At 47.2% G+C, this 71,243-nt stretch overlaps 2 protein-coding genes across 2 annotated transcripts; both read right to left on the bottom strand.

Moving 5' to 3' along the window:
* Positions 1 to 12,760: 12,760 nt before the first annotated feature.
* On the bottom strand, positions 12,761 to 41,538 carry LEMD2 (LEM domain containing 2). The gene is made up of 9 exons (XM_006882079.1): positions 40,796 to 41,538; positions 37,582 to 37,622; positions 32,475 to 32,550; positions 20,372 to 20,448; positions 19,424 to 19,503; positions 17,619 to 17,764; positions 16,528 to 16,629; positions 16,348 to 16,450; positions 12,761 to 13,122 (listed from the first exon to the last, which is right to left on the bottom strand). Exons 1-9 carry the CDS (start codon positions 41,523 to 41,525, stop codon positions 12,972 to 12,974), a joined length of 1,506 nt encoding a protein of 501 aa, XP_006882141.1. The 5' UTR covers positions 41,526 to 41,538; the 3' UTR covers positions 12,761 to 12,971.
* Positions 41,539 to 53,039: 11,501 nt separating this feature from the next.
* Positions 53,040 to 66,538, bottom strand: MLN (motilin). Its single transcript, XM_006882188.1, has 3 exons — positions 66,422 to 66,538; positions 57,604 to 57,720; positions 53,040 to 53,192 (listed from the first exon to the last, which is right to left on the bottom strand). The coding sequence occupies exons 1-3, from the start codon at positions 66,536 to 66,538 to the stop codon at positions 53,040 to 53,042; spliced, it is 387 nt and encodes a 128-aa protein (XP_006882250.1).
* Between the last annotated feature and the right edge of the window lie 4,705 nt (positions 66,539 to 71,243).

Below are 71,243 nucleotides of genomic sequence, written 5' to 3'. Positions count from 1 at the left end.
CTCCTATCGTTGACCTTTTGGGGCATACACTTGGAGCTTTCTCTGGACTCCCCATTTGCTCAGAGACACCTTCAAACTGACCTCAGTAGCCTAGCTAAGCGGCAGGACTCTAGCCTGACCCGTGGGACAGCAGTTAGAATCTTCCAAACCGGACCCGGAGCCTGTGGCTGGGGATTTCACCAGGCCAGCAGCAACTTGACCTCTTGTCGCTTCTGTACCAGTGCCGGAGGGAGGGTGCTGTGCTGCTGACCCCTGCTGGTCACCCTTGGGGCCTCCCTTCCCCACACAGGAAACCCTTCACAGTGGCCCAGGGCTTTATGTTCCCAGGGCCAGGGCCTTACCTCCGATGTGGTGGAAACTATTCTGCTTCTTAGAAAGTCCTCTGCACTTAGCTGAAGTCTGAAGACTGGTTACTTCCTGTCAATTTGTTCCTGATTATACCCTCTGGAGTCACACATTTTCATCAAAATAGCAACAACAATGGATCCTATGTGCCAGGCACACTTCATCCATCTTTTAATCTTTTCGACAATTGTTAGCATTCATCTCCATTACATGGCTGGAAAACGTGAGGCCCAGGAAAGTATGTGACCAAGGTCACAGTGCCAGGAAGTCACAGAGCCTGGGATTCCAGTCCAGAGCACTGTGCCCTCCTGGCAGCTCACCCTCTCACTCCTCCCCTCCCATCTCTGGCCTGTTTTGCTTACACTTTCCCAGGAGACCCTGAGACCTCACACAGCCTTCTCCCTCAGACCCAACAGCCACAACAACTCCTACCTGCCTCTTCTCCTCTGAGAAGTCCTCAGGGATAGTCAGGAGAGGGGAGGGAGCCTTCTTCCCTAGGTTGCTTCTAACATATGATGTTTCTAGTGGGACTTGTCCACTTGAGAAGAAAATGAACAAAATATCACAACTAACAGGAAGAGGGAAGGAGGGGATACAGGTGGGTCTGTGGGAACGCAGTAGGGAAGTCCTGAAGCACTGCTCCCCTCTCCTCCAGGCTGAGTGTTTCTGTTCAGGACCTGCTGTCCTCCTCAGTGTCAGTCAGGCATGTTGTTATGTGCCATCGAATTGCCTGTGACTCATAGCGACCCTGTGCACAACAGCTCTGAACGCTGTCCTCTCCTGAGCCAATCTCATTGTCTCCAATACCCCTGCCCTCATTACCCCAGTTCCTCTGTCAATCCATCTCTTCCAAACTTGATGTCCTTCTCCAAGGACTTGTCCCTCCTGGTAACATGCTCAAAGTATGTCAAACAGAGCTTCAAAATCCTTGCCTACAAGGAACAACTTGGTTTCATTCTCTCTAGGACAGATATGTTTGTTCTCTTAGCATTCCATGGATGTTCAGAGCTCTTCTCCAGCACCACAACTCAAAGGCATCATTTCTTCTGTCATGCTTAGTCATTGTCCAGCTCTCTGATTGATAGCAGCAAATAATTGTGAAGACCATGGCCTGGATCAGGTGCACCTTAGTCTCTAGATTGACATCGTTGCTTGTTAGCACTCTGGAGAGGCCCCTGGCAGCAGATTTTCCCAAAGTAATTTCTCTTTTGATTGTGGATTTGAGCAAGCTGAAATTGTTAACAATCTCAATCTCAATCTTCTCTCCATTTATCATGGTGCTGCCATTTGGCCCAGTGGTGAGAATCTTTTTCTTCTTTATGTTTAATTTCAATCCATATTGAAAACTGCTTGAGGTCCTCTTCAGTTTCAGCAAGCAAGGTTGTATCATTTGCATAACATAGGTTATTGATGAGTCTTCCTCCAATCCTAATGCCACATTCCTCCTCATAGAGCACAGCCTCCCGGCTGATCTGTTCTGGATATAGATTTAAAAGGTCTGGCAAGCATGAAGGATCAGCATTTGGGAGAATGAATGCTTTGGGTCAGTACCTTTGCTGGTATGGGTGACCTCTTCCTATGGGGCAGTGGCCCCATCCTGTCGAGCTGGAAGTGCAGACTCCCCCATCTCTGAAAGAACAAGGAGTGGGTAGGTGGTGCGGGGAGAGTTCATTGCTCTTCTCAGCTTCCCCTTGGAGAACAAAGCCACAATCAGGACGGGTGAGAGGCAGACACAGGGCAGGTCTGGTCATGGGGGCAAATTTCCCCACTTCCTTAATAACCCTTAGCCACACTCCACAACCACATGCGCACAATCACATGCCAGTGCCCTCACCCTGGCCTGTCACCTCAAGCTCCTTTTACTTCTTGATCTGACTGCTGAGGCTCGGCACACTGCCCTGCACTTAGGGCTTCATAGTCAGGAGAATTTCATGGGCAAGAAACTCAGCCAACCTTCTTCTAAAAGCTTGTTCAGAATTTCACCAGCTCATTGTAGGGAGAGACCTTGAAACTCATTTAGCTCTGCATCCATGCAGAGCTACCCTCCTCGCTGAATAGCCACCCAGCCTTTGCTTACATACCTCCAGTGACGAGGGCCTCATTACCTTATGAGGAAGCTCAAGGCCAGGAAGGGTGATCCATGAGATTTCCATTCACAGTGCTCAAGGGTCCCCAGAAACAGCTGAAACCTTACAATGTTTGAAGAAAAGAGCCATTTTCCTGCTCAATCTCCCAGGCCAAAGTCAAGAGAGAGGGGACCAGGAAGGCATCCCTCAGAGAAACTGAGGGTGCTCCCGGAAAGGCAGACAAGCATCTCACTTCCACCCTTTTCTAAGGCCAGCATGTCATCTAAGGGCTGAGAGTAAAGAGATTGCTTGGCATAACCTGACCTTCAGTCCCTGCACGTTTTAGGGAACTGGTTGAGTCTCAGAGGCCCAGACCAGGCTGTAACTGGGACGTGTTAAAAGAGTAGCAAAGAAGGCTAGATGGCATGGGAGTCTGTTTTCCACTGCAGTATGGACGGAGCCAGGCATGGTCCCACCTGGAATAGTCCCAGCTCAGCAGAACAGCTGATTGTACTGGGCTCCAAACCAGCCAGTCTAACTGTAGAGTCCCCACCACCTCTTCAGCCTGGATGCAGCCACATTGCTCTCCACAGACCGGTCCCTGTCTTGACCCTCATGCCTAGGCTGGGACCTGGCCGTCCCCTCCCTACCCTGAGGTCTGTGCAGCTAGATCTGGCCCGGGTGAAATAAATCACTGCGTTGCCTGTGAGCCTCCACCCGGCCCCCATCCCCTGTGCAGGGCGCAAATAAATAAATAAAACGAAATAAACACGTTTGTCCCTGTTAAGTTTCATCTCGTTAGATCCACCCCATTGCTTCAGCCTGTCAACTTCTCTTTAGATCCCAGCTTTGTCATCTGGCGTATTTGCCATCTTCCCCCCTTCTCCCCCAGCTGTGTGGCATCTGCAAATTTGATAAAGTACATGGAGCGTGTTGTCTCAGAGGGAGCCCTTCCCCCTGCCAAGTGGCTCGTGTGTGTGTGTGTGTGTGTGTGCGCACGTGCACACACACACAGATCCACACTTTCCCCTCTCTTTCCTGAGATTAGCTTCTCCAGCCACCTTCTTGATCTGAGTGGGCATCTTGGTCACCTGCCCCCACAAAGGGACTGGGGGCTGGAATCTTCTGAGGACGTCTCCACCTGCCTCAGCTCCATGGGCCTCCATCTAAACAGCCTCTGACCTGGACGTGCCTGCGTGCCGCTTGCATCCATCTTAAGGAAGGCGGATTCGCCAACACAGGGCCCCCGTGGTCCTATGCCTACTGCGTGCCCTTCGATTCACTGCAAGCAAGGGGGGGTGCAGTGCTCCGTGCACACCCTCACCTTTCTCCTTGCTGTAGCAGTTGTCGTCACGTGCTCTAATGCAAGAATAAATCATCTGTATTATAACAGAAAACACATAAGAACATGCATGAGGCCCCCACATGCCAAAATCCATGCTTAGAGTCTTAGGAAAGGTCTAGAAGGCTCAGGAAGATCCATCCAGGCTCTTGGTCTTATTCTGCTCAATACTGATGTGGAGATAGTGAAGGATGTGGCCTGTGGCACAGCTGGATCTGTCTGAGCTGACTGCCCCACGGAACAATTACTAAACAGTAAGGGCCAGTTTGTTGGACCCTGAACAGGGAAGTCAGGGAAACAGCACTTGTTATACATGAGAAGTCCTACTCCACACTGCCGAGCTGGCTCCTTGCTCGACCTGTGTCAGTCAGCGTGGGCTAGTTGATGCTGCAGTAACAAACAGCCCCTGGATTCTTAGTGGTTTATAACAACACTGGCTGATCTCTTTCCACACTAATACATGCCGATCAGGGGTTGGTTGGGAGTTTGGCTTCACGTCTTCTTCACTCTGGAACCCAAGTGGAAGGGGCAGCCACAGCTGAAGCATCACTGGTTGCTGTGGCAAAGATAATGGAGAGGGGGATTCTTAAACGTTCTGCCTCAATGTGTCATTTGTCACTTCTATTCTCTTGTTTTGTTTTTTTGATAATAAAAAAAATATGTTTTTCTCTGAGTGGAAGTTAACATTGATTGGTCTTCATTCATTTATTCGTTCACATTTTCCTTCCTCTTCCTCCCCAAATTCCCTTCTCCTCAAATTACCTTTGTAATACTTGTCCTCTTCCAGGCGGTTAAATACCACACATACGTAACTTCTAATATTGTCACATACATAATTTCTAACCATCCATTCCTTTCAGATTGTCCTTCCTTTCACCCATCCCAGTGTGGTTTCATAATCCACCCATGCTTTTCCTGCTCTTCCCTCCTCCTGTATCGATGCTATTATAACAGTGCTCTTATGCAGTATTTGTCCTTTTGTGACTGAAATATTTTACTCAGCGCAATGTGTTCCAGACTCATCCACGTTGTGTAGTGTTTTACAAGTTCATTGTTTTCAGTGCTGCATGATATTCCGTTGTGTGATTGGCTACTGAAAGTCATCATCGAGTTGAATCATCATCTAACGCCTGGTCACCACATGCACAATGGAACAGAATGCTTCATAAGGGAACAGTGTCATCACAGCATGTTATGTGCCTATGACTGATTGCAGATCAAACTGAGATGATCCAGAGTATTTTAGTCAGCTTAGTCCATCTTGTCTGGAAGCGTTGCTGGAACTGGTTCAGGATTATGGCAACATGCAGCCTTCCGCTGCCAGATGGGTGGTAGATGCACATGACGTGCGTGGATCAGAAATGAAGCCCAGGTCTGTGGCACAGAAGACGAGAATTCTACTCCTGCGCTACACTACCCGCTCAGGCAACGCTTAATTCCAGAGGGATTAGAGAAATCAAGTCTTTCTTTTTACCTGGAAGGAGGAGGTGAGGAATTCTGGCAAATAGTCTCAGTAACTGGCACGTACAAGTTCCTCTCCACGTACTAGTTGTTCCTATTCTGCAGAGCCATCAAGTTTTCATGATTCTACTTGGTCGCTCATTCTCTGAGTGTGGGAGGGAATTTCTCCCACATCTCCCTCTCAGCATCGGCCTCTTCTCTCCACAGTGCAGAGCTTTCCTCTTCTGCCCACAGCACAGTGTACCTGCCTTCCAGAACTGTTCCTCACCCCTCCAACCATGACACTCCAATCAGGCTGCTGCCCATCATAGCATGTGATAAGTCTGACTCGGGGGAGGCCTGGCCTCAGTTCTTAGGACCATAATGTTGTTCCCAACCCAGCAAGAAGCCTTGAGGACTTAAGCTGAGCCAGCCAACTACTTCCCTTCCCACCTTCCTCTTGAATGTGCCCTCAGCGTGGTTGCAGCCACGTGGAGGAGCCCTCGGAGAGAATGTGGCCTCAGCTTCCCCCGCCCTGGGTCCAGCTACCCTGAGGCCCACCGATGCCTGCCTGCCCCTGGACTGGTTTATGTGAGCTAATCAATTCACCTCATGCTTAATTTTGTTTGAGTTGTGTTTCTGTCACTTTCAATAAAAGGATGCAGACTGATACACACTCCTGGGGCATCTCGTCCACGTCTGTATCAGTTATTTACTGTGTGTAAAAAACCACCCAAAACTTTGTGGCTTCATGTGATAGAATTTCATGGAATTACACACATACACGTTACAATAATGCATAGATGTCAGTTTCCTGGTCCTGACAACATGTTAGGGTCATCAGGGTAATTTGGGGGAAGGGTACTGGAAACGGTACTATTTTTTTGTCTTAAATTATTTAAAAATTAGGGGTGATAATAATAATAATAATAACAATAACACAAATTTAATTGTTCAAAGCAATAGTCATGTGTTTACTCCTGATTCTCCCACTTGGTCAGGGCTCGGTGGGGCAGCTCACCTCTGTTCACTGGGAGCTCTGCTGTGGCTGGAATATCCAGGGCGGCTTTCCTCACATGTCTAGTGTGACAGCTGGATGCTAGTCAGGCAATTCTCTCTCAGAGAAAGAGCGCAAGACCCTCCACAGGATGGGTTGGCACAGTGACTGTAGTAATGGTCTCAAGCATATCAGAAATTGTAAGGACGGTGCAGGATAGGGCAAGGTTCAGATGTGCTGTTTGTATGGTTGCTAGGAGTTGTAATCAACTCACCAGTTCCTAACAACAATAATAACAATCCTCTATTCACATGGTGTCTCCAGCAGAGCAGGTGGACCTCTTTCCACAATGACACAGGCCCAAGAGGATGGAGGCAGAAGCCAGTTCAGATGCCTGAGAGAAGAAATCAACCCCACCTCAAGATGAAAGGGGTGGTATCCTGAGCCCAGCGCTACCCCTGAGTGTACTGGAGACTTCCAGATTTAGCTCTATCTCCTCACTTGGGATGAGGACAGGGAGGCTGGAGAGGGAAAGAGGAGCAGCCAGGCAGAGAGAGGCATGGATTTAGGACCAGAGCTGGATTCTGGATTCTCAGCCCAGGATCATCCGGAGTCACCTGCTGAGGGCCCCGCCTCTGAGTTGCCTTGTCAGTGAGGCACAGCGCCCTCCCCTTTCCCACTCAGCTCTGCACGCGGCTGGTGTTTGCAATCAAAAAGTTCAGCGGTCCTTCCAGTGTGCTTAAATTAGTCCCCATGAAAACCAAATCATTTCATTTGCAGAGAAGGGCTTAATTGCAAGGGGAACGAGGCAAAGGGAATTCTGTTGCCTGTTTTCATTGAAGAAAATTACTGTACTTTCCCCTGTCTCCTTACTAAACAGAAGCAGCTTAGAAATTGGTCTGTAATCACCAATGATACCTCCTGGCTCCTGCTTTCTCCTCAGTGTGCTTGCCTAGCTTTTTCATACTCCTAAGACCCTTTTCTGGACTGTTCTCTGTCCCCTGATGGCCCTGGAAGCCCCATCATGGCCCTCTTATCTTGCGGGAAGCCCTTTCATGGATTGGGTCTCCCCAACATTGAGATGGTCACCTTCAGTGACCAATGGCCTGGCCCTACTTTGAGAGAGGAGGAAACATCCTACCATTTTCTTTAGAAATCATGTCAATTGGCCCCAAGTCCTTACTCACCAGAACTAATGAGAAATCAAATTTGAGTCATTGAAGGGCAGAGGGCCTCCCTGACCAGAGTCATCAGACAAATCCCAGGCTTGTCTGGCTTGTGCTATTGACGAGAGAGAAGTCCTGGCCCCTGAACCATCCTCACCATGGCTCTTTCTGGTACCCAGTGCTGTGGACTGGGCAAGTCCTCAATGCTGTGGGATGTCCCATGTGAGGAAACACACAGGGCCCATCCAGAAAAGCTGGCTCCTGGCTCCCTTTTCTGCCAGAACTGAGATCCCTGCCCACCTCAGAGTGACTAGAGGATTTCCCCTCTGGTCAGTGTGGAAGCTGCTGGCTTAGCCTGGGGGATAGGACCCCTTGAGGGGAGATGATAGGCTGGGACCCCTGGGGGATGCTGCACAGTGCCAGGCAGTGTGGAGGGATGGAGTGGTGGCCAGACAGAGTGAGTGCTGTGCCTTGGCACACTTAGATCAGACTAAAAAGGAACATTAAATAGTACTTGTCCAAAAAGGTGTTCAGCAACTCAAATGTTTTCTTTCGATGTAGTGTGTTTCCATTTATCTACTTGCCAACATTTTACTGCACCCCTTAAATGTGCCAGACACTGTTCTAAGTGCTAGGGAGATAATAGTGAACAAAACCAAAGATCTGTGCCCTCATAGAGCTGACATAGGGTGGAGGCAGCAAGACAACACAGACAGAAAACATAAAAAAAAATAATAATAAGGCTGGGCCATGGAGGACGTACAGGTTCTGAGCATTTACAGCTGTAAAAAGGATGTGGCGAGAGCATCCAACTGCCTCAAACTTCGTAAGAGGGAAGCAGAGGAACCAAGATCAACATTAGTCAAAAGGTATGTGGTGGAGGTCCGACATACCTCCACCCTGCGACCTTTAATTTAATTCATTGTGATTCCAACTGTCTCTCCCCATAACATTTCTCTGCTGAGCTCGATCATTTGTTGCAATGGCCACCCAGAACTCAAAGATAATGCTCATGATTACAGAGTTTGCTAGGGAAACAGTATCAGGGGTGATTCAGGATGTGGCTTTTCACATCAGGATAGCTTCTTGACCCCTTGGGCTGGCTTGAGCTCTGCCTTGCTTGGACAGGTGTTACAATGCTTTTTAACTTCCCTGATAAGTACTCAGAGGCTCCGCATTCTGCCAGTTGACAAAGGCCCAAAGGTGCTTAGCTCTCCAGCACTGACTTGTCAAGTCCAGCTCTGCTGAGTGCCTGGAGGCGCTCCACTCTGTCTGCCCAAAGGTGCTCAACTCCCTCACTCTATTTGGCTCTGAAGCCCACCCCACCACCTCCTGCCAGTCTCCTGGGTCTGCTGCTGCTGTTTCTCTGCCACTGGATTCTGCTCACGCCTGAGGCTGGCTGTCACTGTGTCTTCTGTTACAGCACCTTCTCTGTGTTTTGAGTCTATGAGGCTCTTAGTGCAAGGACCCTTCATCCTAAGAACTTGCTCTACTCTCAATAATTCTTTCTTAGTGGTAGTGAAGCCTCCCCTTTGTTCTGAGATTGGCTCTCTTCTAAGGATGGCAAAACTGACCGAGCTTCTCATTAGGGTTCTATACACCTATTTTCATGGTTCCACCCTCACAGGTTTCTGTGTACTTTATTTGCATTATTTGCGTCTTGTCCAATCCCTTTGGACACAAGGACCTTATTTGCATATCACATCCAATCATTTTATAGGAGTTACAAGATCATTATGAGAAAGGCCATGATTTCTTGCACCTCATTGGAGGTGCCCCTATAATCTTCAACAGGGGAGATGGTAACGGTACAAGGGCTGACGGAGGGAGGGGGTGAGTCCCAGGGAGATCTGAGGGACAGCAGAGTGGTCCCAGGGAGATCTGAGGGACAGCAGAGTGGACACGTAGAACAGCAAGAGCAAAGGCTCTGAGGGAGGCATGGGCCCGGTGTGAGTGTGGGGCAGTGAGGTGGGAGCTGGGGGACGAGCAGAGGGAGGTTAGGTCCAAGGACCCCCAGGGTAGGTGGAGGTCACAGCAGGATTCCCAGAATCCTCTTCCTTTGGGAGAGATCTCAGCTTGTCCTCAAAAGTGCTGTTTTTTTCTGCTCTGGCAAATCCACATTAGCAAAACGAATCTGATAGCAGCTTCCTTGTTATTTTTAATAGTGGAAGAGGGAGAGTCTGAGGAGATTCTGGAGCCAAGTGGTCTGAGTTTAAGTTCTAGCTTCACTACCCGCCTGACCTTCTGTGCCTCAGTATCCCCATCTCTGCAAGAGGAAAACAGCAGCTTCCACCGTACGGGGTTGCTGCAAGCATTCTGCAAGCTGTAGCAGTGAGAACAACATTCAACGTGTCATAAAGTTACCATGTTTGGCTAATTTTTTTCACTTTTTTCCTAATAGGCCCACTGCTCCAGAGAGAAAATTCATGGCGTTGAGGCCCAGCCACTAAAGAGTGGAGACAGTCTAGCTTCCTTTCTACCTTGGAGGAACAGTGGACCCGGGGTGGGGGTGGGGGACTGCCTATCCCTCACTGATTCTGTTCCATCCTTCTTCCTGACACAGGAATGGATATCTCTGTCCAGATTCTCTAAAATCCCTTGCTCTAGAACTTTATCTGGCAATGAGGACAGATTTGGCCTGGCCGTCCCCTCATCAGGTCTGTTTGGGAACAGTGGGATTGACTTAACTGCGTAACTGTTTCCTGTCCCTTCCCTTTGGGGAAAGCAGAGAGGCTAGATAATGGATTTGAGTCTACACACCTGCCTCAACAAAGGGATATTTTCTTTTGAGGCTCAAAGTCAATGGTGTATTAATTAACGGGGAACAGCTGCTACCGCAGTTCTTATGATAAGTCAGTGACAAATGGCCGTGTTTACCTTTTTCCTGAGCAGAGACTCTGGAAGGTGGCCTGGAACTCAGGGATGGATGTCCATGGGTGAGATTTGTGGGTACAGCCTCTCTCCCTTGCCCACCAAAATCCACCAAGGTCTGAGAGGGCTCTGTGTCACTTGAAGAAAGAGGTCTTCAGGCCCTGAGATTTGGGCAGATTAAGAGAAATCCCCCTCAACGACTTCTGTCCAAAAATGCCCAGGACTTTTAACTCCCAGGCAGATCCCACCCCCTCATACCATCCATTGTGAAATAAAACCTGCTTAAAAGTCAAACTGGATTCTTCAAAGCCGAGCATGGATCTGAACCGTCTGCAGTGCTGAGGAGGGCTGAGGACTCGCCTGGGGCCTCAGTGCACCAGAGGAGGGAGCAGCCGGCAGGGGCCTTTTGTTACCGAGTTTACAGTATTTTGATCTTGTGCCTGCTTTCCAAACAGCTTTGCAGAAATAGAGCCCTGTATTAGCTCCTTTCTTGGTTTTGACAAAACACAGAAGGGAAAGCTTTCACTGAAAACCAGTTAAGGTTCATTCTCCTCGAGGTTGTTTTTCTGGGTCTTTTGTCTGACTGCTCAGCACCTGTCACTAGCCACAGGTGAGGCCCCCATGGACAGGCTGCAAACTCCCCAGGATACAGCAAAGCCTGCCTTCTCTTTGGGGTGGCCCTTGGGGCCCCATATACAAGGAAGATGGGAGAGAACCTTAGTGCCAACCCCACATGCCTGCACCTCTTGGCCACCCTTGCATGTGAGGGACCCTTGTGTGCCTGCCAAATTACACCTTGAGTGAACCAGGGAAGTGGTTTTGGCCCTCTTGGGTGTCATGTTCTCACCATCGGTTGGAACCCAGATGAGACGAGAGGAGTTCGCGGCAACATCTTCCTGTACCCTGAGAATCACAAGCCTGGCAGATGAATAGACCCCAGTCCCCTCCAATCTCATTCAGCCTGCCTTCCCTGAAACCGGGTGCTGAGCAGCCCAGGGCAGCTCTGGAGACTCCCCAGGGGGCAGAAATGACGCTGGAGGAAAGAGGCGGTCTCAATGCCTGCCTCCCTCAGTGATCCTGCGTGTAGTCATCACACTGTTGGACTTGGAAGCCGAAGCCCATGCCCAGGGAAAGGGCACAGATTACCAGGAGGTTTCTTCAGACCCTACTATGCCATCTCCTGTTTGGTCTCCAGCTGACCTCCAGGGACAGTGCTCCACACACTGCCAATCCTTATACCTCACTCTGGGGGAAAGGGAAAGAACCACGGAGACACACATCCATTTTTAATAAATATTTTATTCATTCAACAGTTTCCACCCACTGAAGCCTGTTTTGGTGTTTCTTGTTCTTCCGGCTGGTGCATGATTATGAGAACATTGCTTCACCACAGGTTGAGTGCTTAGAATCCAGCCCTGTCGATCACCAAGCCATCAAAGGAAATGAGAGAGTATTGCTAAAATGAGGGAGACTGGAGCTTTATTAAGAAAACCAAAAAATGCCAATAAGACCAGAAAGGAGTGGTTAACGTCTTCCGAAGCAGCTGTTGCGCCTCCTCGGCTTGCTCCTCATCTCCTGCTGCAGATGAGAACATATGGGGCCCAGGCTCCGTTGGAGAGGCTCTCTCGTACTTAACTAATAAGGCCCCCTGTTGCTTTGTTTCTGGAGCTGGCCTCCTGCGTGGCTGCGGGCTGATGAACCGCGCGGGAGGGGCCTAATGAAGGCTGTGCGCGCTGGCACTGCGCTCGTGTGGCCAGCAGGGGGCAGTGCCTCTGCACCTCGCCCTTGTCCAGGGAGCGGTGGCAGCTGGGCCTACAGAACGGCTTGGGCAGCAATTCTCTTAAACAGCCTCAAACAAGGTGGTCTCTGCGTACAGTAAGGGCAAGGCTCTCGGCCTTGGCAAGAAAGCCTTGAGTCTGACAATCAGCACTCTTGCCTTCAATGCAAGTGCTAGCTGCACTGCATTGATGAATGTTGAGTAGTGCCATGGGGAGGCCCTCCTGGGGAGGCTGTCTTGGGGTGGGCACTGAGGCGCTGGCTGTGTGGCTGCCCGACCCTCCTCTCTGTTCACACTAGGTTCCTCTCAGGAGAACACATCAGCTGCTCACCCCCTGACCTGAGGACCCAGTGTTTCTAGACAGTTCTACATTCACTTTTTCTAATTTCTAGCATCTTACCCTTTCAGGCTGAAGGACCCCACCCAGCCAGAAGACAGGCTTTCTTTCTGTACTCTAGAGCTCCCAGGTAAACACCCCATGAAGGCACATGAACCAAGCTGCTCCCCTAACCCCTGCTGCCCCGACCCACTATCCCGACCCACCTCCCACCGGCGCTGCCCACCTCACAGTCCCACGGCCGTGCTGGTGGTGGACGGGCTCAGGCTTACGTGCCTCACACTTGCTCTGCAGGGTTTTTTACAACTGCTGCTCCTTTATCTTTTCTGTACGTGACAGACAAACCCTTTCCCCCTTTTCTGCCAGCAAAGCAGAGCAAAAGGGATTGGTCCAATGTGGAGGAGAAGCTGCCTGTCTAGCCCTGGCTTCTCCCCTCCACCCTTAGGGAAAGCCCACATTTTCCTAATGAGCTAATCTCTACAGGTCTTACAGAGACCCGTTGGAATCGGTGTCAGATGAGAAAAATCAAGGCAAGTGTGACTTCAGCACCGGTAGGGCTGGCAGCCCTCTCACACCCTGCAGTGGGCTGTCCTGCGGACAGGCTGACTGGGAACAGGCCCCCGCCTGGGTTTATCGCTCCGAGTCAGAGAAGGAAGAGGGCTTAGTCCATCTCCACACCAGCATATCCTCTCCAGCCACTCGGTGGGACTCTGTCTGGATCCGGGATTCATTGGAGGCCAGGAACTCCACGGCTCGGTCCCAGACCCGCTTCATGCGCCGCCTGCAATGACAGAGGCGGGCTGGGTATGTGAGTCACGCCCTCAACAGCTCTGCTGGCACCACAGAGGCAAGTGGGCCTGTGGACGCCCTCCGTACAATCCGGTGCAGAATTTATTTAGGGGAAGAAAAGCTGTCAGGAACTAACAGGTCTCCTGCAGAGGAGAGAAATTTTGGGGGCCAGGGAGAAATGATTTCTCAGCCTTCTTGTTTCAAAAGCTTTCAATTAAAGGGAGCAGAAAGAGGCTGAGGTGTCTGAAGCCCTCCAGGTCTCTAAGTGTGAGGGGCCCTGCCGGGGTTTGCTGGCTCACGCTGGCACCTGGTATGTGCAGCAGCCCTCACCAGGCTGGCCTCACCACCAGGGCTGGCTGCATTTTAATGCCTCATGTGGGCTAATTAAAGAGTGACCACTGGGCTGTAGCATCTAAACTCCACAGCACTTCAGGCTGAGGATGAGCTAACCATCGACCAGAGAAGGCAGAGCTGCTCTGCAGAATTAGAGCCACCAAGTGGGGGCTCTCCCTGTGGGTCAGTGCCAGGCCTCAGCCACTGGTCCTTGCTTCAGCAGACTGCACGGCTGTCAGGAAGGGTGGTTTTGATTGTGCCCATGTCTTATACATCTCAGCTTTGCAGAACAAACCACATCCCCAAGACCCCACAGGTGGGAAGAGTAAGGACATGAGTACATGTGGGAGCAGGAGGATCCGACACGACAAAGGGCCATGATGCCCCTGAGCTGACCTCTGAGACGGGAGTGGTGTGGCGTTGGGGGATGGAGGGGCTTTCTCAAGCCTGTCCCAAACCCCTCAGCCTGTCTTGTAGCCCCCGGCTGGCTGGTCTGGCCAAGGTCACACACTCTTTGGGGACTGAGCTCCCAGGATGCCCACCCACAGGCACAGCTCCACGGCAGCAGCCAGTGCGGTGTGGGGCTGGCTCCGTCCCCCGCCCCGCCTCCCCAGGCTGCCCATTAACAGGTAATGAACAGGCCTGTCTGAGCCAGCTGCTCTAATCAGCTCCCCTGCTTCTCACAGGAAACAGGCTCTTCAAATCTCTCAATCTCTCACAAACAGGCCCTCATCTACCGATCTGAGAGTACCCAAGCAGGGCCGACAAGGAGGCTAATGTATTGCTAAGTGTCCAGAGCTTGGTCAGGCTGGGCTCGGTGGCTCGGGAGATGATACAAGAGGCTGAGGGCCAACCAGCTTGGCCACAGGAACAGCCCTTGTCTTCTGAGGTTCCCCAACAGGGGAGAGTCAGCCCCCTCTGCCTGTGGAGCCACGCACCAACCAGGCAGTCCTTGGCTGTCAGTCCTCGATGTCGTGCTAATACCGGACCCAGGAGGTGGGAGGGGCGGTGAGTGACTCAGGCCCAGGACAGGCCATTATGCTTTTCTGCACTTTTACCTTGAGTGTTATTTGTCATAGTTCCAACTCAAACCATAATGGCTACCTGTTGATGAGCCTTCGAGTACCAGGCACTGAATAGGGAGACCTCTCTGTCTCTGCCTGCCTACTGGTCCACTGGTAAGAAACTGTGCTGCAATCACAAAAGGCATGCAGTTCAAATCCACCAGCTGCTCTGCAGAAGGATGGGCAGTCTCCTCTTGCGCAATTAACTGCCTCTGAAAACACTGGAGGGTCAGCTATGTGCTGGTTCAAACTCGATGGCACACATCACCACTACCACCACCACCACACAAGGGAGCTCTGGTGGCCTAGCCCATAGAGAGCAGTGCTGCTAACCCAAAGACTGTGTGTCTCCAGTGGTTCGAATCCACCAGTGACTCTGCGGGAGAAAGATGGACCATCTCCTCCCGTGTGATTTACAGCTTTGGAAACTCAATGGAGAGTCGGCTATGAGGCAGAAACTTTGACTTTGACCCTCTTCTGGGTTTCTGATGCTACAGGTAAATCACACAGGAGGAAACTGCTCACTCATCTTTCCGCTAGTGGCGGATCTGAACCACCAGAGAGGCATGGCCTTTGGGTTCGAGTACAGCTCCCTATAGACTATGCAACCATCTTCATATTTCAAGTAGGCCCTTAAATGCCCATGTTTGTCATACACAGAAATGTATGAAGCTGAGAGGAGAGCTGGTGGGGCTGAGTGGTGGACAAAAAGGTCACTAGCCACAGGACTCTGAGCAAATTTAACCTCCTCAGGCCTCATTTTCATCATCTGTGAAATGGGGTCACTTCCAGTTCTTGTCTCAGGGCTGCACTGAGGATCTGGTGAGATCTTATCCAGGGAGAGCTCAGAGCAGTGCCAGACTCGCTCAGTATGCATGAACTCTTACCCATACCCACCGCAGCCCTCACACTCACCCAACTTACTGTGCAGGAACCCAGCACTGAGCTGGCTTTGCAGTGAGCCCCGCCTGCTACCAAAAGGGATGTCCCCCCCCTCCCCCGCCCCCGGTTTGTTCACACACCCATTCCAGGGCCAACTCTAACATTCACAACCCATGTGGAAGATGCTCCTGGAGCTGTGTCTGCTAATGGTTGGCCACCTCTCCCCCTCACAGCCATATGCCCTGGAAGCAGACCCATTCATCTTTGTGAAACTTTCTATTTGTGTCTCTCCCTCCCTCTCCCTCTCTCTTTGTGTGTAGGTGGTGTGTACTACACCAGAAATAGGAGTTTCTGATTGTGGGTCAGGCTTAAGCTTGAAGGAGACTCTCTTCTCTATTGCCAGTGATTGATGCATAAACAGACAAGTATCCAAATTCTGGGAATGTTTACTGTTGCTCATGAGAGAAACAAGAAGCCCACCACCCGTGCTGGCTGTGGCCAGTGACTCAGGGTTTCTAGCCTTCCGATAACAGTCATGGGGGATGCAGGATCACGAGAGTCACAGAGAAGAGACTAAGAGACCCAACTATGCTGTGCCTGGAGCCAAGAATACGCTGGGCTTCTTGCATGACTCCAAGAGACCCTTTACTCCTTGAGCCAATTAGGGGGAGGGCTTCTGGAACTTGCAGCCCAAACTACCCCAGTCAAAGCTAACTAACGGAGGGGCCCAGGTTTGGAGAGAGAACACCTTCCCTCCATCTTGTCTGGTTCACTCTCCCTTGAAGAGCACAGTGAACAGAACCCCACTTGTGACTCTAGGGGCTTGTGACCTGTCCTCAGCAGCTCTGTGCAAGGCTTTGGGACTCCTGCTGTGGTACTCAGCAGGGTCAGGCTCCCCTTACTGCACTCCTGGCAGCCCCAGTGCCAGATGGACTCACCGGCTCTGTGGGGGGATCAGGGTGTCTCGCACATGCAGGATGCCCACGTAGGGATAGCGCTCCATGTCCTGCTCCCAGTCCACGTAATGGTCCTGGACCACGTCTGTAGGAAGGAGGATGTTATTTAGGCAAGGAACCTCCAGCAGGCAGTAGCTGCTCTTTCACGAGGGGGTCACGCACCTATAATCTTCTTCACCATCTCATACATGGCCTGCTCCTCCTCTTCCAACTTCCGCCACCGATATTTCAGGAGAATCAGGAGGCCCCACAAGAAAGCCAAGCCTGTGAGAGAAAGGGCACTGTCCATTCGTCACTTCACCTCTACTTGGCCTAGACAGCCTAGGGCCTTCGCTCTGAGAGGCTGGGGCTGGCCTCTGCAAACGTGTTCTGAGTATCTACCATGGGTGAGCCACGGGGCTGATATGCAGCAAGGAGCGGAGAAGATGCAGACATGCACAGGGAGGCTGTGCTATTAAGTGATCACCTTTCTCCGCCGGCTGTCACCACAGATGCGTCCCCAGCCATTTGGATCCTGGCTCCACCCCACTGCATCCGGGCCTTTCACCTGCTCCCTTGTGTGCCAGAACAGAGCAGTTCATACATATATACATGCCAGGCCCTTTGTATTTGGAGATACTGCTGCCAATAAGGATCGCTGTGCTGGATGGCTGGGGGTGAGGGGCATGTACACGCTGGGGTGTAACTCCCCCTGTCCCCGGGAGAGCTGGCAAACGGTTAGCCTTTCACCTTTGGAGACTCTGGGGTCTCTACATCAGGTGGCCCTGATGTGGGAGATAAGACAGCACTCTCCTTTTCAGCTCTGCACTCGGGGTTCCTGCTGGCTCGCATCAGGCTTGCTGGGGCTCCTCAGGAGATGTTTATATTGTTCAGGGAGTCAAATTAGGCCAAGGCCCGCACGGTGCCTTGCTCTGGGCCTGGGCCTTGCACACTGGGATCTTGGCAGAGCTGCCGGAAAGGACAAAGCCTAGTGTGGCCTTGCCCTGGTCCCCTCATCCTACCTCAGGGATATTTTCTAGTTATCGTCACATGCCTACCACCCATCGCCAAAGGTAAATGCAATCTGGGGCAGAGGCTGACGTGTTCATCTTCTCTGTTTTATTAGACAGACCTCAGGTTCACCAGACAGAAATGAGCTCTCAGGGCTTGGGATTTCTATAACTCATCACTCATGCCTCTGAGTGTCGCTGAGCACGGCTCCCAGGGGTGAGGTGGGGTGGGGGCTGCTGTGTGTAGAGGGGGCGGGGACTTACACCAGAAGAAGATAAGCACATGGGTGACAGCGGTGAGCAGGGCTCGGCTCAGGCGGCAGCCGACACCCATCCGGGGGCGGGCGGACTCCAGGCACACCACCTTGTCCAGGGTGGTCACTGATTCTGATGGGTCTTCCCCTTTCAACCTGAAACAGCAACACTGGATTCTAAACATGTCCAAAGCTCCAAGGAATGGCAACAAAACCCCTGCTTTAAACAGGAGGAGAAGGAAGGAGGGGCTTTCAGGCTTCTGCTTGCTTATAAAAACAGGCTTGGTATCTTGGTTGCAGTCTTTCCAGAAATTTCCCACATTGGCTACTTAGAAAGAATAAAGCTTTAAAGACGGCAGCAGGCTTGAACCCCTACCGCTAAAGTGACGTCCCCCTCTGTCGGGTCTTCGACAGCCCCTCTCAGCGTGCAGAAGATTAAACTGTAAATTGGATTCCCACCTCCGAGCACAGAGAAATGGAAATGTTTACTGAATCACTAGCTCTGCAATTGCACGGCAAGAACGCAAAGACAGAATCGTGGAGGCTGTGCTTTTCTTCCATGACGAGTAGGTGCATAAGCTGTTTAAGTGTTAAGATCAGGGGCATCCACGAGGCTGGAAGGAATGGCAACTGCTAGTGTCTCCACAGCCGGCCCTGGCACAGCGCCTTCACCCTGACCTGGGGTGAGGCAGTGCCAGGACACAGGGGATACGGACAACCGCGCCTCCTTCCAATGGGGTGACCTGGGGCGGCAATCACCATGCCCTGGCAGTTGCACCCCGGTCAGGCTGATGCCTGATGTGTCCCAATTTTCTCACGACCCACTTTAACACTGGTCATCTTAGCCAGGCTCAGCCTCTCTCTGCCTTTGTGAATAAGAAAAGGCAGGTGTCATCATTCTATCTACATCAGCAGCTTCAGTGAGCACGGAGGATGAAATCCGTATTCTCTCCCCTGCCTTCTCCAACACACAGAAAAATCACTCAGCCACTCGGAGCAGCTTGCTTTCTTTCTTAAGCCCCCGAATTTTAATCGTGCCGTGCATCCAGTTATCAAGCTTTAGGTTGAGCTGCCTGAGGGGGCTGCTACTGGATGCACTGTGGATGGAATTAGTAATTTGGGTGGATTAGCGAAGAAGAGAACAAAACCCTGGAGTGTGTTTTAATCTCAGACGCTGTAACTTGAACAGGGATGTGGACACATGCTGAGGAATGGGAACGGACTTCGTGAGGACTCTTTTCGAGGGGAAGCTGGGGCCCCCACCCCTGCGTTGAGCTGTCAAGTCAGGCTTTCAAAGGAGGTGAAAGGCTTGCTATCTCAGCTAACAGGGCTGGCCAGTGACAAAAATGAGGCAAGGCTCGCTGGTCAAAATGAAATCCGCTGTTTCCTACTGCAGTTTTCATATTAAGCAAAGCCAGCAGACAGAATCATTTCCTCCACAAATGAAAACCAGCGCCCGAGGTGAGGAAGTGCAGGAAAATGCCTCTTCTAGCAAATGGGGACGGGTGGATTAAAAGGGCTCAGGCCAAGTTACAAGAAACAGGATTTAGGTGGCACTGCAGGTAGACATCCCAACACCTCAGTTTTGTGTCTCATCTGGAAGTTGCTCCTTAGACTCCAACTAAATGCTGTTTCCTCCTTTTGCCAGGTGGTTTCAAACTTAAGCCCACAGCAACCTGGCCGGGGGACCTGTTCTCTAGCCTCCGACCCGAGACACCTCTGATGGAGCAGGTTAATCAGCTGACAGTTGAGGAGTGGGCTGCAGGCACGTGCGGACACGCTGCCCCACCAGCTCTCACACCCGTCTGCACTCACCAGATGCCCACGTCTTTGTTACTGCTCAGGATCCAGGTCAGGGCAGCTTCAAACTTGGCTGCGGAGCTGCCGGTCACATTCTGCAGGGGAAGTTGGGAGAAGATTAGAGATTAGCTGTGTCTGGGTGGAGTGACTAGAACATTCCTCAGCTGCTGGATTAAGGGGGCTCCTCTCCTGTGTTCTCTGGAGCCCCATTCCACTAAAAGTATAGGCAACTGGCAAGAAGAAAATTGGGGGCTAATGAAAGCCAAGGAAGGAGCTATAACTAGGGGAGGTGAAGTGGAAGCACATGCTAGAAAATAATGCAGGTCGGAGGCAGACCAAAGGATGGAGATCTCCTCAGGGACTGAGGCATAAGGCTGGGGGGCTGGTAGCTCATCTTGGGACAAAATGAAAAAGAGCCCTAGGTTGGGGACCTGGCTTCCAGTCCCAGCGTGGCCACTGCCAGATGTGTGCCCTTGAGTCCTTCCCTTGCCTTCCCTAGGCCTCAGTTTTCTCCTCTGTGAAATGAACACTGAACCTGATGACTCCTGTCAGCTGCAACTTTCTGTAATTCTTCTATCTTGAGGTCGTGTTGAAAATCAAGGGAATCAGAGTGGTGTGCACAACAGGCACAAGGGCAGAGAGAGGGTGGGCAAAAAAACCGGAGCAGCTTAAGAAAGGAGCAGCCAGCAGTGATATGCGGCAGCTGGTTAAGGACCAGCAGTGAGGTGAGCCCACCACAGCAGGCCCCGCCCTGGCTACCTCAGGCTCATCACCCCCATGGCTGCCTTGCTTTAAAGCAGTCAACCACCAAACTATGGTTTAAAAAAAAAAAGGAAAGCCAAATGCAAACACGAAACAGAGAGGGGAGGAAAGAAAAAAAAACACACAAGCCTACAAGGTTTGAAAGATCAATACAAAAGCACGGGGCCTCCGGGGAGTGGATAAACACTGCAGTCTACTTACTGCTATATATTCCTGGGCTTCCGACACAGGGATGCATTTGCTTTTTAGGTTCTCTGGATTTCCACACTCGAAATTACCTGGGAGAAAAAAACCAAACAAAAAACCCCTCACATACATGCAAACACAGAAAAGGGGTGAGAAGAAATGTACTCTGAAGCGGACTAGAAAATGCTGCAAGAATCAAGCCATCAGCTCTAATAAGGAGCATGTGGCCTGGCGGCTCCCTGGCTTCTGAGGGGCATCTTCACTCTGCGGCAAGATCAAAAGCCACTTAGCTTGGATCGATTCCAGATCATTAAAACCTGACCTGCAAAGCAGCGCAGCTATTTGCATTAAATGACTAAAAAGCTGCCCAATACCCAAGGTCTGTTTGCAATTGATCCCTAAAAGGATGAGACAGATAGCTTCGGAAGGTACCAGAAAGGCACTATAAATAAACACAGCTGGAGAAAAAGGCGGGCAGGGCAGCGGTGGGCACCACAGAGATTCTGACTAGCAACACAGGTAAGTGACGTGGAAAGCTGGCTGACTACTCTAGGGGTTCCTGAGGAAGTATGTCTAAAACGGCCTCCATGAAGGAAAGAAGGGGCATCTTCTCTGCAAACCTCCTCCTTAGTCCCGCCCAGCCTTGCAGGCCCAGCCTGTGGTCACCGGGCCTGAGGAGCTCCCAGGGCCTCTCATCAACCTGATCACTCCACACTGAGTGTGACCTGCCACGGTCCTCAGCACTTAATAGCACACTGGGGCTCACCAGCCAGGTGCTGCTGCACAGGGGTCTACAACTAGATTCCTGGAGAGCAGGGACAGCACGTACAGCCCCCCTAATGCTCCCGTGGTTTTGACATGGCACAGTCTGGAAAATTTCCAGAGGTCAGTGAATGTGTGTGTCGGCTGAAGCAATATTAAAAAAAAAAAGTCTTAAGAATGAATATAATCTCCTGACCTCCAATGCTCTAATCCTTCTCAAAGTTGGTTTGACTCCCTGGGCTCCTGAGACTCAGCTAGTACCCCTCCCCTCCCCTCTCCTCTCCTCTGTCCCAGACCATCCCTGCCCTCCTCAGGCTGGCTCAGACCACTGAGTGAGCTTTCTGGTTGGCCCTACAAATTCTAAAATGACTCTACTTAACCGGCATTATGCCACTCAAGCTACCACCACATGGATCTCAGCATTGCATGCCCCTCTCCCAGGCCTCTCTGTCTTTCACTGTCTGCATGATCAGCCCCCGGAGTCAACATCCAGGACATTTCACAGGGCACCCAAGCAATCTTTCCAAACTTAATTTCCTCGTTTTCTCCTTCCCATCCAAAGCCATCTGCTTCCAAGCCTCGGTCCTGGGCTTTCCTTTTGCTCTCTCCCTCCCTCTTCACACATGACTGATCCTACATGGCTGTCTGCACCTGGTTCAGACGTCACTGTCCCAAGCTGCTCCAATGGAAAGACATTGCGCCGACCACAGTGAGAGATGAGAGACCAATTCACATCCACCAGGATGGTTAGTACAAAAATGCAAGACAAAGTGGAAAATAACAAAAGCTGGTGACGACGTGAAGAAACCAAAAGCCTCATGGCGGGAAGGTAAGATCAACAAAGAGCTGCTACATGGTCAGAAATTCTACTCCTCAGCCTATACCCAGAAGAGCTGAAGGTAGAAACAAAGGCAGAAACTGGCACACCAGTGTTCATCGTCACACTGCTAACAAAAGTCAAAAAGTGGAAGCAACTTAAATGCCTACCAACAGATGAATGGGTAAACCAAAATGTGATGCTTCCATACAATGAAGTGTTATCAGCCCCAAAGAGACATGAAACTCTGATACATGCAAGAGGACATGAACTTTGCCAGCATCAAGCTGAGTGAAGTAAGTCAGAAACAAAAGGACAGATATTTTATGATTCCCCCTTTATATTGAGTTATAGAGAAAAGGGAAGAGCAGAGACACACGCTAGAGCAGAGGTTACCAAGGGCTGAGGGGGAGCCCTGCTGGCCTAGTCTGCAGAGAGCTGCACTGCGAACTCAAGGCTGCATATCTCCAGCGAACCATCAGTCACTCTGAAGTGATAGGCAGTGTCCTCTCACTGCAGTCAAGGGCTCTGGAAACCTGATAGTTACTTTAAGAACAGACTTGACAGCAGTGAATGAATGAGGGACAGAATGGGGAGTTCTCGCTTAAAGGATATAGCTTCTGTTTAGGACAATGACATTTTGGATAGTGGTACTTACTGGCTGTATAACACTATGAATATGATCAATGTAATTGAACTGTGGACGTAGAAAATGGTTAAAAAAATATACATGTACACACACATGCACAGAATCATCACTGCCCAGCCCTACTCTGCTGGTTAGCATGGGGCTGCTAATGTAAAGCACTAACTTTTTCAACACTGGTTCATATCCAGGTACCAGCTGAGCAAGGCTGGGAACGGCAGAAATTGATGTTGTCAAGCATTGATTAGGACTCTTTAATCCTATAGAAGGCAATCTATGAGGTGCCAAATCCAGACTATATTTGTAGCAATTGATTTTTGGGAAGCCCAATGTGCGATTTCACATTTGTCCCTGTTATGGATCGAATTATGGTCCCTAAAATATGTGCTGTAAATTCTAACCTCTTTGCCTGTAGTTATAATCCCATTTGGGAATGGGTTGTTACTGTGTGATGGATCGTTTCTATATAAGCTTTCTCAGCACGATCTTGTAATTCCCACCAACCGACTGGGCGGGACAATACTTGTAAAGGAGTTATGGTAGGCTGAGTGGTGACCGGTGAACTGAAAGCCCAGCAGTCAGAACCAGCTGTTGTGCTGGAGGAAGGTGAGGCAGTCCTTTCTGGTTAAGATTTAGAGTCTCAAGACGTGGGTTTATCGTTTTGTTTTTTTTTTAATTTTTATTTTATTATTTTTGTGTGATTGTACCATCAAATCAGATCTGACTGGTACAGGAGGAGATTGCCCCTCCTTCCCCGGCAGAGCATCTTGCTTTGTTTTTTAATACACATGAAGTACATGTAGTCCAAGGAGGCATCTTCCCAATAGTGCAAATAAGGTGCATGACACCACTGTGAGGGGGGCTACTGTCTGCTAAGGAGTTGGAACTGAACCATAGTTGACCCTCCTCCTCCTCCAGCACATTTTTAAGGGAAGTTTAAAGAGAAGACTATGTAAGAGGAGATTGCCATTCTCCTGTGGAGCAGTTGGTGGACTTGAACTGCGTGCCTGTGGGACTGCAGCACAGCTTCTTAGCACTAGGTCACCAGAGCTCCCCCCTCATTGTGAGGGTTGGAGCATGTATATATGGAACCGTAACAAGGGACTGGTCAGTTTTGTCATCCTGCTAAGCTGAAAAGGAATCTAGCTCCAGAGGTCAGAAGGTGGGGGGGATTACTACCACCAAGAAAAGGGCAGAGCATTTGTTAGACTGTGCTCTGAGACTTTTTTAGATTCAGGAGACAGGGAGAAGTGTGACACCAGAGATGGTGTCAGATGCTAAGAAGGAGTGGCCCAGAGCAGAGGTAGCACAGACTCAGAAGAGTAACACAAGATAGTGCTGTGGGATTTTCAGCTGTGACTGAATTTTGTCCCCTTAAAATATAGGCAGTGGGGTTATTTGTGTTCGAGACAGTGAGGCTGCCTCAGAATAGGGCAAGATTCCGAGCTGCTGTTCACATGGTTCCTATGAGTCACAGTCAACTCAATGGCACATAACAATAATAATAAAATATATGCTGTAAAATCCTAACCACCATCATTATGATATAATCTCAATAGGCTGTTTGTATGTTAATGAGGTAAAATTAGTTTAGGATATGCCTTGAATCAATCTCTTTTTGAAATACGAGATTAAATAAGAGAAACAGAGATAAGGTAACAGAAGTTATCGTGAATTATTTAATACAACTAGTCTAGCCCTTGCCATTGTATTCTCACTAAATGAATGGATACTGCTGTGTGCCATCAAGTTAGAACTGACCCACTGATGACCCTCCAGTGGGTTTTCAGAAGCAGTTAATCACATGTGAGGAGACTGCCTATCCTTCTGCAAAGCAGCTGGCGGATCTGAATTGCATGCCTTCAGGACTGCAGTGCTGCTTCTTAACACCAGGCCACCAGAGCTCCCCTGGACAGGACTATGCAAATCTAAGGCGTCTGTGACCCACCACGTGGACTAGGTAGGTTGGTATACGGCACCCTTGTGGAGTTGTTGTTAAGTGCCGCTGAGTCAACCATGACTCACAGTGATCCAACAGATTTGAACCTTGCCCAATCCTGCACCGTGATCATGATCAGTCACACTCAAGCCCACTGCTGCACTCAGTATCAGTCTATTTTGTTTAGAGTCTTCCTTCCCTTCTTTGACCTCCACCTTTCCCAGCATGGGATATCTTTTTCCAAGGACTGGTCTGTCCTGACAACGTGCCCAAAGCATGTGAGATGACGTTTCACCATCCTCTCCTCTAAAGGGCACTCTCGTACTTCCCTCAAGCCAGATTTGTTTGTTCTTTTAGCAGTCCATGGTGTATTCAACACTCAGCACCAACATCACAATTCAAAGGCACTGAATCTTCCTTCGCTCTTCCTCATTCATTATCCAATTTTCAGATGCGTTAAGAAGGAACTGAAAATACCACAGTTTGCATAAGGTACATGTTAAACTGACACTGTTGCTCTTTAGCACTTTGGAGAGGTCCCTGACAGCAGATATTCCCTACACAACACATCTTTTGACTTCTTGACTGCTGTTATGGGTGTTGATGGTGGATCCAGTTAAGTGAAATAACTGATAACTCCAGTCTCTACTATGATGTTGCCAATTTGTCCAGTGGTGAAGATTTTTGTTTTTCAATGCTGAGATACCATGGTGTAAGCCTAAAAGTTGGCTTTTTATTAGCCATTTAGCCTCTGGTCTTCAGCAATCTTAACTGCAGACACATAGTCTTGCAAATCAGCATTAGCTGTGGGACTAGAATAAGAAAAAGACTGCTTCCCACACTGAGCAGCAAGACTTGAGGGGAGAAAGACTTGTGGCAAAAAGATTCTGTTGAGAATGAAACCCTGGTGGTGGAGAGACTGTGGCACTGCTGTGGACAAATGGTGGCAAGGTGTGACCTGAGGCTTCTTGGATTTGTGCTGGCCAGTTAAAGGTTTGGCTGTTTGTGCTGGATGTTTGAAGGAGAATCAGACTTAGAACTACTCTGAGGCCAACTTTTCTGGATGATTTGGATTTGATTGCTGAAGAAACTGGTGCTTGGATTTTTAGAGGAATTGTGCCTTTGAACAGTTGGGCTAAAGCCTGGACTTGTATTGTGAGATATTCTTTGTCTCCCCTACTCACTTCCCTAATAAACCCCATTGTTGGTACCGTAACTGGGAGTTAACAATGCATAAAGGAACTTCTTGCTGTTGGTGTGGCTCTCAGCACCATGGGGTTAAGCTAAGGGCTCTTTATCTACTTTCTATTCTGTGGCAGTGAAGGACGTGCTATTCTTATTTCCTCTGGCCCTTTCTGAGAGACATTCTTGGCCTTGTGCCCCTATGTCCCATTTTCTCCTTTTTAGACAGATACAAACCATATTAATGGCTGTAGTGTTTGATCTTCTTTGGTAAGCACTTCAAATCTTCACTTTCGGTAAGCAAGGATGTGTCATCTGCATAATGCAGGGTTGCTGATGAGTCTTCCCCCAACCCTGATGCCACATTCTTCTTCAGAGAGTCCAGCTTCTTGGATTATTTGCTCAACACCATGTAGAATAGATATACAGGAACACAATTTGTTGGGGATTGGTCAGTTTTGCTGCCCTACTAGGTTTAAAATTAGCCACCCAGAGAGGGCAAAGGGAGATTTCAAGGCCATCAAAAAGAAGAACCAGGAGTGTGAGCGCATCCTATAGACCTCAAACTTCTCTGACCCATGAAACAGAACGTTGTAACACCAGAAAGACAATGGGAAGTGTCAGCAAAGAAAACAGTGAAAGCAGAGCAGCAGAACTAAGAGAACCAGGAAACCAGGAGACTAAACAGCTCAAGTGGAACTAATGGCTTCCTGGTCCACAGAGGGAGAAGGCACCTCTGGCAAGACTTGCTGGTCGAGAAGGTAGGGGCCTTTGAGCATTTGTAGGGGAGCTAGGTTTGCTGACCTACAGCACTAGAGCTGAGCACCGTTTGGGACTATATTTGAAAGCGGAGTAGGTGCTTTTGTAGCACTTTAAATCAGTAGAGATGAAAGAGCTTTGTGACATTTACCAAAACAGCGTAGATGCCAAGACAATGAGGTCAAAAGATCAGAGAGAAGCCTGCCTTTAGTCAAAGCTGAGGATAAATGCTATTCTGATCAAAGAACTGTATCCTGAATCATTCCTGATCCTGAATTAGAACTTGTTTCTCCCCGAACAAACCCTGGTAGTCTGCTCTGTGCGTTCTGTGTGGCCACTGAAACAAACTAAGGAACTCAGCAGAGAAGTAGTGAGTATTGTGGGAGGGATCATTAGTGTTAGAATTGGTGAAAACGTTTAGAGTGTGGTGGGGACTACTTGGTTATCTGCCTCAGAGTAATTGGGACTTGGCAGCTGATGGTGGCGATTCTTTCTTCCCTTAATGAAGTTAGTAGCTCTGGTGGTGCAGTCCATGGGGAGTTGACCTGCCACAACCCAAAGGTGTTTCAAACCTGTCAGTAGCTCCACAGGAGAAAGGCTGGCAGTTTCTGTCTGTTGAGATTTACAGCCCTGGAAACCCGACAGAGGGCTGCTTAGAATGAAAACCACCCGACAGCAGTTAGCTTGACCTTTATGAAGTCAAAAGAGGTCATATTGTCTCAACACCATTTTTACAGTAAGACCTACAGACATCTTCAAAGACCCAGGAAATAGATTCTAAAGAGAAAAGACGGTTTCTCAGAACTGACAGAGGAAGAAAGGTTTCTAGAACCTGATATTCAGACTTCTAGCCTCCTAAACTTTGAGAAAATAAATTTCTGTTTATTAAAGCTACCCCTTGAGCTATTTCTATTGCAGCGGTACTAGACAGAATTTGGCATCAGATAAGTGGGGTGCTGCTCTGAAAGATACTTATAATGTGGAGGTAGTTCTGGAATTGGGCAATGGAGAGACACTGGACAAATTTTAAGATGCCTAATAGTAAAAGCCTAGATCGTCTTTTTAAAAAAAATTTCCCCACCAGATCATCTTAAAGAAATAGTTGGTATAATTATGGATATAAAAGGCCATTCTGGTGGAGGCTCAGAAGGAAGTAAGAAGGGCTATAGAGAAAGTCATTTTAGAGAATGCATATGGTGCCAACAATAGAATGTTGCTAGATACGTGGACATTAAACTTACTTCTGGTGAGAAAATGATGAATCACAGTAGAAGATCCTGGATAATGTGAGTTTAAAATGTGGAGCAAAACTTAAAAATATAAAGAAAAGCCAGGCTTTCTGGTCTGATATCAACTGGTAGGACCCCGAGACTCACCTTTGCCCTCAATCACCTTTGCACCTGGAACAGATCTCACCCCCATGGCTTAACTTTCAGCCAGACAGTGGACAGGCCTACAAAGGAGAACAGTATCACCAGGAAAGCACTTACTCCTTACAATAATCAGCCATATTAGGTCAAAAGAGCTCAGCTTGTCCAGGAGTAAAACCCACAAGACAGAGAAGGGTTGGAAATAAGAATTAATGGGAATGAAGATCATAAGAGGTAGTGATATTACATTACATTGTGGGCATTGTAATTAATGTTCTAAAACAAGATATATACAAATGATTGAATGTAGAACCAATTTGTTTGGTGAACTTTCACTCAAATGTTAATAAAAAAGGAAAAAGAAAACAATGATCATGTGATTGGATGGTGGAGAAAGGGCAATGCTTGTATGCAGTAGCAAAGAACTTGCGTAAATCATGTTCATATGTTTGGTGAAAGACAACTTCTATATGATGAACTTGCAAATCTGGGTGACGTGGTTTCGATATAAGACTTAAAGGAGCTGTATGGTTTCTCCTTGCTGCTCACAGTAAAATGTGAGAAAAAAGAGACAAACTTGAAAATTAAGAGAGTAAAATGAAAACAGCACTTAAAGATCTGGAAAATCCTGTTGTATAAACTAAGGACTCATGCCCTGAAATTTTCACCAAGTAAGTGTCTTACATTAAGTTTTTGTTAAAGAGATCAAAGCTGTGACTGATGGTTCTAACAACTGCCACAGCAGAAAACCTATCAATTAAGAGCTAGGGGACAGGGAATGCTGTCTGCCCCTTGAAATTTTACAGGCAAGAAATAGGCCTAAAGAGTTACATTCACTGTCCTTCAAGAAAGGAAAAGGACCATCCCAGAAACAACTTAGAGATCAGCAGAACAGAGCTGCCTCTATATCCATGGCTCACTGGGCTTCAAAGAGACAGAGCTTCAGCAACTCAGATGCAGAACGAGGGGCTGCTGTTAAGGTGTTCCATGGGAATGGGGCAGCTGCCCAGAGCTAAGGAGATGGGGCTGACATGCCTGAAAGCCAGAAGAGCAGGGCCTTCCAGATGGACTAGGCAGGAGAATGGGGACATCAATGGTTAAGGGAGCATGACGCCCTAGTCAGTCTGGAAGGTGGAGCCTGAAGCCCATGATGGAGGGCTCCTACCCGGACTTCAGCAGCCATGCCAACGTTCAAGAGTCTGGAGGGCAGGGCCATGGCTTAGATGGTCACAAAGAACAGAGTATTATTTTCAAGCCTTGAGAGAATATAAATTGAATATAAATTGTTCTCCTGGGTTTTGGATTTGTGTGGTGCTTAATAAGCTTTTTGAAATAGTTTTGACTCTTAATCTCATTAAATATTACTTGTGACTTCATTAAATGCTAGAGGCAATGAAGAACCATGGTTAATAATACAGACTCTGTAGAGAGATTACTCGGGTTCATACTCCAGATCAAAATATCCTAGCCAAGCAACTCTGTTCAAGTTACTCTCTCTGCCTCCATTTCTTGAACTACTATAAAAATGGGATTAAACTATTATTATAGTAATACTAATGCAAATAATGTTGTAAGAGCATACATACAGATGTTAGCTGTTGCTGGCGTGGACCACTGAGTGAGAACGCATAGCTGACCCTCCAGTGGATTTTCAGAGGCAGTATATCACACAGGAGGAGACTATCCATCTTTCTCCCACAGAGCAGCTGGTGGATTAGAACTGTGTTCCTTTGGTTTGCCAGCACAACTCCTTACCACTAAGCCACCAGAGCTCCCTAGATGATGATGATAATAGTTGTTATAATCTACAAAGAACTGTTTCACATATTTAGAACTGGAGGATAAAGGATTTAGTGTTGGGCTGTTAACTGAAAGGCAGGAGTTTCAAATCTACAAGCCACTCTGTCAGAAAATGATGAGGAAGGCTGTTTTCATAAAGATTCACAGCCTCGGAAACCCCATGGGCAGTTACATTCTGTCCTACAGGGTCACTGTCAGGCAGAATCTATTTGATGGCAGTAGTAATGAGGTTAGGTTCTTAAAGCCTTATTTGCATTGGTAAGCTTAGAACATGTTGTTGGTGTTACGTGCCGTGGAATTGGAAATGATTCCAGTGTTTTCAGAGGCTATAAATCATACAAGAGGAGACTGCCCATCTTTCTTCTGTGGAGCTGCTGATGGATCTGAACTACATGCCCAAAGGTTGACAGTACGCTTTACTCATAAGGTCATGAGAGCTCCCCAACATCGTGAGTGATAAACACTTGAATCAATCTTAGTATTATTAGCTATATATCTCACAGTTCAATGCACTGGCTCAAGATAGCACAGGGTTCAAATCTATTTTATGTAGGGTCGCTATGAGATGCAGGCAACTTGACGCCACGTAACAACGACAACAAAGTTTAATAAATGTGCCTTTTCTGAAAGTTATTCTTTTTTATTTCTTATTGGAAAAAACCAAAGTGTTCTCTGTGACAGAGTTTTGCATCGTAGACCCTTGTTCTCAGAGATTTTTAATCAACACTCTCTAGATATTGCAAGTCATGCATTAGATATGCCATCTTTCTTATGGTTAAATAAACTGTCAGTTATTTTGTTAAGTAAAATCACACTATGTATTTTTTTTTAAAGTCTGCATAGATATTGAATTTTTCTGAAATGTTATACAAGGTTTCTTCTGGGAAAGGGAACGAGAGTCTGAGCTGTAACGGCAGCTGCCTTTCTATGATATTCTTGTACATTCAAATGCTTGACTATGTGCATACATTACTGGTTCAATTTAAATATAAGGTCTCGATGAGTCAGAACTGACTCAGTGGGTTTTTTATGCTAGTTATTGTGAAGAAAAAGAAAATAACGAACAGCATGGTGCCTTCCTGTTCATGTCTGGCCCTGCTGGCCTCTCCAGGAGCATTTGTATGACCCAGCTATGGTTAGAGAGGTGGGGGCCCATCTCTTCTTTTAGACCACAAGCAGCCTGTGGAAAGGGCCTTGGGCTGAGCCAGCTCATCCTCCAAAGGGTCAGTATAGTTCCGTCCACAGCTGACGCCCCAGGGAGAGGTGTGTTCTAGAGAAGGCTCACACACCTCCCACCCCCAGGACTGCCCCTGCCAGGTTGCTAGAATGCCTTAGCCAGGACCACATACGGAGGGTGGGATGAGGGGAAATGTCTACTGGGACCACAGTTTATAGCAGAGCTTCTCAAACTGCCCCGGTGTGAGAATCCCTTGGGGATTTTGTTAAAATGTAGCTTCTGACTCAAGAGTCTTGGAATCAGATCCAAGATTCTGCATTTCCAGTACACTCCTAAGTAATGCAGATGTGGCCGGTCCTTGGACCACACTCAAGAGCAGCCAAGGTTGTTAAAAACATCCTCTCAGGACAGAATTTGAATCTCAAGCAGGGAGAGAACTATTTGCGATGCTCTGAGCAGTTGTGGGACTTTCTCCCTCTCCTTCCCAGCACTCAGTGATGCTCTGTGACCATCTGCAATCTACCAAGTCAGGAGGGAGGAGGTGGTAAAGATGGCGCTCAGAGAAGCAATACTGAGGAATAAGAGTCTATCTGATCGCATCTTCCCAGAGACAACCTTAAACAGGGGCTGACCCCAGAAACCTAAGGCCAGGCTGACAGTCCTGCAGGATTACTACTGACAACTAGCTGGTTCTTATGCCAACTATATCTACCATGCGACAGACCCAATCTTTGGATGTTTACCTGTTGCAAGTGCCTTTAACAACTTCCTAGAGGCAAATGGGAAACACAATGACACAGCAATTAAGTGAAATCACAGGGGATCTTTCTCAATAGGTTTGTTATCAGGTATATTTTATGGAAAAGGCCTGAGGATGCCCTCCTCTAGAACACAGCATTTGGCCTGATTTAGCAGGGACAAATGGACCCAAGATCACGGATTCCACTTGTCGGACAGGGAGAATGAGGCCCTCAGGGGATCAGGGACTTGTCTGGGTTCACACAGGATATGGGGACCATCAGGACCAGAAGCCGATGGCAATGTGGCCCTGCAGGCAACACCAGCACAACTCTCCCACATGGACAGTGCCGCCTCTGCCTTGTGCTTAGGCCAATAATCCTGCCCCTGTGTGACATGACACCAGGGTTCTGGCAGACTAGACAGGTCTGAATGTGCTCTGTCCATCATGCAGCTGCCTGCCCCTTGTTCAGCTCTCTCCATCTGACACGGTGGACTGCTGGGTTTAAGCAGGCACTTCAGGTCTGAGGGGACCTCTCACCCCTTCTAATGCCAATATGGAATCCCAAAACATGAGACAGCCTTTCGCCCCTTCTAATGCCAATATGGAATCCCAAAACATGAGGTGGTGGGTATCCCAGGGGAGGAAGACTATCTGCTGAAAGATGGTGCACATGTCAGTCCCCTGGGGCTCTTAATGAGGATGCAAGAATTAAATGTGTTAAACCAAATGCAACGCTCAAAAAAGATGTGTCTGAAAGGAAAGTGTAGGGAAGGCAAGATGTGGTGTCTGAGTATGTCTTTGGGGAGAAAACCCCAGCACATCTCAGCTGCCTATCAGCCAGCCACAGCCTGAATGGCAGGCGGAGGAGGGGGCAGCAGCCTTCAGCCCCCCTGTGGAGTCCTGGGTATCAGGCAGTTCACTCACCAGCTTGGATGGCCAGGAAGTTGTACAATTCGTGCAGCTGCTCCAGCAAGGCCGCCTTCTGCTTGGCCTGACAGAACTGAAAAGGAGAGGGCAGCCAGTCAGCAAAGGTGCAGTGAGACGGACGTCTGTCTGTCTATCTGCTGTGAGTCAATTTTACATCCCCATTCACCCTGTCAAGTACTAGGAAACAAGGAACACTTCATATACTGGGCCCAGGGAGATTCTTTGGGTGAATGGGTTGAAAAGGAACATTGCTTGGTCACGGAGGCAGAGCTGAGGCAGACACTGGTTACTGGCAGCCCCTGGCCTCTGCTTCTCCTGAACAACAGGCCGCCAAATGGGGCTGTGGAGCAGAGGCCGTGTGTGCACAAGGGAGTGCCGCTTCCCAGGAAGGAAAAGCAAATGCTTTCAGATCATGGAGGGGACAGAGCAGAATGTCATGACTTAGGTCTCACTTCCCCTTTGGGCCAGTCATTCCTGACTATTTCTGGAGAGGTAAGTATCTATTATGGCTTGGGTATCATCCACTTTGTGGGTCATCTGCTGCAAATGTTTAACATTAGGCTGGATTCTCTCAGAGATGGAAAATTCTAGAAATCCTAAAGAAAAACCCATCCATATGAGAATAAAGGAATCTATGCACACCTACTCCTCCAGCACCTGTAGGTGAAACGGCATCGTTATGCTAGCATTAGAATGAAAGGAAAGATTGCTCTCAGAGGAAGGAGACTCATGAACAGATGGAAGCTTTGGTATGTGTGGCTAATTGCAGCCATGAAAATGGCCTCCTTTGCCATGAGACCAAAAGAACTGGGTGGTACCTGCCTACCATCCCCGAACACTGTGATCAAAGTTTCCTTAGAAGAATTCTCATCAAAGGCAGGTAGGAGGGCAAAGAATAGCATTTCATACTCTCAAGATTCCAGACTTTCTAGAGCCCTGGAGGGTAGATGAACCCCTAAAACTATTGGCCCGAGGCAGTCTTTAAACTTTAAACCAAAAACGTCCCATGGAGTCTTCTTCAAACCAAACAACGGTTGAGCTAATCAGTAAAATAGGTCTTCCTTGAACAAAACGCTCTTTTAACACATGAAGAAATGCTCAAAATCCCTAGCCCTAAGAGAGATGCAAATTAAAACAACTATGAGATATCATTTCACCCCAGTCAAAATAGCAAAATTTAACAGAACAGCAAGCAACAAATGCTGGCGAGGTTGTGGAGAAACTGGAACCCTGATTCACTGTTGGTGGGAGTGTAAAATGGTGCAACCCCTGTGGAAAGCAGTATGGCGCTTTCTCAAAAAGTTGCAAATAGAGATACCATTTGACCCAGCAATTCCACTACTGGGAATATACCCTGAAGAGACCATAGCTGACATCCAAGCAGATATATGCACACCCATGTTCACTGCAGCTTTGTTCACAATAGCAAGGAGTTGGAAACAACCTAAGTGCCCATCAACAAACGAATGGCTAGAGAAGCTGTGGTATATTCGCACAATGGAATACTATGCTGCATTAAAAAACAAGGAACTCATGCAATATTATTCAAAATGGTTGACTCTGGAGAACATTATGCTGAGTGAAATATCCCAGTCACAAAAGGACAAATATTACATGATGCCACTGTTGTAGAATGGGACTGTCCTTGGGGTTAGGGAGACACTGAGTAAGATGGGTTCAATAATGTATACTGCACTGAAGCACAGGAGGGAGAGAACCGTCTAAAAGAGAGATGTAACTGGGTATTTCTGTCATCACAGGAGACTAGAGCGAGGGCTGCATGGTGGAGGGGACCTGGGGGAGGGTTTGTAAAACAATGAAAGAATCTTTTCTTTTACTTTTCCATAATTTTTGGACTCATGTACTTATAACTTGTTAGTCAAATTTGTGTCTTCTAGGTTGCAACACCCCCATGATACAACTTCAAGGATATGTACATGTACAGCCAAGCACAATCAATAAGAGTGCACCTGAATTCCAAAATCAATCTCCATAATAGTCTATGTGTTTCCTACTGCCAAAGGGGCCCTTTAGAGTAGTGAGAGAAGATCTTCACCCTGAAACCCACAGCGTCCCTTTTCAGCAGGAAGTAGCTAAGAGAATACGCCGTCCCCTTTTCCTTATGACTCAGGGTGAAGTCTCTCTCAGGGAGGAGTGACAGGGAATGGCAAAGGATACACTGACAAAGAAGATTAATCAGAACTGGCTTTGACAAGCACTGTGGCATTTGGACAAGAACAAACTGGGAGGAGGGTAGAGAGAATAGTGCAACAATGAATGAGTGGAAGCCCAAAATCTCTGTAAATGTTTATGAAAATTAATAAAATATAATTATAGAAAAAAAAGAGATAATTTTATGAAAATAGAAAAAAAAACAAAAAAACACAACGCTCTTTTAAAAACTATCTGCACGAGATCAAATTGACAACTCAAAAAATCCGGTAGGAACCTTAGGGAGCAGTGAATCTGTATTAATGTGGAAGCAATAACTTGGAAAACAAGGGTGAGAATGGTTACACAACTTCAAGAATATAACTGGTGCCACTAAATGTCATATAGAAACTGCTAAATCGGTGTATGTTTTGCGAGGTATGTTCTCAACCACAAAATAAAAAAAAAAATCTTAAAAAGAAAGAACAAATTTGCTTTGTCAGGTACATGCTGTATGTGTGGTTTATACATACAGGATGGAACCCTCACAACAAGCCTTACTGAAGCCTGATTTATCAGACGGGCTTCCTGATTAGGTCACAGTGGTGGTGCAGCAGGATTCAACAGTCCAATCAGTGACTGTAAATCCCTCCCACACAGCGCTGAGTCTACCCTGGTGTCACCGTACAAAGACCTGGAACTGAAATCTGAGGGCCTGGGTGCTGGGCTCGCTCTGCAGGTAAAGAAGGGAACAAATCCCCTTTCCTTCTGGGTCTCATTTGTCACCCTCATCTGTAAAGGGAGAGGTCTGACTCCTAACACTCTCAGAGGTAAAGGTTTATCCCCTCATGTTGCCAAAAGACCTAAGAATCTTCACAAGGTTTGCTGGAGGTGACAGAGATTTGCATGCCTAAGTATAAAACAAATATCCAGAAATAACTCCACGTCTAATAGCAGTAACAGGCACTCAAGTTCTTTTTTATAGAAGACTTACTGATACAGGAAATGTTGATAATAAATGTTAAAGCGTTAACTGAAAAACACACCACGATCCTTATTCAATCAACATCCATATGCAGAGAGATAAAGGGGGGAAATGTCCCTACAACATTAATGGTGACTATCACTAGGTGGTAGAATCATGGGGGTCTTTTCTTTCCTTTGTCACATTTTTCAAATTTTCCATAATAAACACCAATTACTGTCACAAGCAGGAAAAAAAAGCAGTAATAGCGAACACTGCTGCAAATGCATCACCACTGAGATAAAGCAAGGCTGACACCCCCTAAAGGAGACAGGGACACAGAAAGTCCCACACGACAAGCTTGCCCAATGCAGACAGCACACTCATCCAGGCAAAAACAAAAACAAGTGCCACACAGCGTCTGCAGTGGCTCTTCAAACTCAATGCCAATTTTGGTTCTGGGTTTGCCTGGAGGCATAGAGAGGAGGAGACTTTGAGCAAACACTTCACCAAAGCCAAGGAATGCATCTGCACCAGCCGGCCCAGCTGAGGACATCCCATGGCACTGGCCTAAATGGTTAACTCATCCATGAAACTCCTCCACTACCCAACGCCTAAAGCCCATCTGTTAAAGCCTGGATCTATGAGCACATCTTCAGTGACACCCACATCATGCCCACCTGGCTTAACTCCAATGGGCCACGACATCTGTTGTATGGCTCAGAGGGCCAGGTGGGAAATCTGTCCAGAGAGAGGTCAGATACATTGTGAGAGATGAAGGGTCAGAAAATAAGAATCAGGATCCTTTTGCTAATTCAAAGACAAATGAAACTAGCATTGCCTGAGAAGTCTTAACAGAAAAATTACTTTTCCCCCCCTTCCTTTTGTGTGTGGCTGTCAAAATTCTAGTCTCTTCTCTGAATGCCTATGCTTCTAGGCCACTTTTAATTTTTAGCTGGGGTTTTTATGATGAAGGGCAGAATAAACTTGGTATGAATCTGCTTTTATAAGACAACTGGGAAGATAAGATATCTGGAGGAAGAATGCAATAAATGAAGGAGATGAAGCTTCTGCAAATATGCCACATCAGACGCTCAGGAGAAATACTGCTGGCAGGCTGCATCAAGACACCCCTGCATAGCATGGGGATGCAAGCCACTGTAGGGGGCACACAATGACCATGCACTGTTTCTTTCCTAGCCTCTCGGCTGCCAACAATGTAAACTGCGGGCTCAGGGTGGCCTGGCATTGTGCACTTAATAATTAGACTACTAAGTCATGCCCTCTGGCAGCACAAAACTCTGGGTAGAATTTATGACTGAAAATTTACAGCCTCGTATCTTTCCCAGACGATCACCTTGTATCCAGCATCCCGTCTCCCTGCTAATGCTGCTTCATGACTCATAAATGGATGGGGCTGCTCACCTTCGCCAAATACTTTTTTGCAGGGAATAGTAGTGCTTCATAAAACAAGCCTAAACATAGGCAAAGAGGGCTAATTCCACTTAAGATGGGCTTTAAACAACTTCCCTATGATGTTTCAAATCAGAACAGCGTTTTCAACTGAAGATGTATTATCAGGCTCTGAAAAGAAAGTAGAATCAAGAACCTGGCAATGAAAGTTAACAACTGCCAGCCTTCCTCTCAAAGCCAGAGAACCTGAGAGTCCCTTCGACAACCTACTGCAGCCCCCTAGATCGACTCAGGAGAAGATCAAAGTCCTGGATGCTACGATTGATGGGGGGGGGGCTCCTTTACCAAGCCCAAGGTTGGATCTTGGGAGCTCAATCCTCTATGTTTCAAGTCCTCCTTCGCAGACACAATTGAGGCTGACATAAACATCACAGAACACGATGTGATTCTGGCGCATTATTGGAAGCACTCCTTGAAAATGATCCTATTACGATCTTTTTCTGGAGAAGTTTATCTCCTGTTGGAGGCAAACACACTCAGAAGGAATAAAAAAAATCGAGAGAAAGTCGAACTCACCTCATCTGTTTTCCTCTCACAGTCCACTGGCAGTAATTTCACTGAGACCAAGAAAGAAACAAAGAGGAAATTAAAAATGTGAGTTGAGGACAGGAATTTAAAAAAAACAACACACATAACAAGACCCCTTTCGTTACTGGCAATTGGGCGAGATGGCAGCTAGATTAAGTACTTTAATGGGGTCTTATATACATGTAGTCATCCAACCCACAATTAAGAGATCTATTTACCTGGAGTAACAGAGTAACAGAGGAAGGAGAGTCAGGAACAGGGGAAGGATGCAGAATGTGTGGCTAATTGCCTCCTTTACCATAAGGTCAGAAATACTAGATGGTGCCTCACTACTATTACTGAACATTTTTTTTTTTTACTTGAAAGAGGAAAAATGTATTAGCAGGAAACCCAGAGGAACGCTTGTTCAAAGGTCTGGGCCTACTACTACTGAACATTTTAATCCAGAATCCTGATCAAAAGGGGGAGAAATAGAGTACCAAATTTCAAATCTGTATGAACTCGGGGGATTTCTGGTGGTCTAGTGGTAAGAAGTTATGCTGTCAACCATAAGGCACATGGTTCAAAACCATTAGCTGCTCAGAAAGATGGGCTATTTCCTCTGATGTGATTCAACAGTGCACAACAACCATGGACTGCAGACTTTGGAGCCATAGAGGCTTGGCGAAGTGCTGAAACTACTGATATGAGATAATCTTTAAACCTTAAAACCAATTCCCTGGTATTATTTTAAAACCAAACTGTTTAACTACCAAAAAAAGGTCTGTCTTGAGCCTTACACACTTTTAAGAATTTATATATATATATATGATCAAACCGACAAGAGCAATGTGAAATATGGCACCTGTAGGAGGCAATTTATATTAATCACGGAGGGAAAACTCAGAAGAGGGTGCAGATGGTTGTTTAACTAGAATATAGTCAATGCCACTGAAATGTACATGTAGAAACTGTTGAACTGGGATGTTTTGCTGTGCATATCCTCAACAATAAATAAAATTTTGGGGGGGAAAAAGCAGGCAACAAAACATAAGGGCTTTCTAATTCTGAATTGCTGCTGTTGCTGTTATGTGCCATCGAGTCGCTTGCGACTCATAGCGACTCTATGTAAAACATCCCTAAACTCTGTCAATTGCACTGTCTCCAACACACCCATCCCAATTACCCCAGTCACTGAATCAATCCACCTCAGAGGGGGCCTTCCCCTCCTGCGCTGTCCCTCCACCCTACCAAGCATGATGTCCCTCTCCAAGGACTGGTCCCTCCTTGCAACATGTCCAAAGAATGTTAGATGGAGCCTTAGAATCCTTGCCATTAAGGAGCAGCCCAGTTTGACCTTTTCCAGGATGAATCTGTTTGTTTTTCTAGCAGTCCACGGTACCCTCAATACTCTTCTTCAACACCACAGCTCAAAGGCATCAATTCTCCTTCTATCCTCCTTAGTCATTGTCCAACTCTCTGATGCATAACAAGTGATAGCAAAGACCATGGCCTGTATCAACGCACCTTTATGGAGACAGGACACATCCCTGCGTACGCCCTTCCCAATTCTGGATTGTTGTTGCTGTTATGTGCCGTCGTTTGCGACTCATAGCGACGCTATGTACAACAGCCCTAAACTCTGCTCCATCCTGTGTCAATCACATTGCCTCTGACACACCCATCCCGATTACCCCAGACACCGAATCAATCCACCTCATAGAGGGTCCTCCCCTCCTGCGCTGTCCCTCTACTCTACCCAGCATGATGTCCCTCTCCAAAGACCTGTCTCTCCTTGTCTGGATTAGGAATTTAAATATCTAGATCCAAATCCCCATTGAACATTACTAATCATGGAATCTCAGGCAACTGATGCAACTATTCTGAGTGTGTCCGTTTTTTCGTATGTAAAATGGGGCCCACAAAAAGCCTTTCTTGTTTACCTCAAATAAGACAATATACATGATAGTTTTGTAAAATGTACAAAATGATAAGTCAAACAGGTTAACAAAATCATAGGAAAGAACTCCAGGAGAATCTCTGTAAATATCTATGACTATGGGCATCATAACAGTAAGTACAACTGCAATATTGTTTGCTGCCATCAGTGTATTTATAATACCAGTAGAGTAGTATGGCATTCCTGGGTCTGCTTTATTTATCTACGTTGATAAACAAGTCATGTGGCTGATAAACTGCTCTCCGAGTGGAGAATTATTTGGAAGTCGACATAAATATATGATCCTGGTCCCTTACCAAAACTTATGATTTAGTTTTTCCAACGAAAATGGATTTTAACTCTTCCCTGTATTTAAGCTGTTTCTGTTAGGCTGGAAAGATAGTCCTTGGCTCAAGACTGGAAACAGTCATGATTAACCTACCTTAAAAAGAATATTAAAAGTTGGTGAGATCCTGTATAACTTTATCCTCAAACTTTATCAGGAAACATAGCTTCCTTGTAAGTTATAAGAAAACATCTTTGTTTTCTGCTGGAGGTCAGAAAACTGAAACACAAACTTCTCTTTTAGAAAGGAAATGAACAGGTCCTTATCCAAACAAGAGAGGTGTTGTATCTTACTGATTTCTCATCGGCATGTCTAATCCTGTGGACAGAGCACAACTTGGGGAAGCCCTTGTTTTTTAAATGCACAAAAAGTAGACTACTAGTCCTATTTCTATCAGTTTAAAGTCTTTAAAGGTTATTTCACACCTGACCCCTAAGCAGGGTGAGTATAATAGCTTTTTGACAGATGAGGCCCCAGTGGCCCAGAAAAGTTGAGTGAGTGGCCTGTTTGGTGCTGCAAAGACTGAAGTCAACCAGATCCCACCTGTGAACATCAACTCTTGAAGGGTACTAAGGTGAGTGTGCAGGAAATAAAGATCTAAAAAGGGAGAGACGTGGGCCTTTCTGTTAGAGGGGGTGTGGCTTAGGGAAAGTCACCAGACAGGGACTCCAAGAGTGATACTAGCACGTGGTGGAAGCGGCAATTAGGGTAGAAATTGAGAGGGGGCGGGGAAGGGGGTGTAGTGAAGACATAAACTATTTCAGGTGCAGGAACCTCAGCCCTCTCCTCTCACACCCGGAGGTAGGAAAGTGAAGGTCAAGATGTGAGTTAGTGCTGAGATGGATAAAGGAGCTGACAGCCTGGCGCTGGAAGGAGGGGCGGCCATTCGGCAGACACACGCGTCCCAGGAGCCCTCCCCGTGCCGGCCCGGGACGTACTGTTGTCCTCCGCCTCCTGCGGCGCCGAGGGCTTGCCCATCTTCACCCAGAGGATGCCCAGGAAGACGAGCACCAGCCCCAAGCTGGCCCAGAGCAGGAGCCGGGACAGGCAGCGCTCCAGACGTCGCCCCACCTCCGGCCGGGCCCGCGCCGCGCCCGCAGGAACCGTCCGAGTGGCCCGCAGGCCCGGGCGCGGGTCGGGGCCGTGGAGAGTGGAAGACTGTCGCGCCGGGGCCGGGGAAGCGGCCCACCAGCGGCGGACCCCGAGGCCCGAGCCCGCCTTGTTGGGCACCCGAGCATCGTCGTCGTCCTCTGAGCTGCCCCGCACCGAGGCGCGGCGCCGGAGCTGCGAGGGGCGGGAGGGGTAGGCGAGGCCGCGGCTTCCGGACCAGGAGGCCGTGGAGGCCCCGGTGTCACCGTAGGCCCCAGGGGCCGCGTAGGCCGCGCTCGAGGCTGGTGGGGAGAGCCAGGGCTCCACCCGCGGAGAGGCCGCGGCGGGCCGGGCGCGTAGCGGCACCTCTTCCCGCAGCCAGGCCTCCTCGCGCGGCCGCTCGTCGCTCCGCGGCCGGGCCTCCTCTCCTGGCCGCTCCTGGACGCGCTGCCGGGCCTCGCCCCGCAGGCGGCGCAGCTTGTTGCGGTACACGTCCCGGGTGGTGTCGGTGATGGGGCCTGGCTGAAAGCCCAAGGCCTGCAGCTCCCGCCGCAGCTCAAGGTCCGACAGGCCAGCCATGGCCAGGACGCCGCCCCCCGCCCGCCCCTGGCGCTCACCGCACCCGGAACTGCTCCCGCCGGCGGCCGCGGCGGAGCGGGCGGGGCCGCGCGCCATGATGGGAAGGGCGGCTCGGCCGCCATATTGAGAAGGTCGCTGCGGGGCGGCCATGATGAGGAGGTCCGAGTCGGGTGTCAAGGCGCGCCATGTTGGGGAGGTCGAAGAAATACATATGTATACATATACAAGAGCGTCAGTGAGAGGGGGTGTGTGTGTGTGCAGTCTCCTCCCGTAGGATTAGCTGCCTCTGAGAACCTGCCAGAGGTTATACTTTGGGTTGGTTCCAACTGTCAACCCAAAGGACAGCGGGTCTAATCCACCAGCTGCTCCACCATCGGGCAGGCAATCTCCTCCCGTGCGATTTGTAGATAGGTAACAAGCAATATATGTGGGTATATCCGGGCCATGGTCTTCACAGTTACTTGCTATGCATCAGAGAGCTGGATATTGGAGTAAGACTCGCAGAAGAAGAACCGATGCCTTTGTGTTGCGGTGCTGGAGAAGAGTGTTGAACATGCCATGGACGGCCAAAAGAAAAAACACGTCTGTCCTCAAGAGAGCGAGACCAAGTTTCTCCTCGGAGGCTGGGATTTGAAAGCTCCGCCTCACATACTTTGGGCGCGTGGCCAGCAGGGACCGGTCTTTGGAGAAAGATTTCATGCGCAGAAGGGTGGAGGGACAGTGCAGGGGGAGGAAGACCTCGGATGAGATGCATTCACACAGTGACTGGGGTAATGAGGGGTAGATGTGTCAGAGAGAATGAGATTGGCTCAGGATAGGGCGGAGTTCGGGGCTATTGTGTATAGATAGGGTTACTATGAGTCACAGGCGATTCAACAGCACATGACAACAATTCTAATCCAGGTGGTTCGAATCCACCCCTGCTCTGCAGGAGAAAGATGAGCAATCTCCTCCCATGCGATTTACAGCCTCTGAAAAACCACCGGAGAGTCAGCTGTTCATTGGTTCCAACCCAATAACAATGAAGAGTGGGGATTTAGAAAGTATTTATGTGTATATGTATATACAGGTGATGGTGGAATCCGCCCTTTCCCCTGCAATTTAAAACCTCTGAAAGCTCCCTGAAAGGTCAGATAACGAGTCCGTTTGGACTTGATATCAATGAGTGTTGAGTTTTCTGTATATTTATCTCCCCTATACCTCTCTGTTAACAGTTTTTATTCTTTTCTTTGAATATTGAAGACCTTGCTGGCATGTGGTAAGCACTCAATAAAAATCATGTTGATTTAATGAATGAATGAATGACTTAACAGTGAAAGACAAGCCACCTGCTCCCCTCTCTGCAGACTGATGTGATCCCTTTTGTGCCTAGGAAAGGGCCTTGTTTGGTTTGTGAAATAGACTCCAGACGTGCTCTGAGGCCTTGCCTTTGTCTCCTGACATTGAATGTGAGTATGTGGGCCCTGAGAATTGCTTTGTCCTTCAAGGAGCCCCATCCTGGAGGGGAACTCATATCCATACATCCAAGGTACAGGGAGCAGAGCCAAGTGCCTGTGGGCTCAATTGGGCTATGAAGGCTTTTGGAGGAATGGGTAGGGAAAGACCCCAGAGACACACAGCCCTATTATTGCTGTCACTTGTGGTTTAGGATATGGACTGTTTAGCTAGACAGTTGATTTCATATCCTATCTTCACCTCTATCAGATGTGCAGTCACATCCAATGAATGATGTTTCTGTTCTACTTTGTTTCCAATAAGCCTCCAAGACTTGTTGGGAGGATTAGAAAAGGTAATTTGTATAAGGAGTTTAGACTAGTGTCTAGTATGTGACCATAATATTTATACTTAATCTAACCTATTGATGCCTTTGAGCTGTAGTTCTGGAGAAGAGTATTGAATATATCATGGTTGGCAAAGAGAATAAACAGATTGGCCCTAGAGAGAGTGAAACCAGGCTGCTCCTTGGAGGCAAGGATTCTGACGTTTCATCTGACATACTTTGGGCATGTCCTTAGAGAGGGACAGCACAAGAGAGGAAGACCTTCAAAGAGATGGATTGACTCAGTGACTGGGGTAATGGGATAGGTGTGTCAGAGACAATAAGATTAACTCAGGATAGAGCAGGGTTTAGAGCTATTGTCCATAGGGTTGTTACGAGTTGCAAGCAACTTGATGGCACGTATAATAACCATAACCATTTAACTATGTCTTTATAGCTGTAGGTCTGTGTGGAACCTCCTAGTTCTTTATTTGAAGGCGTTTAGCCAGGGGAAGCTTGAAGAATGACAACAAATGTACATAGGACTACGGTTGACCAAGTCCTCACTTAGTGACTATCCTATGACATTTCTCATTTATGAAAATAGTAAAAAGCAAAACTCTCCAACTAGTTTTGTATTCATGAACAATGATGTGTGAGCTATAGTAACACTGTCTGTGATGGTTATGTGTCTTCTTGGCTGGGCCATGATTCTCAGTGGTTTGACAGTTGTATAACCTAACAGGTTCTATAAAGAGGTAATCTGGTAGGTATAATGATACAATTATCCTCCATTTTTTGTGGTCTGATTTCATCCTCCTCCATTCTTGCATAATGTCTTTGGAATCCAACCCTGTCAATAAGTGAGGCGTGAGTGTATACTGCATGGTCTTCATTCTATCTCCTTCTCCCTGTTTGCATTCCTTATGTGACTCCATTTCTTAAAACATTTACTGTTGCAGACCCTCTTACTATAGGTCCTAGTCTGTTTCTGACCTTCACATTCTGTTTTTCCTCTTTTCCTGGGATCTCTTGTAGCCCTACTCCTACAATGCCCCTCACCTATCCCCTCTCTTCCTTGCCCTGTGTGCTCACCAGGGACCCTTTGCCAGTGTTTCTTATTGCTGTACCGTGAGTGTATTCAACACCATCCACAACTGTTGAGGAAATTACAGACTCGGCTTGGTCCAGCTAGTTTGTTGGCCTCCTCACCTCCCCTGGCTCAGCTGCTCCCATGGGGTGTGATTTCTCTTACCAAGTGTTGTTTTCCTTTTCTCGGCCTGTGTTTGTACGGAATGCCATGAGTTTGATATAGTGATTGCCTAGCACATATACCACATAACAGTATTTTATTTCTTTCTGAAGCACTGTTTGCATGACAAATGAGTTGGTAACATTTGTGCAACTCCTTGCAGCTGTGCAGTTCAATATATAAAAAATGAGCCTTTCGGCGTCAATACTAACCCTGTGTATTCTAAGAGGGCCTGGAACTGATGCTTGAGCAAAGCTAATGTTACAGCATTTCACAGACTTACGGTCCATTTCATCACATTGGACCTCAGGGCGATTTAGAAATATGTACAGAACTGCAGCCACCCCCAGTGGTGGTCCTCAGTGAGGGGATCGTCAGCCTTCTTTGTGTTCAGGGGTGCTGTCACTGCTATCCACACCTGGTATCAAATAGTCTCTTTCCCTCTGAATCTTTCTATCATCCCTTTCACCTGTTGCCAACTGCTGTCAAGTTGATTCTAACTGATCGGGAATCCGTATGACACCGTAGAACTGCCCCATAGGTTGTAATCTCTACCGGAACATTCAGTCTTTCGGCTCTGGAGCTCCTGGGTGAGTTTGAACTGCCAGTGGTTTTGGTGAGCAGCGGAACACTTCATTGCACCAACAGGGCCCCCCCTTCCCCTCTGATCTAGAACCTATGCTGTTTGCAGCAGTGCCCTTTCGCTACCCAAGTTACCCAGCCCCACCCTGGCTCAATGGTGGCGTTTGGCAGCTGGCTCTGTCTTGCCAGTTCTGGGGCCCATAGATGTAGCATACTGACAGACACCCACTTTGAGCATTTGCTGATTAGTGCTTTCCTGCTCCATCTCCCACGACTTGGCAATTGATCCTTCAAAGAAGACACCTCACCAGTCAATTGTCCCTCCCAGGTCTCAGGCTTTTCCATTTTCTCCTGAACGCCTGGCTCCAGACCAGCCTCTTCCCTGGATTTAGAATCCTCCTTTGATGCTTCATGAACAATCTCCACCCCCACGGCTCTTTCATCCATTTTGGAGAAGTCGGTTTGGTGCTTTTTTACTTTCCTCCACACGGCCATTGGCCAACACTTCCTCCTCTGGATTTTCTGGTTTCCCTTCTGAAGGGCTTAATGTCAGTGTACCTTTGCCACTGCTGCCATGTCTTCTACATGGATCTTACCCTGGGCCTGTCGAAGATGGGAGGGCCTAGTTTTGAGAAAAGGACAATCTTGCAGAGTCAACAGCTACCCTGCATGCCCTCTTCCTCCTCACGCTATTGTAGGTTTTTTGATTTTGGTGCATTTTTTTTTTAAAGGTGAGCAGCTCAGGCTGCGGCTGATCTTCCTGATTTATTAAAGACAAAAGAGGGGAAACAAGCTCCAATGTCTAAATCTACTTAGTAACCACATCCACGCAGTTAGCAGAGGTGAGGAGCTGCCGGGAGGATGCTCTGAATTCCCTCAGTGATGCCATGTGGCCTCCCATCTTGCTGACCTCTCTCTGTCTCAGCAGAGCCTTATAATAATAATGGCCATAAATCTTTTAGTGGGTTCCATCCTCCTTCTCCTTTTGCACAAAGCCCTGCACGCATTTATCAGGTCCTCAAAGATGCTCAGGGATGGTGGACTTGTCCTTGATCTACCCCATTAAAAGTCTTGTGCAGCCCACTTAGCTATTCCAGGTTTCCTTCAAATCAAGTCACTGGTGGCATCATGCGGCAGGGTGTGGGAGGGGTGCTAGGAGAATGTGGTTGAGATAGGGTGGAGAGCAAGGTGGGTAATGCTTTGACCTCATATTTAGACTGGAACGATCCCCCTCAGCTCCCACTGGGGGACCACTGAATTTCTAGGTGCCTCATCTCAAACCTCTGTGGTAGGTCACTTTTTTTACTTAGGCTTTGGGGTACATCAACGAGGGGGCAAATTCAGAGTCACAGAGGAATGCCAGAACAGCCTTAATGGGCGGTTATCTCGATTGCTTTTCATAATCTGCTGAGAATTAAATGAATCCCTCAGTCTTCTGGCCACTTTTACACTTTGATACGGGTAAGAGTTTCTTCAGAGGCACAGAATACATTACATGATGTCAATAACAAATTGTGTATGAAGAAAAATGGAATGCTTTCAGAACATTTTCTTTTGGGCTTTGTCCATGATTAGATTATACTAAATTATAGAGTACAGATATCAGGCAATTACTCTTTGCTTTTAACTATTCAATTGCATGACAAATCCACATAGCTCAGTAATTATAAAATCACACAGATGCAGTTACCGAGAAAATACCTCATCATCTCTGTCTTGTGAAGCTAAGTTCAGGTTGCCCTATAATTACCTGTGGTCCTGTTAAGTGTAAAGTACATTCTGAAGGAAGACAGGGCAATCGGTAACTCTCCCTAATTGCCAGGTATCTGGAGAGATTCTTGCAGGTTTTGTTAGATAAACCGCAGGGAGATGTGAGGCAGAATGGCCTCCTTGCCCTCTTGGTTACTTTGAGCACTCTCCTGGTCTCTGACGCTGGCTGGTTTCTGATCAGGTCATTCCAGAGCTTTAACCAGGAGTGCAGCTCTCTTACCTTCTGTTTTGAGACAACATGGATTTTTTTTTCTCTTGGCTCAGCTCACGGCATCCTCCCAACCCTCCAATTTTCATTTTTTCCAGGACTGTGTCTGTCCTGTAAGCAATTGAGGCCGCGGTCCTGGAAACTGGAGAAGCTCATTGGTAAAAAGAATTATTTGAGCTGATTGTGAGAAATTGAACAGTGGCAGGAGGAGGAAAACCGGCAAAGAAAGGAGCCGACACATCTAAACAGCCAGCAGGCCACTCTGCATACAGATGTAGGTGGTAGCTGGGGCAAAGAACAAAGGAGGGGTGGGTGTGCGTGTGTGTGTGTGTGTGTGTGTTCACAGCTGGCCTGCAGTCTGGGATTTGAACAGGGCTTCTCTGCAGAATGGACAACATCCTCACCCTTTCTAGGCACTACGATCATTGAGCCAATTACCATTTTCAGAAATGCATGTTGTTGTTATGTGCCACAGAGTCCCCTGCGACTCATAGTGACCCTATGTACATTAGCTCTGAAACCTGCCCTATCCTGAGCCAATTAATTACGTTACCTGGGGTGAAATCTCCTGAGAATTCTAGTTCCTTCCATACCACCTCTTCCCAAGCTACTATTTAACTCCTGGAGTCCCTGGTTTTTACAAACCATTAATGCTCTTGGCTGTTAACAAAAAGAGTGGAGGCTCAAGTTTACCCCAATGCCTCAGAACAAAGATTTGGTCATTTTAAAAAAATCAGCTATTGAAAAAGCAATGTTCTAAATGACATACTATGACACTATGAATTGGAAGAGACCATATAGCAACTGATGTGAGGGTAGTGATGGGTCTATGGTAGAACCCTCATCTTCCATGCAGGAGACCCCGGTCTGACTGCTGACCAGTGTACCTCTTGCACAGCTACTTGTCTGCTAATGGAAGCTGGCTTCATAATGTTGTTGTCATACTAGTAGATTTCAGTGGACCATCCAGAAAAAGATAGGCTAGACAGAAAGGCCTGGCAATCTACTTCCAAAACTCAACCAATAGAAACCCTTTTTTTTTCTATAATTATATTTTATTAATTTTCATAAACATTTACAGAGATTTTGGACTTCCATTCATTCATTGTTGCACTATTCTCTCTACCCTCCTCCCAGTTTGTTCTTGTCCAAATGCCACAGTGCAATAGAAACCCTTTGGATCACAACAATTTGATCTGCAACTGATCACAGGGCTGATACAGGGCCAGGTGGTTTTCCACCCCATTGTGCATGAGGTCCCTGTGGTTCAGGGACAAATTTAACTGCTGGGATTTTAGGGAAAATTCTTCAGAGGATGCCAGGACTCCAGCCTTGGAAATGGGCAGGCCCTGCTGCTGACAGGGGCAAGATAGATACACAATGGAAGGACACTGGGCCAAGGACTAGGGAAGGACATAAAAGCTGTGTCTGTTCTGTGGAAAGAAGCTGGTTTTTCAATTATTGGGGCAGCTATTGCTGCCAGTTTAGGGCCTGTGTAAGGAAAAGGAAGTCTTACTCATATACAGTGCCACCCAAAGGTAATAAAGGAGGTCAGAATTGCTTCCACTGTGGAAAGCTGGGCCACTTCAGTAGACAGTGTCACAGACGAGAGCCACAGATAGGCAAGGGGGTAGATAGGAAGTTCCCACTCACTTGCTTTAAGTGTGGCTCTGAAGGACACTTGGCCAAGGTGGCCCACATCAGGCCCTCGTGCCAGACAGGACTGACAGGCCCCAGCTCCCAGCTAGAAACAAAGGAGGACACTTCAACGATTTAGATCCTCCCAGGAGAGCTGTGGGTGAGTATTAACATTACTGGTAAGTATATTCATTTTCTCCTGGACACAGAGCCTACTAATTGGTCCTAAAAGCCTTCTGAGGTGCCAACTCTTCTCACTATCTCTTAGTTGTTGGAATGGACGGAAAACCTCATAAGCAGTTCCTTACTTCACCTCTACCTTGCATGTGAACTTCCGAGTTGTAAAACAGCCCAGTGGTAGATGGAATTTCCTCCAGGACTTAAGAAGCATAAATGACATAGCTGAGCCTCTACATCTTGTGGTTCCTAACCTGTACACTATAATAGACAAAGTGCTAGTCTATAGGCCTTTTATTGTAAGAACCACCTTCCCTCTGTAACTTGATTTGTGCCACTACTAGAACCTCTACTCGGAATATTATTGCTTGTTAATTTTTGACTCATGTACTTTAAACTTGTTAAATTTGTGTCTTCTAGGTTGCAACACCTCCATGACACATCTTCAAGGATATGAACATGTACGGCTAAGCACAATTAATAACAGTGCATCTAAATTCCAAAATCAATCTCCATAATAGTCTATGTGTTTCCTACTGCCAAAGGGGCCCTTTAGAGTAGTGAGAGAAGATCTTCACCCTGAAACCCACAACGTCCCTTTTCAGCAGTAAGTAGGTAAGAGAATACGCCATCCCCTTTTCCTTATGACTCAGGGTGAAGTCTCTCTCAGGGAGGAGTGGTCGGGAATGGCAAAGGGCACACTGACAAAGGAGATTAATCAGAACTGGCTTTGACAAGCACTGTGGCAACTGGACAATTAAAACAGACATTTGGGAGGGGGAGAAGAAAGAACTGGGGAGAAGGGTAGAGAAAACAGTGCAACAATGAATGAATGAGAACCCAAAATCTCTGTAAATGTTCATTAAAATTAATAACATTTAATAATAATTAAAAGAAAGAACAAATAGAAAAAAAATCTAAGCAAAAAAAAAAAAGACACCATAGGAATGATTATATGCAATACAATGTGAATGAAGGATAGTGTGAAAAATAATGTATACAAATTTGCAAACCAACATAAAATAAAAATAAAAAAATTTAATCTTCAAGTTGCAATAATGAAAAAAAAAAGAAGCTGGTTTTTCTGCTCCTAGGAGTGTGTGACTGACAGTTGAATGGATGGGAGTGGTGGATCTCTGAGAGGTGACGAGAGTCTTGGATCACGGCCTCCCAATTGCCTGCACTATAGATTCCTATGTCTTTGCCTCTCACTCTTCATGGGCCCCCCTGCAGTCCTCTCTTCTCTATTTATTACCAGATGTCTTGGCAGCATTTCCCAGGAGCCTACAGCTGTGCTTGGGCTGATCAGCATGTGCATGGGAAATGCATGATACCCTGTGGCGGGACAGTGGTGGGCGCTCCTCAGAAACAACCAGAGAACTCAAATGAAGGCTCTTATGGTGGGTTGAGGTCTTCTTGCTCCTGCGACTCCCTCCCATGGCTACGCCCCTCACAGTGATGTGGTGGATAAAAATACAGAATGGCCACCCTATCTAATAGTCGGTAACCTATTGACAGAGGAAGCTACAGTTCCTATATGGCCCCAGTTTATAAATAAATGAACATTCATTAATGTTAAATTAAATTAGAATGAAATTTTCCCATCCAGTTTTGTTTAGAAGGCAGAAATAAGTGGGTTGGCTGGGTAATTCTGCTGCGGATGCTGGAGCATGTAGTCACAAGGTGATAATAATAATAGTAATTTGCTCTTTGCTGGTGCCTCCGTCCCCAGCTCTCCAGGCAGATATTACCACCTTGCTTTTGCAAAGGCTCATTGAGGTTAAAGGGCTGGTTGAAAGTTACTCAGCAAGGGGTTGAGTGCAGAGCCCTTAAAATCCTCTGGTCCATTAGACTTAGAGCTCATCCACAGGCAAAAAACAGACTGAGATGCCAGAGACCTGGATTCCAGCCCTGGCCCTGCCTCAGACTGAGGGTGTGACTCTCGGGTTTTCTCACCTACAGTGGGATGACTGAAGCTAATCTTCTGATTGGTGAGTCTCACAAATATTTCATAACATTTAAAGGAGCCCTGTGGCACAAGTGTAAAAATGCTTAGCTGCTAGTCTAAACCACCTGGTTGACCCGTCAGGAAAAACATTTGCCAATCTGCTTCTGTAAAGACTGTTGTTTATTAGGTAATGTCGAGTTGAAACTAGCTCATCACTGATCCTCCAGCAGGTTTTCAGAGGCAAAAGAGTAGATTACCAGTTTTTCTCCCTCGGAGCAGCTGGTAGATTTGAACCCTGTGCAACAAAACTCCTTACCACAAAGCCACCAGATCATAGCCAAGGAAACTGTGTGGGGCAGTTCCAATCTGACATGGGATCACCATGGCCAGAATCGGTTTGACATACCCAACAAAAACAATTTATATGTAATATAATAATACTGGAGTGGTGCAGCCACTATGGAAGGCAGTGTGGCACTTTCTCAAAAAGTTGCAAATAGAAACACCATTTTTCTCAGTAATTCCACTACTGGGAATTTACCCTAAAGAAACCATAACCGCTACCCAAGCAGATATATGCATACCCATGTTTATTGAAGCTTTGTTCACAATAGCAAAGAGCTGGAAACAACCCAAGTGCCCATCAACAAACGAATGGATAGAGAAACTGTGGTATACTCACACAATGGAATACTATGCTGCACTGAAAAACACGGAACTCATGAAATATTATGTAAAATGGATGACCCTGGAGGACGTTATGCTGAGTGAAATATCTCGAAATATCACAAAAGGACAAATATTGCATAGGACCACTGTTGTAAAATGGGATTGACATCAGGGTTGAGGGAAGACAGAAAAGGAGGGGAGGAATGATGTATATTTCACTGAAATAGATGAAATAGATGTTAAAAAGGGATATATAAATGGGTATTCTTGTCTTTACAGAAGTCCCTAGTGAAGGCTATATAGTGGAGTGGACTTGGGGGGAGGGATCGCATAACAATGAAAGAGTTTCTCTTTTTCTTTTCAAGGAGAAGAGTGAATTGGGGGTGAAGGGATGGGCAGGGAGAAAAGTGTAACAATGAATGGAAACCCTAAGTTTCTGTACACTTTCATTAAAATTAATTAAAAAAATAATACTGGAGGCTGAACTTACAAAAGGTGCCCATTTTACTAATGTATGCACTGTTGCATGCCAACTCCCTCTGACCTTTATTTCCGCATACCCATACCCCATCCCCCCAACTGAGACTTGTCCTTTGGAATGGAAAAAATTAAATGAGAAAGTCCTTTAGGTGTGTTTCACACTTTATTTGCTGCAGGGAGATAGGACTCGGGAGGGTGTTTTCCATCCCCTTCCAGCAATGGGCTGTGAGGACTTCTGGGGTCTCACTTGGGCAGGGGCTTCAGGATCAGGCCACCTTCTTCCTGGTGCAGGGTTCCTCATTCAGCTGCTGGGGAAGAATAGCAAAGAAGCTTTGCAGATCAGTCGTGTCAGCATGTCCACTTATGAAACCACCTCCTAAAATCTGCCTGCAGATTCGTGGAAGGAGGGGTACTAGGCCAGGCTGTGGAGTGAGGGAGTCTTTTCCATAAGGCTTCTGGAAGCTTTACCTCTGGCTTTCTGTGTAGCCTGGGGCAAGTCATTTAACCTCCCACTTCTCCATCTCTAACAACATCCCCTCCATGTCTCTCTCCTCTCCTCCAGGGAACCATGAGAAGTAATTAGTGGCTGTTTGTCAGAGGAGATCTAGCTTTGCACAAGTAACTCGGGCAGACCTTGAACGAGGCAAGGCCGGCCAGGGCTTGGGTTTGGTTTGCAGGATGGGATGGAAAAGCGCAGGCTTTAGACTGCAGCCAGGGCAGCCACCCAGCCGTGGTGGCTCTCAGGGGAGGGAATGGAAATAGCAGGAGCCAAGGTGGGGGTAGCTGATTCGTCATTGGTCCTCTGCCAGGGAGCCATTTGGGAATGACGCCCGAGCCACTGAGGCAGCAGCTTCTGGACTGCCTGTTGCTGGAGAACTGGGCCTTGCAGCTATCAGGGCCCGGCACACTCTGTGATTAGGCTCCCCTAGGAGATGGGGGTATGTGCCCCCAGGAGAGAAGACCATGTTCTCAAGTGCAGAGCAGAAACACAAATCATGGTCTCCAAGCCCTGCTCAGATGAGGGGCTCCTGTCATGTCCACACCAGGGTGGACGGAGGACACACCACCCCCATACCATTCGCAGTGGACATCAACACCTCGCTCAGCAGCCCTTCCAGGGCGGCCCGGTACTTTTCCAACTGCCTGGAGTTCATCCTCATTCCAATTTCCACAGGAGCAGTCAGCTGTGAAATAAGGTAGCGTTAACAAGAGGGGAGAGACACTGAGAGCGCCATTAACCCCTGGGTGCCCTACAGGTGGCAGGAGGGGCCCCGCCAGGAGCCACACTATCTTGCTAGCATTGTTTTTCCTATACCTCTAGGCCCCTGGAGGGGTGGGCTCCCCCTGTGTGCCAGAGAGTCCTGTTTTACATATATCAAACCTCTCAATGACTCTCTAGCTTGTTGTTGAGTTGCTTGTGACTCATAGCGACTCTAGGTACAACAGCTCTGAACCCTCCGCTATCTGGAGCCAGCCTTATTGTCTCTGACACCCCCACCCCCATTACCCCAGTCACTAAGTGAATCTATCTCATCGAGGGTCTTCCTCTTTTGTGCTATCCCTCCACCCTTCCAAGTATGATGTCCCTTTCCAAGAACTGGTCCCTCCTGGCTACATGCACAAGGTATGTCAGATGAAGATTCAGAATCTTTGCCTCTAAGGAGCAGCTTGGTTTCACCCTCTCTAGGATGAAACAATTCTAGCAGTCCATGGTATTCTTCAGCACTGCAACTCAAAGGCATCACTTCTCCTTCTATCATCCATAGTCATTGTCCAACTCTCTGGTGCACAGCAAGTAATTGTGAAGACTGTGGGATGGATCAGGTGCACCTAAGCCTTTAGACTGTCATTGTTGCTCTTCAGTACTTTGAAGAGATCTCTGACAGCAGACTTTGCCAATGCAATTAGTCTTTTGATTTCCTGGATGCTGGTACTAAGAGTGTTAATTGTGGAACCAAGCAAACTGTTAACAATCACAGTCTCTTCACCATCTATCATGATGCTGCCAACTGGCCCAGTGGTGAGAATCTTTGTTTTCTTGGTGTTGAGCTTCAATCCATGCTGAAGGCTGCAATCCTTGACCTTTAGCAAATACCTCAAGTTCTCTTCCGTTTTGGCAAGCAAGGTTGTGTCATCTGCATAATATAGGTTGTTGATGAATCTTCCCAATCTCCGTAATGCCATATCAGTCAATCTTGATGCCACAATTAATGTCCCCCTTTTGCAGATGGTGAAACCAAGGTACAAAGACATCAAGTATCTTACTCAAATACATTTAGGTAGTAAGTAGAAGGGGGAGTAGCTGTTAAATCCAGATGACTTGTCCCCAGTGTCTGTGTCATACAGGCATCTTAGGCATCTCTGATGGTCTTCTGAGGGGGAACGCTGGGATCCCAGTGAGGCTGTCTCGAAGCTCTACTACACCGAAGAAGGTAGCTGTGGCTTCAAGACAGAGGCAGGCAGGCTGGTGCCCTGTCACTCCTAAAGTCTCCTGGTTCAACTCCACAGAACAACTAGCTGACAGTGACAGAGGAATCCCAGCATTCGCTCCTCCACCTGTCACCCACTCTCTGCTTGTGGGAAATGGTCTTGGGCCTGCATTCCAGAGCTTCAGGGGCTCGGGATGCCTGAAGGGCAGCTTCAGAGGGATTCCATGGGATCCTGAGCCAGATGTCGAGGCAGGCTAAAGGCCTGGTTATGCCATGCCCTTGCTGTGGCAATACCTCGGACCTCATACCTAGACCCATGAACTTAGAAGAGAGTCATCCAGTGAAGCCTCTTAATATTAAAGTGAGGAAACTAAGTGTCCGGGAGAAGGATGCTACATCAGATGTCACATGTGCTTTTGTCTCAGGTACATCTAGAGGGCAGTTCTGAGTGCGCACCCCCCTTGCCAACTGTGTGACTCACTCCCTCGTGAGTCCTGGGAGGTCTTGGTGGATGCTGAGGAAGCAAAGGAGCTTATCGACACATTACTGACAGCCTTCCTCTGGGTCTCATGCCTGAGCATTGACCTTACTATGTTCATAGACAGCATGTAGTGGCCACCTAGAGAGGGTAGGGGTAAGATTCACGGTCTGGTGTACCGTGGGAGGCAGGAGGTGTGGATAACAGGCTCAGTTCTGCTCTGACTGCTGTGTGACCTTGGATGAGGCCCTGGCCCTCTCTGATGTCTGTCTTCTCATCCCTTCCTTTGACACAAAAATGCCCACTCTCAGTCCTTGGGCTTCTCCTTTTCTCTATCACACCCACTCCCTTGGGGATCTCACACAGTCCTGGCTTTAAAGTCTAATCACTTTATGTCCCCGGTCTGAAGCTCTCCTCTGAACTCCAGACTTGTGTATCTGTCTGCTTGTGCAATGCTCCATGTGTGTGCCCAGCAAGCATCTCACAGTCCATGGGTCCAGTCGGACCTCCTGATCCTTTCCCCTTACCTGTTCCCACCACAGTTTTCACTGTTTCAGTTACAGTGAAGGGGGAAAAAAAAATCTGTCCTTGCGGGTATTCTAGCCAAAATCCTTGAAGTCATTTTTTACTTTTCTCTCTCTCTTTATGCCCACTCTTTCAGCAAATCCTGCAGGCTTTTATCTACAAAAGAGTTTCAGAATCTGACCACGTTGCCCACCTGCAACATGATCACCCCAGGCTGAGCCACTGTCTCCTGTCTTATATAATGCAGCAGCCTCCTCATTGGTCTCCATCCCTAATTCTGCCTTTGTCTTTTCAATGTATTCTCCAACCAGCAGCTGGGGGAGATGCTTTTAAAATGTCAGTCAGATTATGTCCCTCCTCTCAAGTCCCCAAAGGCTTCCACCTCAGAAGAGAGAACACAAAGTTCTTAAAATGGCCCGTGTATGAACTTCATAGTCTGGGCTCTATCTCTCCTCTCTCCCTCTGCTCCTCCAACTCTGGTCCCTCACTGTTGCTGAATACACCAAGCCCTTTCTGCCTCAGAGCCTTTGCACTGCCTGTTACTTCTGCCTGGGGCAGTCTTCCTCAGACATCCATATGGTTCACTTTCTTTAATTTTTGGAGTTTTTTTAAGTAAATACTATTTTCTTCTGATACTGCTATTGATCTGCTCTGATCCTCCTATTTGCATTTCCAATGAGTCCCACCCCCTTTCCTGCTTTGTTTTCTTCCACAGCACTGATCATAAATACAGAGTTTGCTGATTTACATGATTTCAGATCTTCCTTCCTCACCAGAGTGATTTGTCTGTTTTGGTCACTGCTCTACCCCAATGCCTTGCACATGGTAAGTAGCTGCCGTCAAGTCAAGTGAGACTCATGACAAGCCTATGTGTGTCCGAGTAGCGCTATACTCTTTAGGATTTTTCAAAGACAGATATTTTTTGGAGGAAGTGGATCATCAGGCCTTTCTTCTGAGGTTGCCTTGTCTGAGCTCAGACTTCCAACCTTAGATTTAGCAGCTGAGCATGTTAATGGTTTGACTCCTTTGCATATTTTTGTTGTGCAAGGTGTAGTGAGAACTGATCCCATAGCTGACTCTCCGGTGGGTTTTGAGAGTCAGTAGATCACATGGGAGGAGATTGCCCATCTTTCTCCCATGGAGCAGCTGGTGGATTTGAACCACATGCCTTTGGGATTGCAGCACAACTGCTTCCCTCTAGGCTACCAGAGCTCCCTGTTGTTGTTGTTGTTGTTAGGTGCCATTTAGTCAAAATGACCTTCCAGTGGGATTTCAGAGGCAGTACATCAAACAGGAGGTGATTACCCATCCTTATTCCACAGAGCAGCTGTTGGATTCAAACTGCCTGCCTTTGGGATTGCAGCTTCTTACCACGAGGCCACCAGAGCTCCCTAGGGCTCTATAAATATTCATTGTGTGAATAAATGAGCCTGAAATGAAAGGCTGGATTGGATGACTTCAGCTGACTGCTGGGCCCCCACTGGTGCTGCCTGAGATCTTTCTAGGTCAGATCTGTTGCCAGATGTCTTGCCCTGCTTGAACTGGGTTGCTGACGTCCTCTCACCCGCTCTTAGCACACACACAAGGACTTCAGCCCCGTAGGTGCATCCTAGCAGTGCCTTTGCACTCACCCTTCCTTCCTCCTTACAGCACTTGCATCAGAGGTAACTTCTCACCATCAAGTTTAAAATAAAACATCATCTCCTCCAAGAGGTCTGCTCTCACCCCTCCCTGGGCAAAGCAGTGCTATCCACTGTCTTATTGCCTCAGTTCCATTCTACAAAGATCTACTTGTCTCCTCTTTGGTGCTCATTTCCTCCTTCCAGAATAGAGCTTGTTTTCTAAATGTCTTAGTCACTGATGCACCCCAGGACATTTCTTGGGTGCTCTTGGCAGGCCCTGCCTCTTTGTAGGATGTTGTTGTTATGTGCCATCGAGTTGGAAATGTTTCATTAGCTGACTTTCTGGCGGGTTTTCAGAGCCTATAAATTTTATTGGAGAAGATGGGCCATATTTCTCCTAGGGAGCAGTCGGTGGATTAGAACAACATGCCTTTGGGTTGGTAGCACAACTCCTTTCCCACAAGGCCACCGTCTTTGCTAGATGGTGGGGCCAACTTTTCACTGAGTTTCTTTGCACTGTTCTCCTTGGGTGGCTGCTCACCTTTATAATTCCGATTTCTTCTTCCTCTGTGGACTCCAAGGGCTCCAGAGACCCTGCCTCATCAGACCTCTGTTGCACACTCAGGGATTTCTTCTGTCCTCTGTTCCGCTCCTTTTCCTAAGGAACAGCATCAAACAAACAATAAGCCCACAATGAAAAGAAACCTATCGCTGTCAAGTCAACTCCAATTCGTGCCAACCCCATAAGTGTTTCTTGGTTAAAACATTTACAAAACAGATTGTAAGAATTTCCATTTTGTGGCCCTCTTGGTGAGTTCAAATAACTAATCTATTATTATTTTAAAATTTATTATTAATTTCAATGAAAATTTACAGAGGCTTTCGATTTCCATTCATTCATTGTTGTACTTTTCTTCCCTCCCAACCCTTCCTCCAGTACATTACCCTCTTGGAAAAGTAAAACAAAAATTCTTTCATTGCTTTACAATCCCTCCCCCCAGGTCCAGTCTTCGCTCTTGACTCCTGTCATGACAAAAATTCGTAATCACATATCTCTTTTAAACAGTTTTATCCCTCATATGTTTCAATGCAGTATATATTATTGAACCCATCTTTCTCAGTCTCCCCCCAACCCTGATGTCAGTCCTGTTTTACAAGAGTGGCACCATGCAGTATTTGTCCTTTTATGACTGAAATACTTCACTCAACATAATGTCCTCTAGGGTCACCCATTTTGAATAATATTTCATGAGTTCCTTGTTTTTCAATGCAGCATAGTATTCCATTGTGTGAATATACCACAGCTTCTCTATCCATTCGTTTGTTGATGGGCACTTAGGTTGTTTCCAACTCCTTGCTATTGTGAACAAAGCTGTGATAAACTGGGTGTGCATATATCTGCTTGGGTGGGTGTCAGTTATGATCTCTTTGGGGTATATTCCCAGTAGTGGAATTGCTGGGTCAAATGGTATCTATATGTGCAACTTTTTGAGAAAGCGCCATACCACCTTCCACAGCGGTTGCACCATTTTACACTTCCACCAATGGTGAATAAGGGTTCCAGTTTCTCCACAACCTCGCCAGCATTTATTGCTTGCTGTTCTGTTAATTTTTGCTATTCTGACTAAGGTGAGATGATACCTCAGAGTTGTTCTAACCTATTATTTTTATAGATTTATTTTTTTAAAAATTTTATATTGGTCAAACAAATTACTAACATTTAGCTCAAACTCATTGCTATTGAGCTGAGAGCTGGATTGGACTGATAACTGACCCTCTCAACTGACCCTCTCATTTGGGTTTTCAGAGACTATAACTGGCTCGGGAGAGGGCAGGGTTCAGAGCTGTTGTACACAGGGTCACTATGAGTCACAGGCGACTAGATGGCACATAACAATAACAGCAACAAAGCATGTGGGAGGAGATTGCCCATCTTTATCCCATTGGTGCATTTGAACTGCTAGAGAGGTGCTGTCTTTAGGTTGGTGGGGCAACTTCCTTCCAACTACGGTATCAGAATTCCCTAACTTTTTATTTAGTCTCCCTCAAAAACTCCCTCTCACCAATGTAACTGCATAAAACTAGTGCACTTGCCCAGTTGGCCCTGGTTCATCTCCACCAGGCATGCTAACTGGTCTGAGCATCCCACAGACCACTGAAAACTTCCTTTTCCCCAAGTACATTTTCTGTGGTGACACTAAGACTCCTGCTGGCTGAGGACTAGCTCTGGGTGTTGGCTACCAAATCGTCAACCTGAAGAAGAACCATTCTTTTGTAGTTAAAACATTGCATGCAGATTGTTACTGTTAATTAAGTTAAAACGCTGAAAATAATGGCTGCCTTTCATGCATATAAAGTATGAAAATGTGTTTTTCTTAGCAGAGAGCCTATAAAAAAAAGGTGGCAAGACAGCATAGCCTGTGAGGGCGCCGTGGGGTGGCCCGGGAACTCAGAGTTCCTGGGAGGTGATTTATAAGAGGCAAGACAGGGAGATGAATTATGGAGGAAAGAGTTTGCAGCTTCTTCATAATAATGCCAGCGCCTGGCAATTACAAGAGAAAAAGCCATGGAGCAGATTAATGCAAAGTGCCCTTTGGTTGCCATTTTGAGCGTTTTTGTTCTACAGAGTTTGACTCTTGCTATGCAGCGTTACAGTCTGCCTGGCACCCTGGTGCTGGGTCTCCTGTGATCAGACACCCGTCTTTTGGAGCTGGAGTCAGAAAATCAAAAGGGCTGAACTCGCTCAACATTTCTTAAGCTGAAGGAATTGAAGAACAAATTCAAGCCTCCAGTTGCAATGCTTAAGGATGCTATGGGCAGAATATTGAATGATCCAGGAAGCATTAAAAGAAGATGGGAAAAGTATAGAGTCAAACAATCAATGTAATTCATCACATTAATAAAGCAAAGAACAAGAACCACATGATCCTATCAATTGATGCAGAAAAGGCCTTTGACAAAATCCAACACCCTTTCCTGATTAAAACACTCAAGAAAATAGGATTAGAGGGGAATTTCTTCAACATAGTAAAAAGTATATATGCAAACCTGAGAGCCAACATTGTTCTCAATAGAGAGAGATTAAAGGCATTCCTTTTGAGAACAGGAACTAGGCAAGGATGCCCATTATCACCTCCTCTATTCAATATTGTATTGGAAGGTTTAGCAATAGCAATAAGACAAGAGAAGGAAATAAGAGGTATCTAAATTAGCAAAGAGGAGGTAAAATTATCTCTTTATGCAGATGACATGATAGTATACTTAGAAAACCCTAAAGATTCAGCAAAAAACCATACTGGACATAGTTGACCAATTCGGCAAAGTGGCAGGATACAAAGATCAACATACAAATATCAGCTGGGTTTCTCTACAGTGACAAAGGGAATACAGAGCTGGAGCTAAGAAAAACAATACCCGTCACAATGGTTATCACAGGATTAAATACTTGGGAGTAAATGTAACCAGAAGCACAAAGGATCTATTCAAAGGAAATTAAAAAACATTATTACAAGAAACAAAAAGAGACCTGGAGAAATGGAAGAATATACCTTGCTCATAAATAGGAAGACTCAATATTGTGAAATTGACAACCCTACCAAAGGCAGTTTACATATTCAATGCAATCCAATACACATACCAATTCCATTCTTCAATGAGATGGGAAAGGCAATCTCCAATTTTATTTGGATTGGAAAAAGACCCTGACTAAGCGAAGAACTTCTTAAAAAGAGAAACAAGGTAGGAGGTATCTCACTCCCTGATTTCAAATCCTAGTACACTGCCGTGGTGGTCAAGACAGTGTGATACTGGTACAATGACAGACACTTAGATCAATGGAGTAGAATCGAGAACCCGGAAATCAGCCCATCTACTCATAGTCAACTGATTTTTGACAAGGAAATGAAATCAGTTAAGGGAGGAAATGATAGCCTTTTTAACAAATGGTATTGGCAAAATAGGAAAACTATCTGTTGAAAACTTAAGCAAGATCCACACGTCACTCCGTACACAAAAACCAACTCAGAGTGGATCAAGGACCTAGGACTAAAACCAAGGACTATAAACTTCATTAGAGAAAAGCTTGGAAGAACTCTAGAAGCCCTAATCCACAATATAAACAGCCTTCCAAGCATCCTGAAAAACCTACAACCAGGAGTGTGTAAAATAGAAGAATGAGACCTTTTAAGAATCAAATCCCTACGCACATCCAAAAACTTCTCCAACAGGGTAAAAAGGGAAGCCACAGACTGGGAAAAAAATATTTGGTAATGACATGTATGATAAGGGACTTATATCTAGAATTTATAAAATACTGGAGCACCACAAGATAAAGGTAAACAACCCAATTGAAAAGTGGGCACAGGATATGAACAGAAGCTTCACCAAAGAAGGCATTAAGATGGCGAGCAAACACTTGAAGAAATGTTCAAAATCCCTAGCTCTAAGAGAGAGGCAAATCAAAACAACTATGAGATATTATCTCACCCCAGTAAGAATAGCAAAATTTATAACAGAACAGCAAACAACAAATGCTGGCGAGGTTGCAGAGAAACTGGAACCCTTATTCACTGTTGATGGGAGTGTAAAATGGTGCAATCCCTACGGAAGGCAGTGTGGCGCTTTCTCAGAAAGTTGGAAATAGAAATACCATTTGATCCAGCAATTCCACTATTGGGAATATACCCTAAGGAAATCAGAACTGCCGCCCAAGCAGATATATGCTCACCTATATTTATTACGGCTTTGTTCACAATAGCAAAGAGTTAGAAGCAACCCAAATACCCATCAGCAAACGAACGGATGGAGAAGTTATGGTATATTCACACGGTGGAGTACTATGCTGCATTGAAAAACAAGGAACTCATGAATATTATACAAAATGGGTGACTGTGGAGGACATTATGTCACAAAAGGACAAATACTGCATAGGGCCACTGTTGTAAAGTGGGACTGACATCGGAGTTGGGGGGAAACTAAGATGGGATAAATAATGTATACCACATTGAAACAGATGAGGGAGGGAATTGTTTAGGAGGAATATATGATTAGGTATTGTCATGACAAGAATCTAGAATGAAAGCTGTGTAGTGGAGTGGACTGGGGGTGGGGGGAATTGTATAACAATGAAATAATTTTATTTTGTTTTATTTATTTATTCATTCATTCATTCAGTTATATTTTTCAAAGAGAAAAGCAAACTGGAGTGGAGTGGTGGGCAAGGAGGAAAGTATGCAAAAATGAATGTAAAATGCAAATTCTATAAACTTTCATTAAAAAAATTTTCTGAAAAAATGAAAAAGAAAAATAATTTAACTGGGGGAGGGAGAAAGATATGTAATAATGAATGAATGAAAATGAAAAAAAAAAGTATACAGAGTCATTGTACCAGAAGGAATTGGCTGATTCAGAAGAATTTCATGAAACAACATATGGACTTTAGTGATGAAGGAAGAAGTTCAAGCTGCTCTGAAAGGATTGGTAAAAAACAAGGCCCCAGGAATTGACATATATCAATTGACATATTTCAACAAATAGATGCTGCCCTGAATGTGCTCAACAAGTTGTCTCAAGAAATCTGGAGGACAACCACCTGGTCAACTGACAGGAAGAGACCCAACAGAGTGTGGAAATTATCAAACAATATCATTACGATTACATGCAAGCAACATTCTGCTGAAAAATAACCCCAAAACAACTAAAACAGCACATCGACAGAGAACTAGCTTCCAGATGTGCAGTCTGAGTTTAGAAGAGTTCATGGTACTAGGATATTATAGCTAATGTTTAGATGAATCTTGGCTGAAAACAAAGGGACCAGAGGAATGTCTATCTGTGTTTCATTGACTATGCAAAGGCATTTGTCTGTGTGGATCACAACAAACTGTAGCTAACTCTTAGAAGAATGGGAACTCCAGGACACTTGTTTTTACTTATGTGAAACCTATACTTGGACCAAGAAGCAGTTGTTAGAACAGAGCAAGGAAACACTGCATGGTTTAAAATCGGGAAGGCTGTAGGCAAGGGATGTGTCCTATTCCCATACCTTTTCAATCTATATGGAGAACATCTTATCAGGGAGGATGAGGAGGAATGTGGCATCAGGATTGGAGGAAGATTCATCAACAACCTGCCTTATGCAGACGACACAACCTTGGTTGCTGAAACTGAGGAGGACCTGAAGCACTTACTGCATAAAGTCAGCGACTGAAGCCATCAATATGGATTGAAGCTCAGAATCAAGAAAACAAAGATTCTCACAACTGGGCTTATTCGTGGCATCATCATAGATGGTGAAGAGATTGAGATTGTTAACAGCTTTGGTTTCCTTGGCACCACAATCAACACTCTTGGTACTAGCATTCAGGAAATCAAAAGATTGCATTTGGAAAATCTACTGTCAGAGACCTCTCCAAAGTACTGAAGAGCAATGATGTCAGTCTGGAGACTAAGGTGTGCCTGATCCAGGCCATGGTCTTTGCAATTACGTGCTATGTATCAGAAAGCTGGACAATGACTAGGATGATAGAAAATTGATGCCTTTGAATTGTGGTGGTGGAGAAGAGTATTGAATATACCATGGACTGCTAAGAGAAGAAACAGGTTTGACCTGGAGAGGGTGAAATCAGGCTGCTCCTTGGAGGCAAGGATTCTGAAGCTTCCATCTGACATGTCATGCTTGGGAGGGTGGAGGGACAGCACAGGAGGGGAAGGCCCTCAGTGACATAGATTGACTCAGTGACTGGGGTAATGGAGGTAGGTGTGTCAGAGACAATAATGTTGACTCAAGGTAGAGCAGGGTTCAGAGCTATTGTACATAAGGTCACTCGGAGTTGCAGGTGACTCAAGGGCACATAACAATAACAATAATAAAAAAAAACTCTTGCAATTCTGCAGGCATGGTGATTGTAGAACAATCAATTGTCTTCTTGAATTGTGTAGGATGGATGATGGAAATGTGTATGGGTTTTCTGTGGCATTGCTTAATTCCGTTTCCATGTCTGTCTTCAAAGGAGAGCTGGGCTAAGCCTGCCTTTTGCAAAGGGCCCTGCCCCTTGGGTATCAGGGAATTTGTATGTCTAGCAGCATGTATTACCAAGATCTACCCAGGGGTCAAAACAGTCTCCCAACATAACTGTTGGAGCCTTGGACAGGAAAGACCTCATTTCCTCATGTTGTTGCCTGTGCTGTTAAGTCAGAACTGTAGACCCTCCAGTGACTTTCCAGAGTATGTAAATTGCACGGGAAATTGCCAATCTCTGTCCTGAAGAGCAGCTGGTGATTTGAAATGTCTGCTGTTGGGTTGGTAGTGCAATTCCTCACCACCAGGCCAAGAGAATGGAATATCTGCACAGACCCTCAAATCCCTCCAAGACCAAAGTCAAAAGCACCAGGAGGGCAGATCCAGCTGTCCAGTTGTCAGGAGGCCCTGCTGTCTGAGATCCATTAAGCCCATTGCATCAGGTCCCACTCACTGAGACCTCATGCTTGATAGAGTAGGACTGGCATTTTCACAAATTGCTATGGAAACAGATGGCCAGGCCTTTACCCTGGGGTGTCTGGGTGAGTCTGAAGCATCAAGCTTTAAGTTAGTTGTTGTTAGGCACTGTCAAGTCAAGATCGACTCATAGTTGACCCTCCAGAGGGCTTCCAGAGGCAGTAAATCACATGGAGGAGATTGCCCATTTTTCTCCTGTGGAGCACCTGGTGGATCCGAACTGCTAAGGAGCTCTGGTGGCTTGCTTAGTGATAAGGAGTTGCTCTGCTAACCTGAAGGTACAAGGTTCAAATCTACCAACTGCTCCATGGGAGAAAGATGGACAATCCCCTCCAGTATAATTAACTGCCTCTGAAAACCTTAACGCAGTAGTACACAACAAGCCACGAGAGCACCCTCTTTAGATTAGTTGTTGTTGTTGTGTGGCAGCGAGTTGCCAGTGACTCATAGTGACCTCATATGTACAGCACCTCTGAAACCTGCCCTGTCCTGAGCGAGTCTCACTGACTCTGACACACCTACCCCCATTGTCTCAGACACCGTGTCAATCCATCTCATTTGGCGTCTTCCTCTCCTGCGCTGTCCCTCCATCCTCCCACGCATGATGTCCTTCTCCAAGGACCCATCCCTTCTGGTCACATGCCCAAAGTATGTGAGATGGAGCTTCAAAATCCTAGCCTTCAAGGAGAAATTTGGTTTCACCCTCTCCAGGACAGACCTTTAGGCTAGTAGTCTCGTTTGTGCCACCCAGCGACCTGTGATGTTGCTGTTGGTTGTCAAGGAGTCACTTCTGGCTCATGGAGACCCCGTGTGTGACAGAGCAGAACTGTTTATAGGATTGTCTGCACTATCAGAAGCACATTGCCAGATATTCCCCGCCTCCCCTTCAGGGATACCATTGAGGGGTTCTATCTGTCACTTTTTGCTTGACAGTCCAGTTCAAACAGTGTTGCCTAGCGACCCCCAGGGCCTTTTACAAAACAATCAAATCTGTTACTGTCCAGTCGATTCTGACTCAGACTGTAAGGCAGAGCAGAACTGCCCGACAGGGTTACCAAGGCTGTCATCTCTGTGGAAGCCACGTGGCCATGGTTTTCTCCTGTGGAGTGTGTGGTGGATTCGAACTACCAACCTTTTGGTTAGCAACCAAGCATGTAAATACTGTGCTGTCAGGACACCTATCCAAGGATCCTGGAAAACCACCTTCTTTCCCTCCTCCCAGGGTTTGTGCCCATCGCTTCCTCCCACCTTGTCTCTCCATGGCCCCCAGCTCAAGTTGGATCTTTTCCCTGTGGGCGTCTAAACAAGCTCCAGCCCACAATGATTTTTCCCTCCTCTGAACTTATGATCAGCATCACTTACTGGGCAATTAATCATGTCCTGTCTTGTGACATCTCTCTTTTGTCTTCCTTTGTTAGTTAATTTTTCATATGTTTGTGTCTTGCCTCCCCAGCCTGCTCACTGAAGACAAGGGGAGGGTCTTCGATTCCCTGGGATGCTCTGGCCTGTCGCCCAGGGTGGTGCCTATTCCAGTAGAAAGCTCAGTAAATATTTATATGCTTGTTAATTGAAAAGTTCTTCCAATGGGTGGGGAGTGGTGGTGGGGGCTGAAACTCGTGGGAGCCGCTAAAGCCTCTGCATGTCGATAGGGAAGGAGCAGGAGTAGTCAGGACGATGGCTGGAGCTGGGGTTGTCCTGGGTCGCTGCTCCTCACGTTTCTCTTTGGTGTTGTTGGCATGGTGAGTTAAATGTGAGTTTACCACAAGAACAGTTCTGCTCTAGTGAGACCAGAGCCAAGACAGTACTGAGCAGAGCTGAGTCACTGTCTTGCTTGGGAAGGCGGACAGCCCAGGTGGCTTCTTACCTGTATTCTCTGGACTTCGCTGTAGGTGAAGATGGGAACAAAGGCTTCTGTCTGGGAGGCCAGCATGGTGACCACATGCACCAGCAGCAGGGCAGCAACAGCCTTTCTGGACACCATCCTGGAGCTGGACAAAGACAAGGGGGATCTGTCACCAAGTGTAGGGTGCGGAGGTGGACAGTAATAGACTGAGGCAGGAGTGCTCAGTTCTGGTCCACACCCCACTTGGAGCTGTGTCATCTCAGGCAAATCACTGAGCCTCTCTGACTTGGGCCTGGCTTTCGCATGTGAGCCCATCACCCTCTTCCCCAAGCCATGAGCATGGACCCTGCCTGGGCTAGGGCAATCCAGCTTTTTGCCATACAATGCAAGAGAATTGTCCCATTTGTCAATTTTCCTCTTTGTTACAGGTAAGATTTTCTGGAGTCACTCATTTTCATGAGGCTGAAAGGAGCTCATCTTTCAAAGAAATAACTTCTAGATTATCAGTAATATCTTGCCCCAAGAACCAGGTTGCCCTTCCAGCTCCCTGCATCAATTAAGATATTGGAAAGGTGTGGGCCTGCAAGGGATCCCAGCTCCCCCTAAGCACCAGGTCAGGACCTTAGGTCTATAGAGGAAAAGGCTAAGACAATCTGCCCATCTAGAGGCAAAGCCAGATGGAAAAATTCAGCTTGGAGTGGCATCTAAGGGCTGAAAGTGAAGGTTCACCCCAAGATGGAGAGGGAGCTGTGCATTGATTCTGGAACAATCCCCTCCCCAGCTCCCACATGTCTAGCTGCCTGCTGGCTGCTATCCAGAAATAACAGGGATGGTGCCTCCTCCTTGCCAGCCGAAGACATCACAGAGTGCTCTTAGTGCTGGCACGGAGCCAGTGTGCACGGGGCTCTCCTGCATCCCGGAAAGTAGATGTTCTCCAAAAGCTGTCAGGGAGGTGGGCTTCGGAGGGCATTCAAGGCTCGGGTTCTCCCAGGGACCCAGTGGGCATAGTGACTGCAGAGGCAACAGGCTTGAGGAAGGGGTCAGCAGGGCGGCTTTGGGCCAGGGTCAGCATGGCCCTTGGGTGACAGCCTGTGTAGGTGCCAGCCCTCACAACAGTGCAGGGCCTTCCATTCCAAAGCCTCTCCCATGCCATCCTCACACCACCTGGGAACAGGAGAGATCTGGAGGAGAGAAAAACTGGGGGAGGGAAGGGACTCGGCCAAGAGATTGGGGGGGCGAGCCCTGGCCTTATGAGGTGTCTTCTGCTTACTCTACTCCATGTTGCATCTGCCCACCTCCCTTCTCGATACAGAGGGCAGTGTGACAGGGCTGCATCTGCCCAATGTGTCCTGGGCACCGACGCTCCTGTACTTTGCAGAGATAACTTCTGAGCATAAGATCCTGGCCCTATGCAGGGAAGAGAGGCTGAGGTGGCAGGTGGTCTGCATGTGGAGCTGCAGTTCATTGCAGGGACTTTATACAAAGGGCCTGGAAGCAGTTGGTGAGGAAGGATCCTGGTCTGGGCTGGCGTCCAACTTCTCTCCAGGTGCAATCCTGACTGACCATCTTCTTTGGAAAGAAGCCTCCAGAAACTTGTGCTTCTGTCCTGCCCTCTGCTGGACCTGCTTCCTCTGTCACCTGAAACCAGCAAGCACTCCCTCTGCTTTCTCGTTGTTCTTCTCCCTCTCTCGTCCATTCCTTCTTCCCCCCCACTCCCCACCCCTTTTTCTCTCTCTTCATCTCAGTAAGCAGAAACACACTAGTTTAGAAATCCAGAGCAGGGCAGGAAGGACCAACTTCTGAGGGAAGACAGCCTCTCCAGAACCCGGAGCCTGTACATTGCCGCAGGATGATCCCGAGTGAACAGCAGATGGGGCGGGAGAGCCTTGAATCTCCGGCCACCCCTCTTGGCTGCTCCCATCCCTCGCTGGCAGTTTCTGTGGCCCAACTTCCCCTCCCCACGAAGGCAGATGTGTCATATTTACGGTGTCGCATTTCCTTCACGGAGACGCTATAGATCCCTTTTCATCCTGGTGTTCACATTTAATTCACTCCATAAGAATCAATAAAAACTTTAAAGAAAAAAAAAAGGACAAAATCCAATTGCTGCTCATTTTCTTGATCCGACTGGCAGTTGGTATGTCACCTACACTCATTTGTGTCTGGTGAGATTGGAGCTGGAGAGCTTTTCATCAATGGAGGAGGCTCTGCCTTCCCAGCTTCCTTCCACCTCACCCCCTCTCCCTCCAGGAAGGGACTCCAGCCTTCAAGGGCTCAGCTCTGAATAGAACGTCGTCCATCTATCCTCCTCCTCCATGTATGTCTCTCAAAACTTAAACTTATTGCTGTTGAGCTGGTTCTGACTTGTAGTGACCCTCTATTGGGTTTTTCTTATTAACCTCTGCAGCCAAGCCATCACCATGGCCAGTGGTCACCTGCATGGATGTTTAAACTCACCCAAGAGCAACACACAAGAGCAGGCCTGGTCTTCTGCTTCTGTACATGTTTGCAGCCCAAAGAAACCCTTATCTCTGTAACATGGAAGCCACCAGCACAAACTGCCAGGACCCCTGGTCAACACAGTTGATTCTGGATTGTGGTAACCGCATGAGTTACTGGAGTAGACTGCTCTGTAGGGCTTGATTGGCTGTCATTTTTAGGGAAACATGTCTCCACGCTTTTCTTTTACTGGGTGAGTTCGAACCATCAACATTTAGGGAATTGTCAAGTGCAAGCTATTTCACCCGGGGACCTCGGTTTTAACTTCATACTCACTCCTTAGTGTGGAGTCAGAACTGACCCATAGCTGACCCTCCGGCAGGTTTTCAGAGGCTATAAATTGCATGGGAGGAGATTGTCCATGTTTCTCCCATGAAGCACTGGTGGATTCGAACTGCCAGCCTTTGAGTTGGCAGTGCAAGAGGCCACCACTCGGCCACCGGAGCTCATTTTAACCTGGTTGGCTGGAATCAGCTTGAGCCTCACAATCTGAGTGCAGACAGGCACTTTTTTTTTAGGTGGCCAGGCATTCAGGAGCAGACTAGCTCATCCCAGAGGAGTCTGGACCACAGGACTCAGGCTTGTACCATTGTTCTGGACTCATGCTATCAATGCCCCCCTCCGACCCCTTTCTTCTTCCACTACTTACAGTGTGAGTGAGGGGATCTGAGAGGTCCTGGAGGATTCTCTCTGTGTCTCTGCTGGTGTCTGGCTAGGCCGATAGGTGCTTATATACCTCCCATCACCACTTTGGAGCCCATTAACCTTTGGCTGCACATTTGCAGGCTCTGGGTGGAGAGTCTGGATTCTTGGAGCTCACGGAAACAACTATGGGCCAAGCTATGAGCTTTGAGGGTTTTCCTGGAAGGCTTCCTTCATGAACAGCACCCAGGGTTCAGTGGAAGCCGGACCTCACCCAAGGGCACCTTCCTGGTCACTTAAAACAGAGCTGCTGTTCAGTGGAGCATCTGAACAAAACCCTTTTCTTTTTTGTTACTTAAATATATGATGTTGTTGAGTGTCTCCAGGCCAACTTTTCAGTGATCAAATTCTCTGTCAGCCTGTCAGAGTACTGTATTAGGAAGATAACTTCTCTTCAGTCTTCCCCCTGAAGCCCCTCACAAAAAAAGACTCAGAATGTGGCAGCACTTCAAGTGATTAATGAAAAGATGACTGGGCCCAGACCCACGATTGTGTGGGGGCTGGAGGGAGCTAAGGAAGCGTGTCAGGAATGGCATTCCACGAGGCCCTAAATGGCTGATGGGACACCTATCCAGGAACCGTTTCATGGTAATTGTGTGATTTAAACAGTACTTTTAAAAGAGTGGAAGAGAGAAGAGGTGGCTGTGACCTGGATTCAGATGGCTGGCTGCTGGCAGAGGTTGTTCAGGGTACATCCATGCCACAGGATGCTTGGTGTGTGGAACAAAACGGAACCTAATGCTGTGGAGTAGAATTCTAACTCATGGTGACCTTACAGGACAGAGGCAAATGGCCTCATGGGGATTCCAAAGCTATAAATCTTTACACAAACAGACTGCCATGGCTTTTCCCCAAGAGGTGACTGACTGGTGGATTTGAATCTCTGACCTGTTGGTTAGCCACTGAAGGCTTAAGAACTGTACCATCAGAGGTCCTTATACTAGGTATATAGGTTCTAATTCAACCTCAGCAACACCACAAGGATGGAACTATCCTTTTCCCCCCACTCCTGTTTTTCAGATAGGAAAACTGAGCTGCAATTTAGTAGCTCACCTATGACTCCACTGGAAGGTTTCTTCCTATGAGGGTCAAGGCTGGATGTGGCCAAGTGAGATGGAGAGAGGCATTGTTACCAGATTTCCAGAGAATGGCACAGAGGAGATGGGATGCCACCAGGGCTGCCTGTATGTGGTGGGAGTGGGCCAGTGAGTTGTTTTTCTAGGGTTGCCGTAAAAAAATATCCCACACTGGGTGGTCTGTAAGAACAGAAATGTGACCCTCCACTGTTCTAGATGCTGAGAGCTGTCAGTGCTGATTTCTCCTGAGGCTCTGTGAGAAGATCTGTTCCATGGCTTCCTCTCAGTGTCTGGTCACCTGTGTGGTAGTGACAGCATCACGCCACATCATTCTTTTCTCTCACTGTCTCCTCTCTTTAATAAGGACACCAATCATACAGGAGTAGGACTTACACTTCTCATCTATAACCTCATGCTAGCCAAAGTGGTAACATTTTCAAAGACTATTTCCAAACAAGGTGACATTCATAGGTGCAGGGATTAGAACTTCAGGGCATCGTTATGTGGACATAACTCACTCTGTGAAAGAGGCAGTGGTAGAATTCATGCCTTCTGTGTGGGAAATC

This window comes from Elephantulus edwardii, unplaced genomic scaffold (assembly GCF_000299155.1).
Source record: "Elephantulus edwardii isolate Elephantulus edwardi_28Jun2011 unplaced genomic scaffold, EleEdw1.0 scaffold00017, whole genome shotgun sequence".
Lineage (NCBI taxonomy): Eukaryota > Metazoa > Chordata > Mammalia > Macroscelidea > Macroscelididae > Elephantulus > Elephantulus edwardii.
The sequence above is the reverse complement of the archived record's forward strand: the minus strand, read 5'-3'. Positions and strand labels throughout refer to the sequence as shown.

Bases quoted from the DNA above. Each gene is read 5' to 3' on its own strand.
- MLN (XM_006882188.1), bottom strand. From the start codon at position 66,538: ATGGTGTCCAGAAAGGCTGTTGCTGCCCTGCTGCTGGTGCATGTGGTC. The intron at 57,721-66,421 runs GTAAGAAGCCAC...GCTGTTCCTTAG, and splicing joins GCGAAGTCCAGAGAATACAG to GAAAAGGAGCGGAACAGAGG. The intron at 53,193-57,603 runs GTGAGCAGCCAC...CTTATTTCACAG, and splicing joins AAGAAATCGGAATTATAAAG to CTGACTGCTCCTGTGGAAAT.
- LEMD2 (XM_006882079.1), bottom strand. From the start codon at position 41,525: ATGGCTGGCCTGTCGGACCTTGAGCTGCGGCGGGAGCTGCAGGCCTTG. The intron at 32,551-37,581 runs GTGAGTTCGACT...TCTCCTTTTCAG, and splicing joins GTGAGAGGAAAACAGATGAG to TTCTGTCAGGCCAAGCAGAA. The intron at 17,765-19,423 runs GTGAGTGCAGAC...TTGCTGTTTCAG, and splicing joins AACAAAGACGTGGGCATCTG to GTTGAAAGGGGAAGACCCAT.